At 41.2% G+C, this 68,293-nt stretch overlaps 4 protein-coding genes across 5 annotated transcripts; 1 reads left to right on the forward strand and 3 right to left on the reverse strand.

Moving 5' to 3' along the window:
• Window positions 1–5,175: 5,175 nt before the first annotated feature.
• On the reverse strand, window positions 5,176–7,501 carry gdf3 (growth differentiation factor 3). Its single transcript, XM_018702750.2, is given in 3 exon segments — window positions 5,176–5,987; window positions 5,989–6,257; window positions 6,733–7,501. Coding segments are annotated over 3 exon segments (1,131 nt in total). The 5' UTR covers window positions 7,010–7,501; the 3' UTR covers window positions 5,176–5,402.
• Window positions 7,502–8,083: 582 nt separating this feature from the next.
• trappc10 (trafficking protein particle complex subunit 10) lies at window positions 8,084–28,277 on the reverse strand. The gene is made up of 23 exons (XM_018702749.2): window positions 28,102–28,277; window positions 23,708–23,789; window positions 22,676–22,811; window positions 19,991–20,190; window positions 19,344–19,539; window positions 18,981–19,092; window positions 18,617–18,864; window positions 18,305–18,451; window positions 17,900–18,014; window positions 17,214–17,290; window positions 16,914–17,005; window positions 16,084–16,224; window positions 15,604–15,713; window positions 14,743–15,275; window positions 14,383–14,524; window positions 13,672–13,830; window positions 13,070–13,299; window positions 12,779–12,879; window positions 12,432–12,555; window positions 11,890–12,054; window positions 11,570–11,750; window positions 10,684–10,878; window positions 8,084–10,413 (listed from the first exon to the last, which is right to left on the reverse strand). The coding sequence occupies exons 1-23, from the start codon at window positions 28,160–28,162 to the stop codon at window positions 10,166–10,168; spliced, it is 3,795 nt and encodes a 1,264-aa protein (XP_018558265.1). The 5' UTR covers window positions 28,163–28,277; the 3' UTR covers window positions 8,084–10,165.
• A 1,395-nt stretch (window positions 28,278–29,672) lies between these two features.
• cnga4 (cyclic nucleotide gated channel subunit alpha 4) lies at window positions 29,673–36,528 on the reverse strand. 2 transcript variants are annotated; one of them, XM_051072542.1, is made up of 8 exons: window positions 36,010–36,528; window positions 35,284–35,586; window positions 34,690–34,785; window positions 34,459–34,565; window positions 33,092–33,675; window positions 32,670–32,915; window positions 31,284–31,449; window positions 29,673–30,661 (listed from the first exon to the last, which is right to left on the reverse strand). In XM_051072542.1, the coding sequence occupies exons 2-8, from the start codon at window positions 35,433–35,435 to the stop codon at window positions 29,847–29,849; spliced, it is 2,166 nt and encodes a 721-aa protein (XP_050928499.1). In that variant the 5' UTR covers window positions 35,436–35,586; window positions 36,010–36,528; the 3' UTR covers window positions 29,673–29,846. The 2 variants fall into 2 exon arrangements, with proteins under 2 accessions (XP_050928499.1, XP_018558260.2); XM_018702744.2 differs by lacking the exon at window positions 36,010–36,528 and having other exon boundaries at window positions 35,284–35,763.
• Window positions 36,529–42,217: 5,689 nt separating this feature from the next.
• On the forward strand, window positions 42,218–60,493 carry fhip1b (FHF complex subunit HOOK interacting protein 1B). Its single transcript, XM_018702743.2, has 11 exons — window positions 42,218–42,720; window positions 44,671–45,075; window positions 45,257–45,487; window positions 47,919–48,164; window positions 48,624–48,791; window positions 49,675–49,754; window positions 50,547–50,716; window positions 51,121–52,521; window positions 53,667–53,845; window positions 54,449–54,611; window positions 55,535–60,493. Exons 1-11 carry the CDS (start codon window positions 42,592–42,594, stop codon window positions 55,843–55,845), a joined length of 3,483 nt encoding a protein of 1,160 aa, XP_018558259.1. The 5' UTR covers window positions 42,218–42,591; the 3' UTR covers window positions 55,846–60,493.
• Window positions 60,494–68,293: the final 7,800 nt, after the last annotated feature.

Below are 68,293 nucleotides of genomic sequence, written 5' to 3' on the forward strand. Positions count from 1 at the left end.
GTGTTTCAGGTCATGCCAAAGGTGCTGCATGAACTGAGGTCAGAGCTCTCTGCAGGCCACTCAAGATCAATCCCTCTCTAGACTGTTGCAGTAAGCCTGCAATAACTACATGCTGTGGCATTAAATGGACATGGACAGAGAGACTGGAGACAGAAAGACAGGAAGGCGGAAGAAGCCACATCCAGTCCGGATGGCTGAGTCATACTGACTCCACAAGCTTCATCTCAACTGGTATTGATTATTCATTTTTCATTGACTGTGCTCATTTGGGGGAGTGGAACTGCAGCAGTAGGAAGAGGGAAAGAGAGCTATTATCTGTTGTGTCAGATAACATCTGAACTGCGGCCATGGCACCAGTCAATGAACAAAACTGTGTGTGTAATACATTTAGTTAGTCATCCGAGCCCAATCACCAAGTCAACCAGCTTTGCTAGCTCAGCTGATTGTTGTTGTAGCTTGTTGATTTTGAAAGGAGACATCATGCGGCAATAAACCCTGAAGAACACCTCTTGTTTTATGTCTGCGGTTTTACATCTTTCAAATAATTCCGATAAGTTTTTTCTCTACTTAAGTACTGAAAGAGAGCAGAGCGGGGATGGCGCATTTTTGTAGGCCAGCATGGACGTTAGCATCACCAGTTAACGTTAGGCTACAAACCAGCTACACCACAGTCACATGACGTCAACGTCACCACCACTAAGCTTCTAACTTGTAATTTTATTTAGCGCGCTTTCCTCTTACAAAAGCCTTTCTTCTTAGAGAGTCAGTAATACTTTGCAACGGCTTGAACACAACAATGCTGTGAAGACAGGCTGGTGAGTAGATCGGTGTTCGTATGCGGTTTTATGACGCTGACAATCTCTGTAGTCACATTTAGCCACTTGTTAGCAACTGCCTTTTTTAAGTCACATAAAGGTTTTTAAAAATCACAAGTGGGGTATTTTCTGATGTATTTTATGTTGTCGAATAAAATGTGAAAATGTCTTGAGCTCGTGCTAACCACAGACCTTATTTCAGACATTTAACCAAAAAAACATTCAAAAAACCCACTGACTTTGGAACAAAGTGACTACTTGTGACCACTAAGAGACATGTACATGCCAACCAATCACAGCAAATGTCAACTTCATGGAGGCGCTAGAACAAGAGTCAAGTAATCATCAAAGTCAGCAGGATTCATCCTCTGGGGACAATGGATATCTGTCCCAAATGTCCTATTTAAAAGTTTGTGAGACAGACCAAAGATAAACCAAAGGGTGAAACCAAAATGTTGAACCGATCCTCTGTCACTGTGGTCATACAACTAGCAAGGATAAAAAGAGACTTGTGCCTTTTGCCCCAAACTCAGTGACAAATATCTCATCTCCGTTTTCTAAGACTGTTGGAAAACCACTGATGTAAAGCTCAATAAGGATAATCTGGCTCTGATAATTTGGCTCGTGCATAACTGGGTGAAGGGAGAGAGCGCAAGTGTTTTAGTTTTAGAGACAGGAAGAAACACACTTGTGTGAGTCTGATTGTCAGAGTGTGTATTGTTGGCCGCCGGAGGGTGAAGTGGAAATGACTTTGTCTTTGACAGCAAAGAAATGTTAAAGTGCCTGAAGCTTCTTCCTTTTCATCTCTCTACTGTTCCGCTCTCTCTCTCCTTCATTCATCTTCTGTCTCAGATCAGTGATATTACACATCAGAACAATTTGCCTGAGAGGACTGGAAGAACAATAAACACAAATGGATAAAGAGAGGGATGTAAAACAGGAATCATAATGATCAAGTGTCTCTGAATAATGAGAGATGTTTGCATTAATTTCAGTCTGTGGCCACTTTAAGATAAATGGCTGAGTTGGGCAGCTCCCAGTTTGAAAAGTGTCTTGTGAGGACAGAAAATGCAATAAAATGAATCATGTGAGTGATTGACTATATTCCAGTGTGAGATAATTTTAATAACATTAAAACAATTATTTTCTATCATCCACAGCAAAAATGTAATGTTTAAAACAAATTGACACCAATTTGAATACGGCCATCCATGTATTCTTTTCATCTGCAAATTATCAGAAACATACTTAAGGTTCACGTCAGCATATCTCAGCCTCTGCTGCTTTGATTTGGACCATTTTTATCTAAATCTATTACTTTCCAAAAGTGATACAGGGCCAGGCTTTGCTCCAACACAACAGAGCTTTCATTTTTGAAGACAAGAAAACCTGAAATAAGTTGTGAATCGTGTTCATGTCATTACAGTTTTCCCATCTGAAATATTATTGAAGCAATAAAAGCATAACTACCTGTCTTGGGTTTGAATGTTTAGGACTTGGGGAGTGTTGGAACAAGAAGAATTACATCTTACATATTCTTATAATGATTTAGAAAGTTTCAAGCATGTCCAGTGAGAGGAATGATCAATGATGTCCTCATAACCTGAAAAGACAGGACTGGGAACCTTTAAAAAACATGTTTTTCAAATGAACCTGAACTGATTGGGAACATTAGGGGAACCAAAACCTCCCTGGGTCTCTTCCTCTCTCCTTCTTCACACCCCAAACTCTCTCTGTGTCTCTCGCTAATTACTACAACCTGTCAGCCTCTCCCGGTTGCTGTGGCGACCAGCCGTCGTCATGGCAACCCCAGTGGTCTATCTGGCTCAGTGTGTGAGGGGGTGGGAGTGTTATCATGCAGGAAGGTGAGATAAGAGAGTTAATTTCTTCTTGAGTAGATAAAAGAGTAGCTGGTGTGTGTAAGTGAAACATTTAAATCACAGGGAAACGGTGACACATCTTTTGCTGTCCTGAATATTATATATACTTTATATACTTTTATTTTTATGCATAGATCCACAAAAAGCAATTACATTTCAAAACTTAAATGTCAGAAATGTTGTTGTTTGCATTTGGAATTAAGGGCCAAAGCAGAGAAATAGTTATTTGAAATGAGCATCTATTTTCTAAGACAAGTTTTAGCTTCAGGCAACAATAAAGACTAGCTGATTAAACAATAAGTCAACTGACAGATGTTTAAAATGCTCAAAAAAGCAAGACTTTCTCTGTTTTCAGCCTCACAGTATTAGGTTGTACAGTTTTTCTCTCTTTATATCACTGTAAATTTATTATATGTTCCTTGGATGTCCTTGACAGGCAGCATTTTTCAATAGTTTATAACCTAAAAACATCATAAATAATAAAAATAAGTATTAACTGCCACTCTAATGCTCACTTTTGCAGAGACATACTCATATTCATTCATACAACAGTGTGAGTATCTTAATGTGCAGTGTTTAAATACTGATTCCTGTATAATACTCCTTTCTGTAGGGTCAGAACTCCTGAAAAAGTTCACTGAAAACTGCCATCACATTGTTTTCTCCCTTTTAGAGCCATGCAGTTCCTAAGGTGTCCACAATATAATACAATAAAGACTTGGCCCTATGTCTGTCCCACGAGTCAATTTACCAGGTCCAGACCAATAATTAATTTCTTTTTTCCCCATTCATTTTACTTTAGAGGAATTGCTCACAATTGCTAGTTTATTTTCTGTCTCTATGTATAAAGTCCTGTGTATATTGCTCTTCTGTTAATATTTTTTATTACGTTGTCATATTTATACTGTTCTTATGTGTATATTTTTTATAGCATTATCTTGTTTTTATCTTGTCTTTTACTTATATTTATGTCTTTTTCTATCTTTTCAATCACTTGTGCTGCTGCAACATGTAAATTTCCCCACTGTGGGACTAATAAAGAATTATCTTATCTTATATATAGTGGCATTACTGTACTAAATAAGCAGAGCAGTATGCTGTGTACAAAGAAAGAGAAGATGGACAGACCAGTCATAGCCCCGATCCAGGTCCATGTTGCCTCCTTGACGGCCAACTAGTGAAACCAGGATATTTCAGTCAGTCAGGTGAATCTGTTGAATGTTGAAAATACAAACTCATTGGATGGTTCACAGACTAATCATTGGGTTCTCATCTCACGTGGAGAAAAAATATCATTGGGCAGGTTTAAAGCTATACTATATATCATTAAAGGTGCTATATGCAAGTTCAAAAGTTAATTAAAATTATCAAGAACCTACAGCTTTAACATCATGACAGAGAGATATCAACTGGAGTTAGCATGCTAACCAGTTAGCCCTGGCTCCTCTCATCTTGTAAAACCACTTTGTACCTCAAGCGGTGACAGTGAGTCACTGTAGCGTCCAGTGAGCCCTCAGTCCAACATGAGAAGATGAAGAAGCAGAGCTGTTCAGACGCCGTATTCATGTTGAAAATGGAACAGTAGACACAATGATGGCTGGAGCTGTTGGCGAGCAACCATCATCTCCACCACCACCACCACCACCATGGGCTCCTGACAAGAAACCACATTCTGTGTTGGTGAAAAGATGTGATACAAAGAGACGAAAAACAAGAATTAACATCTGCGTTTATACACCCTGGAGACCGCACCTTGTGAGTAAAGGAGTCTGATGCTTAATAACCCACTTTCATTCAAAGGTGTCAGCTGGAGGTTGCTCAGCAGTTGTGTGCAGTCAACAGCATTGCTGTGATTATAGCTTGAAATAATTGTATGGAGGTGTAATTTTTCATTACAGAGAAAGCCTGGAGTATTTGGTTGTTGATATGGCTGCTCCAAGGGGAGAACAACTTGACCCCAGTGGCCCCCAGTGACGCCGCTGACTAGGGCTGGGAATCATTCAAATATTGTCAATATTGCATCGCACACTATTGCCATCAATCTTGCTAAAATGGAGACACACTTTTGACCTCAGTCGCATTTTTTTAACTGCTTCGACACACACACACACACACACACACACACACACACACACACACACTGTAGTTCACAACACAGATACACGTGAACCGCGCCTGTGGGCATAACCACATAAGTATTTTTCCTGCATGCCTCTACCGTGTGTAACATTACAGCCAATCACCGGCAGCATTATCAGATCTTGATCACATGATAAACTCCTTGGTATCGAAACTTGGCACTGAAAAACAAGGCGTCTTTCGATACTGGGTAGTATCGAAGCATTTTGGTTGGTGCCATAAAAGAACTGAAGTTCAGTACCAAGCCCTACTGGCTGTCCTAGTGTGGATTAATAAGAAAGCACCACCCAAATTAGTGACTGAAAAATACTTGCATATCAAAACCAACCCTCCAGTGTGTTTTTTAATTTTTTATTAAATCTCTCAAAACTTCCCTGAGAACAAACTCATACAAATCTTCGATTCTTTAAAACCACTGACCAAAGACGTCTGGTTATACACTGAAAACGTATTCTGACAAATCATCAAACTGCAGTGACAGTAAGAATTCTCCACTCCAAACTAAACTAGGACAGAAAAGATTAAAAATCTCAAGTGGATGTTTAATTTTCAGGAGCTGATAATAAATTCATCGACAGCCACACTCGTCCACCACCATGTCCTGGTAATGTCGCAGCACCACGTTGTCGTTGTTGTCGTAGTAGAGCATGGAGATCGGGGAGAGGCGGATGGGGACACAGCAGGGCTGAGGTGTGCCGTGCGGGTCCAGGGAGTGCACCAGGGTCTGTAGGATAGCGTGGTTGGTGCCGTTCAGGCTCTCACTGAGTGGGAATGGGCACTCACCGTGGCAGTAGTTGGCCATGTAGCCCTGCGGAGCGATGATCCAGTCCTGCCAACCCACATCTTTGAAGTCAATGTAGAGGCGTCGGGCCTTGCACACATTGCTGGGTGTCACGGGGAGGTGGACGGCGCTCCTCCTCCGTCTGGAGCGACACTGGTGGGGGTTGAGGGACACGGCCACCAGCGAGGCCTGGATCAGCGGCAGAGTGAAAGCCGGTTCCAATGGCAGGGAGTTCCCAGGGTGAAAGGGAAGAAGCTCCTCTGGATCTGCATCAAGAGGAAGCAGCTCTAAAACCAAACCATAGTTGCGTCCCGGTTTGCGCCAGTTCTCCGCCAGTGAGCTGAGGTCCATGGTGATGGAGGCCGGTTCAGGACTGCAGCTGGACCGACTGAGACAGCAGGAGTCTGCGGTTGGCCCGAGGATCAGCTCCCCTTAGCGTGGCTCGGATCACTTTATACAGAGACACGCTGAGGCCCCGGTGCCCCTGCAGGAGCTCTGCAGATCTGAAGGGTTTCCAGTGGAACTTGACTTCCAGCTGAGCCAGAGATAGCAGCTCCACAGGCTGCAGGACGGACATGTTGAAGAAAAGCTGCTTCTCCAGACAGGCCTGACAGCTGCTGCTCCACCCAGACACAACCCTGCCTGCAAAACATCAGCAGGGAGATCAGAGAGTTTACATCAGGCATCAGGACATCACTTCTCTATCAGGAGTGTATTTTTAAATAAGTGGAGACATGACAACCTAAATCATGGACAATCACCAGTTACATCTCAAGCTGACATAAACCTTTGTTATCCACAAATGTACAGAAAATTGAGGTTGCATGTGTTTTGATTGTGTCTGATGTATGACTAACATTCTTGTACAGAGGCTTCTGTCCTTAATTCACTTTTTTTTTCAGCTAAACCTGCATTTTCATGAACAATAATGCCATTTGTGCCACAGGTCTAAAGAGTTAGTTCAGGTCGACACAGTTATAAGTGACAGGAGGAATTCTTCACCTACATCTTTTCAGAGCACCACACACTCAGCCTCACATGAGGACCTGTCTAATTGCTGAGTTCCAGACAATATTGGGCCCTTAGATTAATCACCATCAAACAATGACTTTGATACCTTGGTCTTGCACGTATCGGATGATGTTCCCGCGGACTCCGTACTCGGACACCGTGCAGGGGTCGCTCTCCTGGGTCTGGATCTTCTCTGAACTCCGGAACATCTTCCAGAGCGCGGAGGGGACGTGGCGCCTGGTCTGACGGCCCCCCGGGGGTCGCGGTCGCTCTGAGAGGCCCAGGGAGCTGAGGAAGAGCCGCTCCTGGCTCTTCATCTCCTCCACGCGTGAGAGATCACACACACACAGTAAACTCACGGCAAGGAGCAGCAAACGAGCCATGCTTGGATTTCCTGAACCGTGCGGATCCCTCACCTGGTCTGATGCTCCCCAAAAGGCGCACGACGTTTGTTTTAACCCCGTGAGACCTCCCGGTGTGCAGCTGCATGATTATGTTAATGAGGAGTGGGCGGGATAAGGCGAGGGGGGGGGGCAAAACCTGACCTGAAGTTCGCCTCATTTTAACAGGTAAACTCTCTCCTCCTTTCAACAGGTGTGTTCATACTCAGTCACTCAATTCTGATCTTTCTCACAGTGACACACAAGACTCTGAAGCCACTGTCTGAACAGTTGGTGTCACTGCATGAACAAGGCAGGAGAAAGTTGAAGTGTGATGGAGAGCTTCAGGGTGAAGACCGACGAGGTTTCTTGCAGTGGGTTTATTCCGCCATCTAGTGTCCATTGGAAGTACGGCCTTACTGTAATTCTGCACTGAGATGAAAGAAGCAGAGAAAACAGTTTATGACCTGCCTCTGAGATTTTTCCTGCTCAGACTCTCTCATGTGAGCTGTTAAGGTAGGCATGAAGTGATAACAGTATTTAAAAAAAAAACAGAGCAAATAAATATATCCTTTATTCTTTTAGTCAACTTGCGACTCCTCAGACTTATCTTGAGACCCTCCTCTGGGGGTTGCAAACCCTAGATTGGGAGCCAGGCCAGACTGTTCCCTTAAACAAACAAAAAGAACAAAAAGAGATTTGACTGAACCCTTCCAAGTTTGACATTTTTCTGAACTTTTTTTACATTTTGTTTTATTACAACCAATCGGACATATTTGGCTCCGGTTCTGCTCAGTCTACAGACATGATTCATTTTCTTTCTTATATGTGTCACAAGCAATAATTTATTTTCTTCTTCATCTGATGTTTGGACCTTTCCTGTTTTAAAAGACAGAAAGAAACAGTTGCTCCAGTTAGGTGTGGAGGAAACCCTTTGGGATCACAGACTGTGAACCGAGCTCTAGCGGAGTCCCTGCACCCCAGTTCAGCTCAAAGTCTGAAATCAGAGGAGCAGAGGATGTTACAGCAGCAGATTAAAACTTTCTTAACATGTTGTCATGAACTCCACGCATCCAATCAGCTCCAATCAGTTTTTTAATATAGTTGGCAATCAAAGATGATTCTGATTTGATTCATTATTTACAGATCATTTATGTACAGTGGTCAAACAAGAGCAGGAGGCTGTAGTCACACCATGTGTGTGTGTGTGTGTGCGTGTGCATGCGTGTGCACACTGGGGGTGGGGGTGGGGGACGTGAGAGAGAGAGAGAGAGAGGGTGGTGGGCAGAAGTAGCTGACATTCATTCTTTCAAATAAATGAATGAATAAATCCAATAACGACTTATTTCACTCATCTATTCAACATCTACCGGTATGTGTGCATAGCTCGGACACGGTTTTGACGACACACACACACACACACACACTCCGCACACACACATAGAATAAATATACACACACTGTATATGAACAATGCACTGATAGGTAAGACAACAGAGAGACAATAATGTGCACTGGCTGATCCTTATTCCAAAGTCTAACCTTATCACACACACTCGTACAGACACACACACACTCACACATGCGCACGACTACAGCTGAACACACAAACACACCGCTAGATTCAGCCCGCGCCTCTCGTCATCTCTGGCGTTATATTTGAGAGCTTCGTGCTGATGTTTGCATCGGACTCAGAGAAAATAAGCTGCTGCTTTTGTTGAAAAGACACAGAAATAAAGACATATCCACAATCACCAAGGATTCTTCTGTTGTGCCAGAATGAAAACTGTTCTCCTTGCTGAGTCAGAAGACAGTTTACAGTATAGTCATGCTGGTTATGTCAAATTATTATTACTATTTTTTTTTAACCAAAACTCTTACATTTTTAGATTTTCCAATGGTTCATCTGAACAAAACCTCACAATAGGAAACAGCTATTATTAATTGAGGTTCTATTCATCCATGAGAAAGGTAAATAAAGTTTGGATCTATTGATTTATTGACTAACAAGCACCATGAACTGTTAAAACATAGCAAGTATTGGTTTAAAATATAGCAAACTTCTATTTTACCCATTTGCAGCTTGTTTAACTTAACATCTGTCTAAATGCTGGACTCAAAAGTTTACCATAGACTGACACAATAACAGTCTGCCTCTCTCTTCTGTCCTGCTGATACCAAAAATATCTCCTGTGTTGTAAACAAGAGTCAAACTTTAACCTGTTTGTTGAGGTGCATTTCCATTTATGTGACCATAGCTGCTCACTGTGTGGAGATCAGATTACATCATGTTTTTCCTTTCAGGAAGGTCATGGTGTAAGATCAGGTGATTTTACAGAGTCGTACATTCTCGCTTGGCACAGACTAAACGCTGGACTCAGGACGAGTACAGCTTCCCATCTTACACTACTTGAAACCTGAAACATCGGTGATCAATGAGTCGTTAACAATCAGCTTCACTGTTCATTGTCAAAGTTCCAAATTATCAGGCTGACGTTATGTAGTCTGATCCCAGATTTACCTCAGCACGGGAATGGTTCCTGTATCGGCAGGACGTTAGAGTCCGAGTCTGAGTCTTCTATCATAATTTGATAAAAACAGCAGCTTATTTTAGCAACCAGGACGTAACTGTGAAGGTAAAGTCTCAAATATAAAAACGATGACGACTCGAGAGGCACGACAACAGCACAGCTGGAAACACTCAGTCACAGTTACAGTACTCGAGTAGCTGATCGAGGCGTACACACATCTAGGGCTTTGGTGCATCATGGGACAATCAGGAGTGTTTTTCTTCAGTTCGAAGGAGCACAGGCGCGGATCTGATCGATCAGTCCATATATATATATTTATATATTTATAACTATAAATCCATCCAATGAGCTATGTACAAAGTATGGCAAAGAAAAATCTTTATTTAAGTTTATCAGCAGATGTCATTGGCTCTTCACTGTGTCTAGTCTGAGTCTCCAGTGATGTGAATGTTTCATGCTTGGGGGAGGGTTTTGGGGGTGGAGGGGTTGGAGTCCATACCGGCAACCCACAGCGGTCTTCGACATGGACTCATGGACCCGATCTGTCCCAGAGCAAAAGCTCAGCAGAGTCCATCCAGGGCCTGGGTTCAGTCCTATGAGAAGAGGACAGGAGGTCTTGCCACCGTGGTCATGTGGCGTTGACCTCCATGATGTGGTCGTCGGTAGCGGGCAGCACCAGGACCTGTCGCGCATGGCTGTGGTTGAACACCTGTCCGGGGCTGAAGGGCTCCAGACGCGGCATCGCCACGCCCTTCTGTTGCTGATCGCCGCTGCCCACGGAGTGGACGCTGCCCCGGCTGCGGATGCTCGCCGTGTCCCCCTGGTCGTCCAGCGTCTTGTCCAGCAGGGACAGACTGTCGTTCTCCACGCAGCTGTCTAAAGGTGGCAACAGACAAGCAAATTACTTCGATTACTTATATGGTGCTGCTTTGTGAGAGACTGCTGTGATTCTCTACTCCATTTAAACTCTGTTACTTATATTCAGTTTGTTTGTTAAGGCATCTAAGTACAAATCCTCCCAAATATACACCAGTCTCACAGCTTCTGTGAAACCTCCAGAGACCGTTTCATAACGTGAGACGACAACAAAGGAAGTTCAAGTCTTCATTCCTTCATTCCTGTGTTCATACATTCAGGGGTTCTTACCAGGGTCTGGCTGGATGGCCACTGCTGCAGTGTGGGGCAGGTACTTCAGCACTTTGATTTTGGGGAAGGGCAGGTGTCCTGCGAACAGAGGCATCACCTCGATCTGCACCTTGTGGGTGGCGTTAGCTGTCATAGGCATAGACACCATCCCCGAACTCTTCCCACACACCGCCCAGTTGCTGCTGCTGTCAGCCACTGTGGACACACACACACACACACACACCAGCTGATGTTTTAGGGACAATAATGACTGAAATGTGAACATATTAAAAACTACTTTACTAGAAATATTTGGCTGAGAATACAAACCTGTCCGGCACAGATTTTTCAATTTTGTCTGCAATTAATTTTTTTCAAAGATTAGACTTAAAAATTATTTCATTAATTTAACTGATTAATTGCTAAGTCTAGAAAATGTCAGATAAAAAACAGAAATAAGAACAAAGGTTTATAGGAAGAGAAAAAGCTACAAATAAAAACTCAAGAAAGTGGAACCTGCAGGTAATGATTTATTAAAATAGTTTCTGATTATTTTATATTGATTAACTAATCAGTTAATCAACAAACCAATTCATTTTGTTTTGGACTCATACCAGTAGAGTATGTTGATCTTGGTATATTTTCTGTCTTTCATTTTTGTAACATATTTTGGGAGAGTTAGTTGAAGTTGTTGTGATTGTTTCAGTTACATTTGTCACAACTCATATAAACATTTAGTGTGTATCCCAAATGCCCAGGGTTTAGTTTTTAATATTTTACTTTTCATTCATGTTTAAAACACTGTAAATACATATTACTGGAATAAAAAAGTTCCATCAGCTGGTAATCTGTCTCTCAGATTGTGTTTATCCGTCCACTCAGACGGTTAATCGTTCTCCAGACGTACCTTCATACATGAGTTTGGTGGTTTTAAGACCATCGGTGTCAGTCTTGCTCTCCTCTGCCATCTCTCCCTCTGCAGGTTCGGTCAGTCGTGTTATACACACCTCCAGTCCACAGAGGAAACCGGAGCGACAGTGTTGTTCACCAGCTGGAGGCAGGATCTCAGCTCTCACGCTGTACAACGTCTGACAACATCAAACTGTGGTTATTTATGGCCGTAATATAAAACTCACAACCCGTCCACGTCTTCCAAACAGATCCACATATCTGAGCTGCTGACAGCACGATCAGAGGGACAGACACTAATGTTTAAATGCGACTTACAGTGACTCTCTCGAGCTGGAACTGGTAGTGAAAGGGTTTGAAGGCAGAGACGTCTTGGTTGAGAGGAGAGAAGTTGGCAGAGAAAACACACTGGAGACAGGAAGGCAGGTCATCCTTCCACCTCACCTCCCACAAGCAGAACACACTGTGCTTACTGCACAACAGCTACACACAGACAAAAACACAAGATATCAGCATGGATTAATGTGTGATGTAATTTGTGTATACTTAAAATAAAAAACAGGAGAGATGTATTCATCTACACTAACTTAGATGAATATGAAAATACTGTCTGTGTGATAAACTTTAACTACGCAACAGATCAACTGCAAATCTGTAAAATCTCTTCCTGTCTTCATGTGGTAAAGATCGGACATATCTGTGTGCTCCTGCCTGAACCAGTCGGCCTCTTTAAAACCTATTTTGCTCCAGAAACCATTTTTTTTTTATTCGTAGGTAGTTGTCGCTGAAGCTCTGAAGCACCAACAGCGGTGCTGGGGATGGCTCTCCTATGGTCGCTGACGTGTTTCGTTTCCGCTCACCTGCTGTTCTTTAGTGTTCAGGGACTGTAGCTCCAGTGATGCGTGCTGTTTCTCTGTTAGCTTCACTTCTGCCAGCGTGAAGTTCACATCAGACACATTCTGCACGCACACCTGGATGTACTTCCTGTTGGGTCAGATCAAAGGTCGCAGATCAGCCATGCATATGAGTGGGGTGGGGAATGTACACAGTAAAGAAAGAAAGAAAGAAAGAAAGAAAGAAGCACTGGGTCTTGTATTCTTGTAGGTTTCAGGTGAAAAAGGAACTTTTCCATTAATTCCCACGGATAAATATTGGTGATATGTTGATGTGATTTCAGACAGGAGTTTCTGTGAGAATGGAGGCTCACCTGTTACCAGCAGAGAGCAGTGAGTGTTTGGTTTTGAAGGGGATGTAGAAGGTGAGGGCCAGCAGAGTGGAGTAGATCGACCATGGGCAGTCGATAGACATCTGTGGACAGACACAGAGAGATTTTACCATCAAATCTCTTACCATTAAACAGCTAACTAGACCAAAACAGAATTTTCACGTTTTTTGCTTGAAAATTATTTCATTATCAAATAGAAGCGTGACCTCCCTCAAAAAACAGAAACTCATCTCTCACTCTCTAAAACTGTATGTGTGTGTGTGTGGGCCTCACCCTCTGGTCGATGGCGGTCATGGGCGTGTCAGGGTGACTGTAGCTGCGTGGTCGATGGCGGACCTCCCCGTTGGTCAGCCTCTCGTTGGCGGGCCGGTCGGACCCGGACGGGATGATGCACAAAACCTCCAGCTGGAACTCCAGGGTGTGGTAGGGAGGGGTCGGGGGCAGGCTGATGCTGGTCACCTTATCAGACGACTGAATGGAGAGGACGCTTTCACCCACCAACTCTGAACACAGGAAGGGGACAGAAGAGGAAGCGTGATTATAGATATGCAAATACCGGGTTGTGGTCAGCTTTCTGCAGAAAACATCATGTACACAAGAAACATGGCTACACTGGGGAAAACCTGAGCAGATTGATGCTGCAGAAACGTTATTTCTAGATACAAACATGTTTTTTTCCTGTGGTCATGCGCACAACAAAGAATTCAGTCAGGGAAAGAACGACACCAGTGAGAGGGATATTCATTTAATACAGTTCAACTAAAGACCAAAACTGAAATAATTACACGAGAGTCAAAGAGAAAGAAAAGAAAGAAAATCTCTTTAAATTAATGTAACTGACTGGTACAAGTAAAGGCTTGAGAACATGAACCAACCGGCAGCAGGGTTGCTGGTGCGGGCGGTGCAGCTGGTGGAGGGCAGGATGGGCATGGTGTCTGTGTTGCTGAGCTGCAGAGCATCGCCCTTCTTCACAGCGTAGTGACCCGTCAACAGGGTGAACTTAACCATCTGAGGGAGACCGGCTAACAGCGGCTCTGAAAAGACAACAACCACCACATTGAGCCACAGTGTAGAACTGATCACAACAAAGAATTAGGTTTTAAATAGTTGGAAAATACTGAAGATAAATTTCCTCCAACACTAAACTCCATGCACTGTGAAAAAAGTAGGAACTGAACTCAAATGTTTTAAGTCTCCTCATTGAAAAAGCTAAATAAAAAATGCAGGTAGAAGATCTATCACATTATTTTACCCTCACAAAATTTTACTTGGCAGATGATGAAGATGCAGCCTTGAATAATTATGTAAATACAAAATACAAGCTGCAGCTATACTGCACACACACAGTGTTCAAGCCTCAAGAGCTGTCACATGAGCGTAACCTACTAGCGTAAACTTATTCTAGACTGTCAGACACAACAGAAACCTGAGGGGTTGTGTGTCATGAAAAGCTATGAGCGCAGCTCCTACTCCAAGTATTTACAAAAACATCAATTTTGAAAGACTAATCATCCAGACAAACTGTGACCGATAACAGGACCTCAGATTCTAAGCATTTAGTATCACTCGTATAAAAGAATCCAGACCTGAGAGAGGCTCCACAGTGAGCTGGGGCTCCTGAGAATACACTTCATACTGGACCGATGGGTAGATATGAGGCAGCACAAACTGCACCTGACCCACCGTGGCACACAGCTGACGCAATGTGTAAGTACCTGGTTGCCCACTCTACAAAGAAAAACAGAGAGAGTGACAAAAGTGACAGAGCAAAAGATGGGAAGTAGGAATATAAGGGGGAAGTTATATGAAACCAGTCAAGAAATGTTGACAGAGGGAGGAAGAGTTAAAAACTACTTCTAAATGTCAAACAACTATTAAGTGGTTAACCATTTCAAAAGGTCACATTTTTATTTTTTCATTTAAGGCAGCAATGAAGTGTCTCTTACTGGTGCTGTGAAGATAATGCTGTTATTCCCGGGCTCTAATTTTACATCCTGCACTTTCAGCATCTGTGCTCCTTCTTTCATGGCAACAGTAGGAGGGCTGACACAGTTGGGCGTGTCTGGCGGTGAGTTGCTGTCATGACGACGCATGATCAGGTGAGTGTTTTTACACACCACTCCTGTGGAGTTGAGAGAATTGTCTGAAGGACTCCTGTCCTGAATCTCATCCAGTTCTAAAGAGGGACCCGCGGCCGAGGAAGAGGGTGGGCCAGCGGATGAGTTACCCTGGATAAACTCTACTGTCCCTGGGTTTGTTTGTCTCTGAGCTCCCTTTGACCTCCCGTGAGTCCCTCCGTGATCCACGTCGAAGTGAATGCTAGCGGCTACCTGCTGTATGTGCACCGACACGGGCATCAAACATCTCAGAGTGAGCTCCACCTGCAGGATGGCTCCAGAGTGCACGGAGGCTGTCGCTGGGTGGAACTGTAGCCGTGTGAGTTGGGCAAAAACACCCATGCTGAGAGTCACTTTGTTTGCTGTGGAGGAGGAAAATGAAAACTGGTGTAAAGTAAAAAAATATGTTGTTAAATCATCATCCATATTAAAAGTGTTTTCTTTTGAGTTGAGTGGGTTTACTGGAGTGAGTTAACGTGTGAGGCCTAAATATTGTTGTTATGATTAATTGTAGTTTAATATAATTTACACACAGATTTAAATCAGAGGCTGAACTGTTAGCTGGAAGTGATCACATACAACAACTAAATGACCCTGCAAAGCACCGCAACATCAGAGACTTATTATATAGAATATAAATGAAGCTCTTTTCCTTGTAAACATGTACCAGTAATCAAGCTGATTACTCACAGTGATCTCCAGACTTGCCAGCGAAGGTCAGAATTTCCTGACAAAAGTGCTTCCTCTCCTCTGTGGTCAGATTCACATCACCGGCCAACAAGGCACTGGTCTGCAGGTAGCTGTGGTGGGTTGTAAAGGAAACAAAACACTACGCGAGCACTCAGAATCAATCACTGGTATCTGTATCAGGTCAACACGGGGTCTTCTGATACTTTTCCAGAGACGTAGGGCAGCATTAAATATCACCAACGGGTCAGCAACAAAACCCTGATTAAAAATATTGCATCTGAATCTTTCAAAGTGTTTCAAAGTGTGCCAGTCATCATCAAATAGCACCTGCATCATCCTATCTTTCTTGCATAAAAACGCACAGAACCATTTTTTACCCTGGATGACGGATTTTTCCTCTTGTAGCCAAGAGGGAGTTGACATATTTGGCTCTTAAATAGCTACAGGTGACCAGTGGGACACTGGTGCTTTGAAGGATACTCTTCAGTTCTGCCCAGCAGTTTCTGACACTCAGCAATCTGTTTCCTGGTGTGAGTGACAGGGAGGCTCCACCCCTCTGACACGTATGACTTCAGAGCTTCCTGTAAGAAGGTTTCTGCCCGCTCACGATCCCCCTTCCTCCTAAAATATACACACACAGAAATGAATCCGCTTTTAAATCTGCAGAAAAGAACACAATCTGTACTTGAGAAGACATATTTTTGAAGCTACTTAGAAGCGGAAATTAATTTAAAGGTAACACAAGACAACAAACAACAGCTAGGGATAATAAGTGAAATTAATGTTGTCTATATTGGTTACACCTTCCATATGTATGAGCTCATTCTGATAATATACTGTAAACTAATTATATTTAACACTAGCAGACATGGTGTCACTCATCAATTGATCTTAAACACATTTTTTTAGCTTTAGTAAAGGTGTTGTTTTGAAAACCAAAATACACAAGAAACCTGACATCTACTTGTGAGAGCAGAATAGTGAATGACCAGTCTGCTACTGGCATCAGGCGATGCTGTGATCTGTATTTACAGGAAGTGACATCACCTGACATCATCAAATAGCAGAGGGACAGTTCCTTTGTTTTTGCAACATCACATCCCTCATACCACATTAGAGCTTTCATTTATTCTGCCTAGTTAGACCTCTTCTTAGGACTGTATGGGTGCTTACAATTAGTGATTGAATGAGTTCTGGAAAAGAGAATTATTCAGCAAGAATAACTGAAACTATCCGTGTGGACGTGCAGTGTTTTCAAAACAACTTTGACACCTGCACACAGTACACCCGGCAACTTTGATCCTCCTTACATGTAGAATTCAGCCAGGCTTTTTCCCACCAGTCTGGCAGACCGCAACCGGCCAATGGCTCTGTACATTTCCATAGCAGCATGAGAGAGTTCCTGATGCAAGAAGTGGCCAACAAGGTGGTGGTGAGGGCAGGAGAGAGGAGAGACATAATGAGATGAACTGCTTGAAGTTTAGGAGAGATTACGTCAGAAATTATACTGATTTAAAAAAAAAAAAAAAACTGGTACAGAAATCCTGAGAATGTGTGTTAACTTCCTGCTTTGCCACCCACTGAAGTACAAAGCCAAAGAATTGACTTACAAGATAGTGTCTTTCAAAAGCCTCTACAGATGACAAAGCTTCTTTCAGCTTTTTGTAAGGGCTCTGCAAACTGTTAACTGTGGAGAAAGACACAGGATAAAAACAAAGAATACACTGTTAATTATTGTCAGGCGTCTTCACTCAGCTGTAATCAACATGCTTGGCAAAACAAGCTCTCAGTGTTGAGGTAATTCAAACCCCAAAGGCCCTGACACACCACACTGACTTTGTGCCCAAACAGACAGGCTGCTGTTCAGACAAGACTACAGTTAAAGCCTACATATATATATATATATATACATTTTGTGCTTGCATTAGATAAAATACAGATACCAGCGAGCCCTGTGTGTTTTTTTTATGCAAAAAACATGGCAGAGACACATGAAAAAAGACCACAAGACAGGTACGACTCTTAAGAAGTGGCATTTTCAGCCAACGCTCATCTACTTCTGTAAGAAAAAAAAAACAAGAGGAGGAGACAAAAACTAAGCTGAATCAGGTTGAGCATCCAGTCAGTCTTGAATCAGCTGAACTGCAGGCTGAGGAGGGTCGATCAGGGCTGAGTAAGGCCCAGTGGTACAGGACACATTACAGCTTGGTGCGTCAGGGCCCTAAATCAAAACCCACCTTTTTAAAGTCATTAATGGAAAGGGCTGGCGTTCTCAGTACAAGCCAGCAAGACTCACCAGTCTCAGGCCTCTCATCCCCGAGTCCGGCCAGCAGATCTACTGTCCTGTTCAGGTCCTCAGATGTGGGTCCCTTCTCTGACACCAGGCCACAGAGTTCCCCAAGGGACTTGAGCTGGAGAACAGGAAAACAATTTGTAATTGAAAACATCATTTCTATCAAATTATTTACTGCTCACAATTTCAGTGAGTGCGGAAAAGAAGAAATAAACAGTTTCTCTCTCAAATGTCAGAGTCAGAAATTTATTCATGAACCAGAAAAAATTATTTTGGTGGAAAAAAATGTTGACAAGTGACATTAACTGCAATGCACATCAGATGCATAATATGTTATTAACAGTTTGATGGAGACAGATGGAAAGTAACATAAGTGATCAAAGCTACATTACTAAACATTTGTGTTACCTTGTCGGTCGCGTAAGCCCACAGCCCGACAGTATGGGAGCAGTTTGCCGCTAACTGGGCCTGATCGCAACAGCCCTCAATTCTGTGCAAAACCTCCAAGCAGCTGAGGAACACCCAGCAGTCCAGCGCTCCCTCCAGCACTGACACCTTAACAACAACAACAATGTACAATATCAGGATGAGTGACATATTCAGTTCAGTTTTTATCCATCCATTTACACGTGGATAATGATGATTCCTAACTATCTGGATGACCCCTGACCACTCATCTAGGTTATGTTGTTCAAGCCAGAGTCTGAGAAGTCGCTTTACCTCGAGCAGGCGTAGCTCCTGGACACAGTTGTGCAGCAGTTCCAGCGCTCTCTGGGTGACCTCCCAGGGCCTCTGCAGGAAAATGAGTAAGGTGCACTGGCGAGAGAACAGGTAGCTCCTCAGATCCAACAGGCTGGCCTCCCCTCGCTGGATCCCATCTCTCTTCTCCATGTCGATTGGCCGCCGAAGCAGTAGGCCACTCCAGCTACGCACTGGGGCGCAGAATGAGCCGAGCCAGTTAGCTGTATCTGTGGATAGAAACAACAGCAAAACTAGGACCTTTTTTTTGAATTGCTGATGTCTATTTTAGTCGAGGGGACTGCCATACTGAAACAAACTATAGCATTGCGGAATGGCTACATACCTCCAGCTCCAAAGTTAAGGACGTATTGGGTAAAAAGAGCATCTAGTTCATCGTACTGGACCAAGGCGTCCTCAAACTGCTGCAGCATCTCAAAAACAAAGGCCAGCTCCTCCTGCACAGTCACACACACACACACACACACACATACACATACACACTCATGTGAGACACAACTGTACTTTGACATTTAAACATCAGAGTGATGAATTTGTTCTCAACTAAGCATTCTGAGTTTAATGCAATTCTCTGTATGAAAAGACAGAGAAACATAAAATCTGTAGTTTTGGTGAGGTAGTTTTAGTCATAACACAAACTCTACTTCTTTTTCATTGCAGACCACATGCCCACTGGTTTTCTGAGTACCTGGACCATGAAGTATTCACAGAAGCTCCAGCCGGGCTGGGTACGTTTCTCTCGGAGCGTACGCATGTCATCCTCGAAGCGGCCCAGGTTCTTGGTGAAGGACATGAGGAGGAGAGTTCGCAGCTTGAGCAATAAGGAATTCCAGGATTCCTGAGACCGAGATGAGTCCTTCAAAGGATCTGACAGCACCACGCACCTGCATCAAAGGACAAAAACCTTTGTTTACTCAGGAAAAACGTAATGGTTTCTTATATTCAGCAAGCATTTATTATATTATCTGCTGTGAAAAAAAATGGAGGCAATTTATTTTTGATTAACTGCTTTACTATTCAGTCTCAAAACTTGCTTGGCTTGTCTGACCAATAGTCCCAAATCCAAAGATTCAATTGAATTCAATTCACTAAACAAGGAAAAGAAGGAAACAATCACAACAGAGAAGCTGAAACCAGAGAATACTGACATTTTTGTTTTTTTTGTTTGACACATTAAAAGATCATCAAAATTATGGTCAAATAATTTTAAGTCTGTCAACTAAATTAACGATTGACTAATAATTTCAGAATAATATGGTCATATTTCACATCATCTTCTTGTCTTTTGCCTATTTCAACTACATCATCTTGTTTATAGGGAAGGAGCCTCCTCACCTGTCATTCTGTTTGTTGCAGAAATCGCTACGGATCTTGTCCACGATGGATGACCGAGGCAGGATGTTGGTCTTGTTCTTCTTCTTAGTGTCGTTGGTCTCCACGACGATGATGACCCAGTCTGCTGAGCCGTGGGTTCGCAAGCTGTTCTGCCAGCGCATCATATCCTCCTTTACCGTGCTCTTATACGCCTCTGTATCCTGCAACAAAACACAAGCCATTTCATTCATTCAGGCATTCTCAGGACATTTACATTTCCCATTTAAAAAATGAAAGTGAAAAGGTAACCTAACAAAACTCACAGTGTACTATGATACAATGTGCTCTTGGTATCATAAATAGCAAATTATTTTCATCACATCATCAAAGTGTTAAAAGGGAGGTGTTATTAAGTTTCATGAACCAAGAAGTCAGTTATGGAAAATTTGAGAAATTAAAAAAAAAAACAAAACAAAACAAAAAAAAACCCATCACAGATGTATTTCATATCAACAGGGTCATGTAAAAATTATAACTGAATAATGTGGGGAAAAGATACTTGTCCTTTAAATGCATGTTGTAGCCAATCAGGATGTTTCCACATATCAGAGGACAGAAACAACAAAAGGAATGCTGGCCAGCAAGTTTACATTTTCTAACTAACCCAATAGGACACGGACAATGACTGGGATTTACTGTGTGACCTCTGTAAATGGCTGCTGACTGAGGGTAGCGTTTGTTGTAGATTTCCTGGAACTGAGTCAAGGTGGGATATAATTTGTTGAGCCACTTATTATGTAAGTGTTCATTGGCAGGGAGAGGAACTGAAGCCCTGGTTTTACCCAGTGTGAACTTGTAATTACAGTTTGTGGGATCAGTTCTGGTCATCAATTGAAGGACTGAAATGCACATGCAATACCACACTGACAGACACTAGTACTTTTTAACACCTTTGGTGTGTTTTCTTTGAAGCAATTTCTGTATTTAAATGTGCCACTGAAGGTTTGACTGGATGGATCCATTGTCTTTAATGTTCAAGACAGGTCAGTGCAGAGGCAGTATGTGAATTCTTTTAGCAGTAAAATAACTGCCTGTAATTATATCATTGAAATACAAACACAGATGTTAAGTGTGTCTATTTGGCACACAGCGCACTGTCTGAACCACGTCTACCGCACTGCCCACCTGTCCTCACCACCTGTGATACTGTCATGCTGCACGCATAGAAAAAGAAGGGGAGGGGGCAACCCTGCTTGTCTGCCATGTTCAGTCTGCATGTGCTGTTAAGACTGTATGGGTCCACATAGGCTGTGTTTGACTGACTTCTCCATACCTCTTCATTTAGCTTAGAAATCTGCTGCTATCATTTACCTTGGGATATCCCATGATGTCTAAATATACAGTGAGCCTCGTTACAGCTTTATTGTATTAAAAGCTAATACTGCACAGGCGTTAGTGTTACTGTGTCCACACTGCATGAACGCACAGGCTTGCTACTCCCACACTAGAGGCATAGTCCTTTGGAAATGTCATGAGTCACAGGCTGATGACAGCACTTCCTTAAACTAACCAGCTGCTTTGTCAGCAGCAGCAGCTTCCTGCTTCTTGTTTTTCTCCCCTATGCTTTCCCAAAGCAGTCTGCCAAAGCAGATGTCAGGTTCAGTTTGACCTGGTGACTTCAGGCTCTTAAATGTGCATTAAGTAAGAACATGTGCACAATAATGCAGATACAGTTAGAGACATATTTTTCTCTTTCCACAAAACCGAGCTCTTACACAATGCTCTATAACTTATACATTTTAAAATGCTATTTCACATTGTCTTATTTCAACTTGAATTCCTTATCTTATTAAGAGTTTGCATATCTTGAATATGGAGCTGTCTGTGACCTATTTTTGTCCAGAAAGGATAACAACAAGCTCTAACCTGTTCTTAGAGGGTAGACAAACAGTCCCTGCCCATACTGCAAATACATGGACTAAAAAAAAAAAAAAAAAAACTTTATCAGGATTCTGATTTCAACTTCCTGGACAGATAATCTCTTCAACTTTCCAAATTCTGTCTGGTAGCTGCAATATCAAGAACCTGGCTATGGGCTGACTCATGTTCTCTCTGAGATCACTCATTACAATACATGTGTTCTTGTTGATTTGTCTTTAAAATTATGGTGTCCTACAGCTTAAAAGAAAAAAAAAACAAAACAATAAAGTAGCAGGAGAAACAATAAAACAATAATTTAGCCTCTCAAACCTGAAGCCAAGGAATTACCAATAACTGGAGTTATTGGGTAGTAATTATCACCACAACAACACTGGCAATGTGTTCGGTTATACTGATAACTATATATATATAACTATATATTATTTGTATATAACTATATATAAATAACACAGAGTGGGAGAGAAAACAGCAACCCTGACAACATGTAATGATTCAGCCCCACTCCCTGCCAATGTAGGGCAAATATGCACAGGAGCGAAACTGACTGAAGAAATGTATTAATGTGCTTTCATTGCACCTGATCTACCAGCAGGATGAGTGTTGTGACATTTTTTAACAGGCCTCCCATGTGTCTGATGTTGCACAATGCAACATCTCATTTTCACTGTGCTGTCAGTTAAAGATCTGAGTGCCTGAATGATTGAGGTTGTTGAGCAGGGTGTGTATGTGTGGGTGTGTGGGTGTCCGTGCTGTCAATCTACTCACACAGCAGTCAGTCCAGTAGATGTGGAGGAAGGGGAAGGTGAGGAGAGCCTTGTTGCCCTCCTTTGGGAGGAGCTCCTCTTTAAACTGGACAAAATTAGCCTCAAGGTGGATCATTTTTGGAGCTCGGCCATATGTCCTGTACAGAAAAGAAAGCAATTTGAATTATAAAATTAGAATCATTATAATTATGGTGTTTACCATTACTAATATTTTTATTGCCCCATGACAAAACATAACTATATGATAGGTGGTAAACTCATGTCTGAACCTTCTACAGATTTAAGCTCCACATTCAACCCATAAATGCAGTCACACTCTAAAATGAAAATTCAGTTTCTTGTCCTAGTTCTGACTCATACTATCCTTTATTAAATCCAGCTAAAGAGAGAACAGGGCCTTTATTTGAGACATATTAGAAGAGAGTATTTCCAATTCCATTCCAAGTGTATTCCTTGTTTGAGAGAAACTAAACTAGCTGTTTATTTACCATGACCAGTTCAGCCTGGTCATGGCAAATAATCCCACCTCTGATATGACTCAGTGATCAACAATGACAGTCATCATGGTTTCCTTCACTGACTCATTCCATTTTCTTGGCACTTGTAAGTCATTATATCGATACGGGCATCATATTAAAAAGCCCAACAGAGACTTAAATATCTCCTGCTGCTTTTCCATTCATAGAAATTATCTACAGCAGCGTATCATCCAAAATCAGCTGTACTCCCATCCCATCATTAAATGAAAAGAGGATAGTAAAGGGAATGAGGCATATAGTCTCTGACCACCACTATTAAAACTGATACTCATCTTTTCCTGTAAATGTTTCATGCATGTGATGTTTTGACGTGATTATTATGGCTATGTGAGAAATTAGAAATGCAAAGTATAGTGACGCTGAACACTGGACCACCTGTACTGAAAACATGCCCACTGTCATTAATGGGAGTGGATAAAAATTCAAGAGCTGCCTCCTCAGCTACATCCTCCAAAATAAGCAGAACTCAAAGCTTTCAGCAGGGCTCTACTCACCTCCTCCACTCCATTGGCTCCCTGGGAAGTTGTTGGGCCAGTGACGTATAGAGAGACGTAAACAAGCCCTGGTCTCCGGCACCTGTGATGAGAGGGGGGAGGACAATGGAGGTTTAGAAATCAGGTCAGAGATGGAGACAGATTGAGCACAAAAGATGTATAAGATAGTTAGAAACAAATCAAGTTTACACATAATTAGAAAACATTTGTAATCGTAACAGTAGAGAACAAACATCAAAAACATCTAAATACTTGAAAGTGAAAAGCAACTAAGAAAACTGAAAATTGATCTGACAAACAGGAAATTTAACAACAGAATGCATTCATTTTTGCTCTCCTGTAAAAAGAGCATTTATGACACTTTTTCCACTCAGTTATTCTAAAGCAGCAGTAAGTCTGGAGGAAACTACGAGATTGGTGTGATTTTACTGGATAAATGAACAGAAAGTGAACAGTCCTCCATAAGACCTCTGACACTCATCACAGACAAACACATCCAGCAAACAGAGTGAGGCTGAGATGTGGTTTTCATTTGTGATGATGTAGTAAAGGATGCCGAGGCTCTGCCACGTCAGTCTGATTTGAGTGCGTCAGACCTTGTGTGGGTCAATGTCCTGTAGTGCTCTCTGCCTCATCCTCTACTTTCTCAGCTTGTTAAATGAACATGAGGTGTTTCCTTGAACAGGTGAACTTGTTTTACCACTGAGGGAGGTGTAGATAGAGATACTTTTCCTCTTTAACTTTATTGAAATTACTGCCTCTCTTTTGTATGTGATGGGAACCATGTTGTTGGTAATACTGTAATGTTATCGCGTAACTTTTTTTGATTTACTTGTTTTGTTATTTACAACAGAATGAAGGCTCCAGACTTATTAACTACATAACACCGTAAACACCAGGCCGTTTGGTGTTAAACACAAGACAACATGATTATAATACCTTCATCTAAATTACATTAATGATTATTCACTTTAAAACTGACTGACTGTTTCCATGAACCCCTGGATATTAACTCTTTCTTGCAATCGACTCACATGTCCCTGCACATTCCATGCTTTCTACTGTTACAGCTCTTCAGGCTGTTTCACGTTGGAAATGTGTGACCGCACTGACAAACAGTTTTCTGTACAGAGAACAGAAAACAGGCACACATACATATGATATGATCCATCTCAACATCTGTGATGTAGCATACACATCAATATTCTTAAGAAGCAGGAGTCAAACCTGTTTTGTATGATGAATTGTATCACGAGGTCAAATGTCGGCACCAGGCAGTTTATTCAAATATAGTCTTTATATGAGTGGTGATGCAACTACAGAAACATGACAGTACAAACTACAGCAAAATAAATAAACAGTGTATAGACACCTTTTGTCAGAGTTCAGGCCGACACAGCAGCATCTCAACCACATAAACTGTATCCACCATTTCCCTTGGAAAGACAAAAAATCTGGTCTTTTTCACCAGATTATTTGCTGCACCTCTCACACAGAAATGTGCTATTTTTAAGAAGGAAGTCATAATTTGTGTCATTGTCAACTCTGCTTTTCAGTGAAAATCCATCTTCTGCTTCTTAAGTATCGCAGTGTTGTTGTGGCACTGCACTGAAGGACATTTTAAAATGAGAATATGACTAAGAGAAGGTGTTGGTGCTCAGCTTTAACTTGAGTGTTTTTACATTGAAGTAACTCAGCTGGTGAAATTGTGTAAATGAGAGCCAGTCAGCCCTTTGCTGTGAAGATCCACTGTAAGAGGTTGATCTGTCCTCCAAATCATCACCAAATATGTGCACCAGGCCTGGACCACCTGGCTTCCTATGACTGATACGATCGCCAGTCCAGCTCAACAATAAACTGAATTAAACTCCACAGCAGGTGCCTCATTCCACAAATGTTCAAACTGTCATTCATGGTAGCTGAGTGTGTGTGTGTGTGTGTGTTTTTTTTTTATTATAATTTATTAACAGTGACTTATCAGGACCAGGGTTTTTGCTCAGACTACACTGGAACTGGGCCGCCACATCCAATGAACTATATATAACATATATACCCCCCAGGAGTAAAAGCAGGGATACTGGTGTTACTCTGTTCACACAGTGTCGATTTGAACACCCTCAAACATCCTGCACGAAGAAACTCAGCAATTTCACTTCACAGTCAGTTTTATCTGAATCCAGTGTACTGGAGCTGGGCCAACACACCTGACAGGCTGATAGCACAGTAAATCAATTAGCCTTCCTGCGCACTGTTTGACACCTGGACAGGTATAAAACATTTTGCAGTGTGGCATATGATGTAACTATTACATCATAAGCCTTAAGTGAAAAGATTTGAGCAATTTGCACGCACAATCAACACCATAACAAACTGACTCTTTAAATTCTTGGCAGTAAAAAAGAGTGTCATTTGGCGACCTTTTAATTTGTCATGAACCAGTGTGACTCAATGTGAAACTGGGAGCTGAATGCCTTGAAAATGAAAATGCTGGTGAAATGCAAAGGTATAGCTTAAGCACCAATTTGCTTTAGTTTACAACATTAATCTCTCCAGTGTGCTCCAAACAAAACTGAACTTTGAATGTTCACACAGGTTATGTAAAGATGCTATCAGAGGCAGTCCTGCAAAACAAACACCAGTAAAAGCCAATCATACACACAGGGTCACATAGTAAGTACAAGTACAACACTGCTCATCTTGCTGAGACACCTGTAAAAGCAGAGGGAGCAGGACACACACATAACACTGACACATTTCTACATAAATCTATAAATCAGTGTTTCAGCATGTCCTAAATGTTTTTTAGGATAAAACAGCATATCAGCTGAGTGGAACATACAGCCTGCAGAAGAAGTAACTCAGTGGTTTCACAGAATAATCATCACAGACATAGAAAGAGAGTGCGTAGAGAGGTCATTTGTAGCCAAGAAAGCCACCTAACATCTGTAACCCCCCCACCCCTCACAGAACACTGATGTTTTCTGAATCCATCTTTACGCAGCTAGTGACTTAAACAGTGAACTACTGTAAAGATTTGTTGTTAAGAAGCATTCAACTTCCAAAAATGATTCCCTCCACAATAAAAGAAAAAAACATTTTAGTCATCCTTGACCAAAATTAGCAACTGGAAAACGTAGCTGTTTGCTTGTTTGAGATAAAGAGACAGGGGACTTTAAAGAAATGAACTGAAAATCTGCATCATTGACCACCAAGATTACTAGAGCTGCAACTACAATTTTTGCCATTATTGATTCGTCTGCCAATAGTTTTTTCAATTAATTAACCGATTGTTGTTCTAAATAAAAAGATTGACCAAATGCTAACTCGTATTCAGTTTATTCTGTCATAAAACAGAAAAAAGTAGTAAATCTGCCATTTGAAAAGCTGGAACCAGAGAATATATAACAATTTTTAATATATCATTTTGCTTGAAAAGTGACTGAAAGGCTTAATCAATTAGCAAAACAGTAGCTGCCTATTTTTCTGCTGATCAATTAATTGAGCGACTGACTAATTGTTACAGTTCTAATGGTTACAGACTCTCTGCAGAACATGGTTGGTTCTTATGAACACTAATATTTGTTACACAAGCTGCAGGGCTCCCTTTGTAGTTTTGTATATTACCATCAGTGCAAAGGTCATAAATGTCAGAATGATTATTTTAGAGGCATACATCTGAGTCAGGACACCTGAACACAGGTGCTTCCTAGATCCCACTCTGGGCAACCTGTGACTTACATTTGTAATCTATTTCTACTGCTATACTATCACATCTATGATTTTCTTCAATATCTCGACTTCCCAGTTCCAGGGTCTAGTCCTGTACTGGAGAACCTTAGGACCACTCTGTCCTAAAAATGGAGCAGCCTGCGGCGTGAGATGAAGCTGGCACCCACTCCCAGAGTCGGCTCCTAAAATAACTCCTCCAAGAAGCTTCCACAAGACTCCACGGGATTTATGAATGGCAAACCGACCCCACCGCCCAAACATCATGAGGCGACTACTGTCTGTGCTGCTAACAGAGGAAACGGTGACTGTCCAGTGGGGAACAAGGTGACAGCCTTCTCCAAACTGCAGCAACTAGCCGTGACGTTATATCGTTAGCTCGGCCTGTTAATCAATGTAGCCACTAGCTAGCTGACAGCGACACCGCTTTCCATATTAACGCTTAGCACAGACAGCGCTGTAGTAGATAACAGTAAAAATATTACAGCCCTGACAAGTAAGAATTAACCCCCCAATCACTGCACAACGGACACATGCAACATTTCCAAGCTGGTTAATATAAGTGTAGCTGCTAGCTTAGCTAAAACGAGCTAATGACTATAGCTAGCAGGCTAACTGTCAAGACCAGAAAAAATAAGACTGAACGCCTCGTTTTTATAAACACTCACATGTCACAATCGGCTTGTTTTCCATAGTATAGATGATTGGCTTTTCCTCTTGACACTCCATATGTGTTAGCGGTGGGACTCCATGAAAATGACATACAAACAGAGCTTTATTATTAGTAAGTGCTTATGTGTGCAGTTGTGTTGAATCGATGGGGCCTGTGTCCCCCCCCTGCACTTCCGGGAAGTGCGTAAACTGTGCGTCATTAAAGGGCCGACCTGAGCTCTTTTAAATTACAGGTAGGGCAAAAAAAAAAAAACAACAAAAAAAAAAAAACAAGGTGCAGTGGAAGCACTCAGAATATCAAATACTCAATTAAGAAAAAAGTCCCTGTGAGTGTATATTGTATATCTAATGATACATATATCTATAGATTATTATTACTTATTACTTATGCATTAATATTTAAGCAACTTTGTAGTTGGTTGAGATGGAGCTCAAATTAAATATATTTCATATTTTATACACAGTAAGGTTGCAACTATTGATTATTTAAATTAATTAAAATCTGCTACTTATTTACTTGATCAATTTATTTACTGTTTGTTCTGTAACATATTCCAAAATAGTCCAAATAGAAATTCCCATCACAGTTAACCCAGAACTAACAAGTGACACCTTTACATGTCTTGTTTTGTCTGACACACAGTCCATACTTGGAAATTATTCCATTAAATAAGGAAAGGCAGCGAATCTTTACCTCTGATGAGCTGGAACCACAAAATGTTTGACATTTTGCATGAAAACAATTAATCAGTTATCAGAATAGTTTTGTTTAATAAATGACTAGTAATTTGTTTGAGCTATTTTTATAATCTATTCTAAATACTGTTAAGTATTTATTTATTTATTTTTACAGTGCATCATATCTGAATCATTCTTTATGTTCTGTTTGTAAAATCCTAACCCTGAGATCAGTAAAGTAACTATAGGTGTCAGATTAATGTGGTGCAGTTGCAGTTGTAGTGCAGTTGAGTAAGCATATAAATAGCATAAAATTAAAATACTCAAGAACCCCAAAACTATGCTTGAGCACAATACTTCGGTTACAGTACTTAGTTAGGCCAGAGTATTCAGATCTTTAAGTTCAGTTAGAAGCAACAGTGCGACTTTATAAAAGTCCTCAGTTACAAGTTAAAGTCAAGCATTCAAAATTCCATCAGCTAAGTAAAAGTACATAAGTATTATTAGTAAAATGTACAATCAAATGTCAAAGTCATTATACAAATGAATGGCTCCTATTGTTGTTATATTATCAGATTATTACTGAAACTGATTCCTTTTTTGGTGGTGGTGGGGCTACCTACAATTGTGAAGAGAAAGCCAATATGAGTATTTGAATCAAATTATTCATATCTGCTCTCAATGACTAATATTTATTCAATTAGTCAAATCAAAATGAATATACGTTTTACAAAACCTCACATAAAGGTTGTGCATTACATTCATTTTAAAAGTATCAATTCACCATTCAACCTTCAAAAATTACCTGCTCAGTATTTAACAAATTAAAAAGAAAGAAGCATAAAAGTAATATAAATTAATGTAAACTTCAAATACCACCTGTCATGTAGTTTCAACAGTAACTCTGTTTCAGATTTATTCACAGTGGGAGATACAATGCTACCATCTAGAGGTACAAAGTTGTATTGCAGACAGTTCGTCAATGGCCCTTTTTTTGTATTTTTATTGATATAAAACAGATAAATACACAGACAGATTTTTAAAGCTTTGTTCTACTTTTCAGTTATTTTGCTTTATTATTCTTTTTTTTCTTCTCTTCATCTTTCTGCCCCTCTTCCTCCTGTTCTCTTATCTCTTCAGTCTCTCTCTCTTCACTTTTCTCCTCTTTCTTGTCTTCAGGCTCAATCTCAGCTCCATCCCCTTTCCCAGGTCTGTCATCTCCTTTGTCTCGGTTTTTCTCTCCATCGTCTTCTTTTTTCTTTTCCTGATCCTCTGGGTCCTTCAGTCCAGATTTATCTCCTTCAGCCATCCTTTCCATATCTTCCTTTGTGCTTTTAGTGCTCTCTCCATCTCCCTCTTTACTTACTTCATTACTATCCTCTCCCTGTTCCTGTTTTTTCATCTTTACATCTGAACCCTCCTCTTCCTCTCCTTCTGCCTCTTCTCGCTCCCATTCAACTTCCCCTCCCACCCCATCACCTCTTCCCTGGACTCCCTCTCCCTCCTCCCCATCTTCTGGAAGCTGAGTCTCCAGTGCTGCCACCTCCCACTCCAGCTGCTGCACCCTGGCCTGCATCTTGTGATTGCTTGACTCTAGTTCCACCATGAGTCGAGCTAGTTTTGTTTGCAAGATCTCCAAGTTGTCCTCTAGCCTTTTTATCTTGGTTTCGACTTTCTCTGACTCTACCTCCTCCCCCTCCCTGCTCTCCTCCAACATGCCCATCTTGGTGAGGATCTGTCTGCCTTTCTCCTCCAGGTGATGTTTGGCTGCAGGGAACTCAGATAACACGTCTGTCAGGTCTTCTTTTGACAAGCTAAACAGGTCAGAGTGGCCAATGCTTCGGATGTTGGCGGTGCGACGATTGCCTGACTTGTTACCTAAAAGAAAATTTTGATGAGATTGAAAAAAAATAAAATAAAATAAAACAATATCAGTAGATAAGATATAATTCTCCATTATCCAAGATGAGCCCATTTCAAAGTTTAAAGGAACGTGAGGGAAATTGTAGCCATCTTAAATCACAAAGGTCAATAGTATTAATATTTAAGTATTCATATTTTACAGTTGTATCTCTCAGCTCTGTGCTGCATAATTTATGTGTTTAGAGTTTGGTCCAACTTTGTACAAAGACTGGAAGCAGCAACTCCAGACTGTCTTACTGATCTGCTGCTGATAGACTGAATAAGCTAACTAACTTAGCCTGAAGTCAACCATATAGATAGTAGTAACTATGAGGAAGTACAGCCATATATACTTTAAGACTAGTCTTAAATTTGAGTTCAATTACAAGCCATAGGCTGTCAGATTTTCCAGTCCTGATCAGTCTTTGTACCATAGTTGGTACTCTGTTCACTTCATTTACAGTGAATGCAATAGCAAGGACCTAAAGAACCATAGAGAGATGTCTCTTCTCTTCGTACCAAATCATGTTTGTCTGCTTGAAGCATATGTAATAGTCTCATACTCTACATTTGCTCGCAGTGTTAAACCCTGACTTACCTTTGATGTTGAGGATACTAATTTCTCCAAAGAAATTCCCCTCACTCAGCACAGCAAACTCTGTGACCCCATCATCTGCTACAACTGCGAGTTTTCCCTCCTTGATGATATACATTTCATGGCCAACGTCTCCTTTCCTGCAGACGTACTCTCCTGGACTGAACACCTGCATGATGAAGACATAACAATTTCATCCTTAACTGTTGTCTGAAAACATTTCTGATGTGCTAGATAATAAATGAGGCAACAAGAATATGCCACTGAGTCACTGAGTACTGAACCTGGGAGCAGCCAGTTCACTACAAAAAGGATTGAAACAATTGAGTTTTAAAAAAATACAAAATCACAAATCCACCTGCCTGCTATTTCACTTTAATTCTGTTTCCATGAATTACACAGGGGCTGTTTCTTTTTTTTCTTACTGCTTTATTTTGATAATTGATAGGGGAGATGACTTTAACTTTTGGATGATGTATTTCTTGTTGTCATACATCTGTACAGTATTTATAATTTATTAGACTGCTGTCTATAAACCAAATTTAAGATCTACTCTACCCCCAAAAAACAGAGACTAAGATGAACGTTGGACAGACTAGAGGGAGACATGTCTTACCTGGTTTCAGTTGATATATTACTCTTCACACCCAGCCATGTGGCTTTTGGTGAAGCTAGCTAATCCTGTCGAATCCCATCTCCACCCTTTGACCCTAAATTCCCAGATTTGCCACATTAACTGTTACAGTCAGGTCAAAATGTGATGTTGGTGCTTTGAATCTCTTTTACATGTAGCTCTCTCAACCCCATAATGAATTTCCATTTCGACAAAGAAAGACATCTAGAGTATAAACAGAGTTAGTTATAATAGGCTTTTAGTGGTGACATTAAACAACATCTATCACAATTAATTTGAAGGGAGAGAGCCACCTCTCATATAATGTCCTCTGCAGTATATCAACAATATCAAGCAGAAATTGATAAAAGACAGAGTAATGTCATGTTACGGTCGATACACTAAAAAAGCAGCTCCCTCATTTGCCGCAACATGATGTCATCTGACATCGCCCTGCACTGGCCAATCAAAACTGTCAAAACGTGCGTCCCTGGCAGATTACTGAAAAACATGAACAACAATAATTAGTTGTCCTGTTTGCAGTGCATCACAACCACTGTGGAGGATAATATGGTGGTCACTCTAACCTGCCAGAAGTGTGAGACTTCTGTCTTATTGTAATATAAAAAGTGGTCTGATAAACCTTCAAACTCATGGATCCACAGTATTAATCAAACTGGAATTCATCAAATATTTTTTGTTCTGAACACATACATACTATCAACATTGCTCAACCCAAAGCCCGCCTGAACTCTTTGAGCAACCACTTTCCTGACCTGAGGTGTTAGCTTAAGCACCAGCTCCTCCAGCAAGCTTTTCTCACAGCTCTGGAAGATGGTGACTTTGGAGAGTGTGGGGACGTGAACGCTGACAGCAATCTCTGTCCTCAGGTGAATGGGTAGCTGCTGCAGGATTTCATTCTCTCGCATGATCTTCTTGTTGATGTGAAGGTGCTGGTACCAGTTGTCAATACGCTGTCGAAGCTCCTTGCTAATGTGATGGCTTCGTAGGTATGCCCTCACCTGAGAGAGGAAAAGAAGAAGCTTATCTTCCACAACACAAGAATGATGTAATCAAACCTGAAAGCATCTGCCACTAATTTTTTTAAGTTGAGTTTAAGTCATACAAGAACATTTCCAAAATCAGAAGACTCATATCAGAAACAAACAGTCTTATTTCTGAACGTCTTCCAGCTTACCAGCTCATGGTTTGGGAAGAAGACATTATCACGGTCACTTAGGCTTGAGATGACATCACCAACGTTGCCAACAATTGATGCAAACACCAGCACGGCAATGAGCAGGTCTGCAATCATGAACAAGTATTCCTCTTCCCTTTTCGGCAGGGGGGTGTCTCCTACTGTAGTGAAAATCTGAGCAGAGAACCAAAAGCAGTAGATGTACTGACGGCGCAAGGAGGCAAACTCTGGCTCGGTGATGTTGGGGTAGACCCAGTAATCACTTCCAAAGCCAAGGTAGCTGGACAGTGCAAAGTAGAGACAGGCATTCCAGTGGATCAACACAAAGATATAGATCATGAGCTTGGAGATGCGGAAGGTGTTGGGGTAGGAGGTTCTTGTTTCCATGCGATCTAGGGCCTCATTGAGTCTCGGCAAACGCAGAAGGCGGTTGATCCTCACCAGCGCAGTTTGGATGCCAAAGGCAAAGTAGAGGAGGTCGGTGGGGAGCAGGGACACCAGGTCCCTTAAGAAACGTTTAGAGTGGAGGTAGCGCTTCTTCAGCTGAGCTAGGTCCTTTATCAGGATGCCCTGATCCAAGTAACCTGGAAAGGGAAGAACAAGGCTGAACAAAACCTACACTGGTACAATGACCTGGCTTTAAGTTAAGCTTTTCAGGAGTATTGAATTGACTTGACTTGTGGGAGTTAATAATGCTTTGACACAAGATGAGTGTTTGGTTGCAGATTTAAGATTTTGGGGTTAAAATACTGTACACGGTCAACATGACACTATATTCACTGATTGTTATGAAATAACACTGAACAACTGACTAAGGCTGATTAGATGCAGCAGTACTTATGCACCAAAATCAGATATATGGGAGGATTTAGAAAAATCTGAGTTTACAGTATCAGCGACTTTTGGATTTGGATGTTGATGTGATCGGTCACAATTTTGATTCGAACATGACATAAATAATAACCCAGTCATGCTTTGATTGATGATTTTACAAAATCAGTCAGTCAGTCATTTTACTATTGAATTATACTTGAATTATTTTTAATGTCAGACAGAATAAAAATTATTTCCTAAAGGAAAAGAAGAAAAACAAATTAGCCACTTTATCTGTGAAGGTTTCTGGCTCTGATTGGACTATTTGGATTGAAATCTGGAAATTTATACCTTTATAAATGTATAACTAATAAATAAGAATATTACATATGTAATCTATGGTCTGATTGTTCTAGTCCCTCTTTATCACTAATGCTTTCTTTTGTATAGTATTCCTTTATTCATATGACTGCATATGTAACAACAAATTTGAATCTGAAGAATTATATTATATTTCAAAGACTCAATTAAAGCCAAAAAACAGAAGCATGTACCTGTGTGAACAGTGACGACCATGTCTAGTATATACATGAGGTCTACCAGATAGTCCAGAGTGAGCCACACAGGCAGGTAGCTCAGTGCAATGGCAGTAAAGCATGTCCTGTAAAAATATAACCAATGAGACTGCGTTTTAAGAGATATCAAATAATTATATACATATTACATATTACACACACACACACATATATACATATATAATCTGATATTCATCATATTCCTTCTACCTTAAAATGATGATCACCCAGTTGTAGACAATAGGAAGGATCATGACCTGTAGCCAGACATAATAAAACTGCTCTGCTGGGTCCACCACCCACTCCCTCCAAATGAGAAGAAAATGATGACGGAGAGAAGGAAGATGGAAATAAGAAGAACGTGATCAGTCATACGCAAGGTAAACTACAACTAAGATATTTGAAATCATATCTATAGATTTGACATCAATAGGATTTTTTTTTAAATATTAACAAAATGGTTCTGAGAATTTTTATACAAAAAAACATATCAATATTGAGATAATACTGTATGCTAATGATCAGAAAATTCATTTTGTCTATATTTCCACCTATATATTTGTAAAGACTACATCTACAGACTACATAATTTAAAAAGGCTTAAATTCCCAATGCATTAATACGGAAGAACAGTGCTGATGTATACAAGTGAACAAATGATCTTGTTATGGGTGAAAAGAAGCTTTTAAGTAGATTTAAATAGCTGGACTGCAAACATGCAGTGTACTGAATAAATTTACTATGAAAATTACTACCATGATCCCATCTACTGGAAAATGTAGACTCTTCATGGAGTTTACTCACTTAACTTCAAACTTCAGACCCAGAATGGTGTTACGTTTCCCTTCGTCCTTGACTCCATCTTCTCGTTCCTCATTCACTTTCTGGCCCCGATGCCACCTGAGGAGTCGCTGCCATTGGTTACCTCTAAAACTATTATCACCTGCTTTATCCATTCTCCAAAGTTTAGTGTCGGACTAGCACATTTTTTCTAAATGAGGATGACCTTTACTCTTCATCTTGTTCTCTTCTGCTTCTGTCTTGCAGTATGGTGTGGTTCTAACAACAAACCAGGTCTATCTGAGTGCTGCTTGGTGATGCTGGTCTCTATGGAAGGAAAACACAACAGATGTCATGTGTCCTCTGGGAATTTTTCCTTCCCCTTGAAAACCAGAGAGGTCTTCCTCTGCACATCCCAGAGGCTGCTAGAGACAAACAATGACTGGACTATAGAGCCATTCTCAATATACACATACAGTATAACTTTAAATATTGTATGCTACATTAAAGAGAACTGAAAATTAAAAGAAACAATAATGTGTTTTTTGATCTAATGATGAAATCTGGACAAAATTAAATGTTTACCAAAAAAAAAAAAAAAAAAAGAAAATGATATTTAAATTGAATAATGTATGCCTATAAACTGGAAGAGTGTGAAAGTGAAATTAAAAAATATGAACTGGGAACGTGGAAAAGTAACAAACAGGTTAGAGTGAAAATACAATAAAAATCGAAATCAAAATAAAATACCCATTTTCAGCGGATGTTGGATTCCGCAAAGGTTGTCCCCTGTCCCTGATCCTGTTTCTGATATTCATGGACGACAGGCACACAGGCATCTGCAGGCACAGCCGAGGTGAGGAGAGTATCTGGTTTGGGGACCTCAGACTTGCATCCCTGCTCTTTGCAGGTGATGTGGTTCTGTGTATTGATCACTGTGGGCCCTGCTATCGCTCAGACTGATGATGCTCATAGTTGCCCTCATCAATTTGGAATCAGTCAATAAGAAGCATTGGAAAAAAAGTTACAATTATGTCAACATAGAACATCTTCTACAACATGTGTTTGAGTTTCACCTTTCTAGCCTGAACCAATAAAAAAAAATGTACAAAGTTGATCCAATCAAAAACACCACTAGAGGATTCCTCATCTTCACCATCAGAGAGTTCACAAACTAGTCACATAACTGAGTGTATAAAAAATAGTAAAATAAAGATCTTTTAAGAAATCCATCATTTACATTTTAGGAGGTCTAAACCCACATTTTTTTCTCCAAGATTCAGGAGATGACAAACAAAAACAAAATCTAAGTAACACAGTCATATGAAGGGAAAAATGAAGGAGGTTCAACAAAACCTGATGCTGTTGCCAATGTACAACGTTAAACTAAGATACTGTGACCTCTTCTTCTACTGTAACGGCGGCAGCTGGTGCATCCTCGCCACCTACTGGAGGAGGGGCCACATTCATTTCCATTAGGACTGGTTAACATGAACCAAGTTTCTTTAAATCTGTGTTTAGCTCCTCCCTATCTTTTTTTTTAAACTTCAGATTCAGATTATTTGTCTAAACCACATTCACATAGGCCTGGTGGATGTTTCGCCATTAAATACACTGTTTTACACAATAGTGTGTGTCCTAATCCTGGTCTTGATGTGACTGTTTGCTCTCTGGGTGTTTTCCTATTAGTTTCGACTCCGTTACTTTTTTTTTTTTTTTTTGCTTTATTCAAATAAATAATTTATTTTGCTTCCTTCATTCCAGTGCTTTTGCCAGGCAGGCCTACTTGTGATATTCTGTTACAGCTGAAATTCAACAGGGTGAAATGTAAACAATATGGTCACATGACTAGAATAGAAATGAAACACTACCTTTACATTTACCTGCAGATGTCAGTGTTTCCTCTCATATCACACTAAGCACTTTATTCATGGTTCTGATAATGTTGCAATTAACAACCCCTCCTCTGTCACATAAATTCCTCATTGCTGGATTGGGAAATCATGGGTTAATTTACTGAGGTGATAAAGACCCTCATGTGACTGGTTAGTGAGAGTGAGAGGTTTAGTGAAACCAGATAATGAAAAGATATCCTGGGTATGCTGAACCTGCTTCCTGCATATATATATATATATATATATATATATATATATATATATATATATAATTGAATGTAACCATTAATCCCCTGATCCATATGAAATTTTGTGCTTTTGACCAATCCTTTTTAAATCTGGCTCATGTGAGTCCCACATATTTATGAAGATTAGAAAAAGGGGAGTTTGAGTGTGGATTATTTCACAGCAATGATGCTTAGTCAGCAGTAAGGAGCAGTGAGGAGGAGAAGTGAGGAGCAGTGTGGATGTTTGAAAAAGAGGTACTTTGGGTTGGGATTGTTTCAGTTAACAATGATGCTCAGTCAGAATCTTTGTTTCTTGTGTACTGCAGCCAAAACCCTGTCAACATTAGTACAGTCTTTATATACAGTCTATGTACACAGTAGATACTGGATAGTGTTAGTACAGAACTGGGTCACAGTGTTAGAGCCCTTCATACAGCAGTGTGGAGGAGCAGCAGTGAGCATCAGTGAGGAGGAGCAGTGAGGAGGAGCAGCAGCAGTGAGGAGGTGTGAGTCACAGAGGCCGTGTAGGAGGAGTTAAAGTAAGATGGCTGCGGGAAAGGGAAGAGTGTTTGAGAAATCACCGAATGGGATGTTTATCTGTCGCTAACAGGATGCACAGCAGCCCGAACGAAGGAGTGGTTCATCTGTCAGCTCCCCCGGCTCAGTGTGGTCTACGCCGCCGGTCGTCTCCACGTTACTCTCGCGCCGATCTCCCATTTACTGCTCTGACATTGTGGAATTCATTAGCAGCTAGTCGTTAGCAACCTATCAGCGCTAACTCACTAGCAACCAGCTAGCAGGTATCCGTGGACATCAGCAGCTCGCGACAACTGTTGAGACAAATACAAACATCCAAGGCGAGTAACCTCTGAATAACCTAGCATTAAAGAGCCTTAGCACGTCAAATAGATACATTAACCACATGCATGGTTGACATTTCTAAGCTAGCTAATTACCTTTGCACTACCAACTAGCTTGCTACATCATCTCGCCATTGAAATGCATTGATTGTTGTTTTCCGGCGGACTCCCAACAGAAGCCGCTTCGGCTGGATAGTATGAGCTCTGGTTCATGCAGATGATGAGATGTAAAGCTCAAATGTTAACGCGACAACGTAAAGACACCGAGCAGTTTAAAGGCAAGGTCGTACTCTTTGACGGGTGCATAGCTCAAAGCTAACAAGGTGCGCTAACAGTCAGTCAGACTGAAGGGGACACATGAGCCCAAACACCGCAGTGATTGATGTCTGTCTCTGTATCGTACGGTCTGTAAACGATGGAAATTGTTTGTCATGAAACTCAGACACATGTAGTGCTTTGGAAGTAATCTTTAGCCTCTCTAAAGCACTTGACACCTGTAATCTGTAATCCGGTGACATTTCAAACTGAGTAGATCAGTTCTCTTGATTAGAGGCAGGTGTCTGAAGTTGTACTCAAAGTAAAAATTCAAACAAACAAACAAAAACAGGTAATATCCTCATAATGATTGTATGAATTCACTTGAGTACTGTCTGAGCAGATACTCAGTTATGTTTCTAACACAGTCATTAAGTGAGGAAATCAATCAATGCTCAGCCAGACTCAAGTATTCTTTACTTACTCTTTGATTACATACTCCAGGATTTAAATCAGAGTTTTGTAGTATGAATGTCTTTATTTAAGGTCCATCTACTATTGCCTTCAACCGTTTCAAAGCCTTAGTCAGCACTGTTTCCAAGCTCAAGAATAAACTTTGGTGCTCATGAAATTTGGTTATTTTTAGAATAAATTAGACTAATCAACTAACTGACTGAGAAAAAAAAACAGTCCTGATAATCAGTTTTTTTTTGTGTACTGGTTTCATTTTGTCATATGTGATTATTTGCTGCTTTCTTAGTCTCAGTGATGAAATACTGAACTAATATTTGTGGCTTTTTGACTGTTATTCAGGCAAAATATTTAAATACGTCATCTCAGATCCTGGAAATTTGTAGTTTTTCAGTGTTTTGCAGATCAAATAAAATAAGCCGCTGATGCATTAAAAAATGAAACTGATAGCCCTGTATTGTGTGTAACGTAGGCAAACATCTTGCTCAGCTGCTCTGTATCAAGATTAGTGTAAACGGTATCTGTCAGAGCTGTTGTTCAGATCAGATTTCCATCACACTCGCCCCGTCTGCTGCGATAGCTCACTGCCTCCATCACTGCAAACACAGATGTGTTCAGTGTGATTCAACACTGGGAAAAAACACAGATAATGACAGACGTAGAAATGCGAGGAATGTGACAGACAGAATCAGCAGAGACCTTCACCTGTTTTCACACCTGGACATTTCCTACAGACAGCAGGTGTGGTTGTTTTCAGCCAATCACAGGAACTTTTTGGGGAAAAAAAAAGCTTTTGTTTTAGCTCACAGTCTGTCTGAACCTCAGAGTTTATCTTGACCCGTGGACTTTGCGCTCTGAGATCAGTCAAGACGAGCTGTGGTGTGGTGTGTTTGATCACTAACCTTTGACAAACTCCCGAGGCAGCCTCCCTTTAATGGAATCTGCTGTTGAACTTTGAACTCATTTTATGGGTGTTTTTATGATGCGGTGTGTGTGACCTGAAAATAAAGCACATTTTGAATCTCAGTATGTGGTACAGCTCATATTAGATGGAAATGCTGAGGCAGACTGGCTGACGTGAGTTGAAGGTAATTGCATTTTCAGTGGATCGTAGGCTGTACTCTCAGTAAAGAGCTTATTCACGGGGTCATTTTGCTGTAGATGTCTCCGGTTTGACTCTTTGTTAGTTCAGTTTGTTTCTGCTTTCATGACTAGTTATAGATTCATTTGGTAAAATGAAGTAAAATGAGTATCATTAACTTTGACTCAGCTGCTGACAGCTTGTGAATCACTAACAAAAATGCGGACGTTACATGTTACCTGCCTTTGATAGGGTTGTTGATACTCATACAGCTGCTGTATTAAGAAAAAACATGGTGCCTTATTGATTTAGGGAAGCTAAGCCAGAAGTCATCAGGTCTGTTACTCAGTCCAAATCATGTGACTTCAGTCCACATCATGTGGCCGCAAATAATAACAAAATATGTTTGTAATTCCCTTTTACAGTTACTTACGTGCTCTTCCTGTGAACCTATGAATGATCTTTTATTCTAACACATCAGAAGTGAAACCAAACTAGATTTCAAGTTTCAGGGCTTTTGGCATTAACTTTGAACTAAAATGCATTACAGTGAAATCAGGTTTCTCCAGCAGAAACCTAACTTTGAAGAAAGGTTTCTCTTAAAGGAATACCACAGCGAGAATCAAATAGTAGCGGCAGGGAAAAAAGGCATCAAAACATCAAAACCACTTCACTGCAGCATAATCCACCTCTCCACTGTGGATCCATCTGTTCAGTCATTTCTAAATAATCCTCACAATAAATCACTAAAAACGCTCCTCGGGGCTGATATGTTTGGAACTGTGAAGATGTGAAGTAGTGTATTTAGCTGCTGACTGTGGTGGAAAAACTGAATGTTTTTAAAATTTACGAGTGGAGAGTATTTGATACTCAAAAGTTTCTGAAAGTTCTAAAAAAAAAAAAAACAGTCAGAGTGAGGCTCTTGTCTATTCAATGAATTATGAGAGCGGTAAAGTAAGGGCATAGGGATTTAAGTAATAATCAGAGGATGAAGTCTACAACAGTGCGACTTGCTGAGCCTCCATCTCTTCAGTATAACAGTGTCACGTCAGAGGTGTCCCTGATTAAAAATGACATGCTGAAGGCTTGAGTTTGCCCAGACTGAAGCATGGCTGCTGCTGCTTTTATCTTTGCTCCCTTGTGATATTATGCAAAACTGATTAACATACAGAAAGCACATTTACATGCAACCATGTAGAGTCGCTCATATTCTCAAAAAGTCTTCACTCTGGAGATCTGGGCAGACAATTTTATGTTTTTACCCTACAAGCTACAACCTTGATGCAGAATGGATTATGTTTTTTTTTTTTTTTTTTTTTTGTTTACTGCATGTAGAGTCTGATCGAATTTATACCCTTCAGTAAAGCCAGTAAAATGTTTTGTTTAACCTTCCTTTTTGACCAGTTTGTTGAGAAAAAGTTAGTGGATGGTAAGATTTCAGATTTAAATAAAGAAATAATTTTATTTAAATAAATGTGGGTCAAATAACTGACATGAGTGAGAGCGACATTTAACACAGACTTTCATGTTCTGATTGGCTTTTAACGATCTCTCCGTCATTAAGTCGGTCGGCGAATAAAGCAGCAACAGTGGGTGAAATCTGCATCCATAACAGACAGACTGGCTGTAGGTGGACAAAATGGTTTCCGTGGAAACAGCATACTGTAGAGGCTGACTTATGTTTGTTTAGGGAAAACACAGAAAAAACCACCAATAATACATTTCAGAATGAATGGGTGTTTTATAGGGTTGGAAGGCAGAACAACGCACGCTGACAAGGATTTAGCTGTGAAGCTGTCACTTCAATATGTCTGGCTGTATCATACCATTCTGTGAATGAGTGGAAATGAATGAATGGAAATAATGGATTTACTATTTTTTTTCCATCAGTGTGATTAAGTATTTTAATTTTTTAGATGTTCCCATCTGGTTATTTTATATTTAAATATGTTCAAGAAAACATACAACTTTACAATGAATATTAATGTAGTGTGATTATAAATTGACACGTACTGTGATAGGATATTTGATCCATATTGTTGACATTAAAAATACCTGTATAATTGTAGGGTATAACACTGCAGTAGCCCATACTAATCCAGTTTTAGGTTTGGTGTTATAATGAGGAAAAGGTTAACACGTGTGTATGTTGTTTGTTTACACAGCACAGAGTGCCCGTCCTGACTGGCTATGGAGTGGTGTTGGCTTCAGACTGGATGACAGGGTCTACAGGGAGGACAGGGTCACACAGTTTCTGAAGCAGCAAGTGGGCTTTTCCTAGACATACACTGACTGGCAGCGACGGCCCGTTCAGCCGACCTCTCTCCGCCTCCTTCTCTCTGTTCGGATACACTCTCCCTCCCCTTTATCACCCATCTCCCCTCCCTCTCTCGATCTCCTCCCCACATCATCTTTTTCTTTTCCTCTTCCCTCTTTCTGCTTTCTGTTTTACTGTTTTACTCTGACCTTTTTTTTTTACTGGAACTTCCCTCCCTCCTCTTTGAGCTCTTGTGACTTTTGACCTGCCTCCCACTGGGTCCAGAATGAGCTGGCTGAGCAGGTTGAATCCGCGGGGTCCCGGGAGTCGGTCCAGTCGGAGCGCCGCCCCCTCCAGCCCCTGCACCGCTGACCCGGAGACCTGCCTCATGGTGTTTGAGAACCACTGGAGACAGGTGAGCTGCTTTTTAATTTCGCTGCAATGACACACTCTGTCATGATAATGACTGTACACGTTCACTTTTTACAACCTTGATATTACTTTTGCTGATTTACATTTTACTCACCAACTTCATATGCTCCCCTGCATTTAAGTGGTTTGGATTATTATGTCAGCAGCTCCTGTAACACACAAAGCATGGAGAACATTAAGGTTAAAACCCTTAGTGCCTTAAATCTTCTTCTGAAATCTAAACACACAGATATGATTCAGTGTTACTTACACAAACTAAGCAGGATATCACAAGATGTCACGCAGGTATCCGTCATGCGTCATATATGTCAGTAAATCAACTCCCAAGTGTAACTTCAGCTCTTACCTGAGAATCATTACATTTTTAAGTTTTCTTCAGTATCCTCCAGTGATAGTTGGGTGCATCAAAACTAAAATCCCTGTGCACATCACATAAAAAAAACTTTATTTCTTTATAATCATTTGGTCTATCTGATACACCAGATACCAGTGAAAAAAGTAATGATCGCAGTTTCCCAGAGCTCAGGGTGACTTCCTCAAATTCTTTGTTTTGACCGACTTAAGATATTTTGTCCAACAAACATATTCAGTTTACAATGATCTAAACCAGACAGAGGCAGAAAACCCTCACACTGGAGAAGCTACACTCAATTAATATTGTCGCTTGCTATGTTTTTTTCATCAATCAAAAATTGGTTTTCTGTTCATCAGTTAACTCGTAATATGTTAGGCATTTATTGGCATGTCTTGCCCTCTCTGTTGTATGTTGAGCAGCACACAGTTAAAATTCAATGTTCACTTTTTGTTAACTGGAGAGCGACCAGTTAGAATTTCAAGGCTCTTTTTAGTGAATAATTATCTGTGGATGTTCACACACTGAGTTGGCTGTGCCAGTGTTGATGAGAGTGGTCAGGTGGTCTGCTTCAACAGTGGACTGGCTCACGTCCAGTCATAGGTTACAGAGCCTTATGTACATAGTGGAGGTAAACTGCAGCAACCTGTCATGTTTTATGGTTTTTAAGAAGAGGAAGGCAGCGGTGGACAGTATGCTCTGATTATTCAGTTACATGTGAGAAAATAAAACATTTTTGTGGGAAAGTGTGTTTATACACAAATGTGTTGTGTAACAGGAGCATGTTTCTACCACACACTTCAAGCTGCTAAAACACAAAGAGGCACATCTCTTATCTGCACAGGCAGATCACAGATCTACACATTCATCATTGCTGTTGTCATGCTGACTACTAGACCTCTTGATAAATGTTTTGAAACCCTGGCTTGTCAGATTTGTTCGTTTTCTTTCTTTCTTTCTTTCTCTCTCTCTTTTTTTTTTTTACACAATTCAGTTCCATTCTATCATATAAAATAACAGTACTGCAGTGCCAGTGACTTTTTGTTGCCTGCACAGTATCTGTCAGTACATTTTAGAATTCAGATAATTACGTAAAAATATTTTGTAATAAATGGAAGTTAAGCGCTTGTTTTTTAAAAAAAAGATATTATGGGTAGAAAATACAGCCTACACATTTTTCAACTCAACAAAAGGGGCAAAGATTTGACATCTGTCAACTGCCTTTTTTCACAGCAAACATTTTGACTTGTCACAGTAGAAAAAGTACAGGTGTTAATGGAGGCTATGCTCCATTTAAGCATCCCTCTATTCCAAGTTGGCTGTGTCCCCAAATCATCCCCTTGTTCACTCATTCACCTCTCCCTATATTGGTTTGGATACAGCCACTGTTACATGACATTCAGCCATCATTAATTTTATTATTTACACCTGACTAGATTGATGACCTACCACACTTAATTCAAGGCTTGTTCAGAGCTCACCTGAAATGCCCGTTGGAAGCTTCACTTTTGGTATTTTATTATGCAAGGACGGAAATGTTAAGAGTTCAATATCACACTAAAACACTGTTCCTTTACGCAGGTCTCTTGGGTGTTGGAGCAGCACGAGCCGTCATCATCCAGCGACGATCTGACCGCGGTGAGGAATCACACAGACCAGATGCTATGTCTGCTGGCGGAGGAGAAGCCTGCTGAGAGCCCAGAGGGAGGTGCCGGCGTGCCGCCCATGGGCCCCATACTGGAGCTGGTGGTCACCGAGAATATTCTGGAGTGCCTGGTTCAGTGGCATCTCCGCCGCGGCCTGGACCCAGACAGCCAGGGGGCACTGCTCAAGCTGTTCGAGATGCTCATCGGCCAGTCGCAGCAGCCTCTGCTGCAGCACACAGCCGTTCTCCACCCCCTGCTGAGGCTGCTGGGAGCCTGCGCTGACCCAGAACTTGGTTGTCCTTCAGTCCTGGAAAACAGCCTGGTCCTGCTGCTCAACCAGGTACACTCAGCCCCCAGAGTTCCACTGCTCTAATGCATGTATAGGTACCTACAATTTGAACAAGAACTTGCTTGTTTGTTTGTAATATTACGCAGATTTTCTGGTCTACCCACTATAGGCCAACTGTCCTATTTTACACTGCACTCTGCAAAAATTGTGACTCTTTAAATTCTCAACTCAGGTCTGTGTGACCATGGCCCGGCAGCCAGTGGTTCTAGAGATGTTGTTCCGGGCAGCACCAGCCCAGCAGGGCTCCACCAACCTGCTGATCTTCTCCCTCCTCGTCCCCTTCATCCACCGGGATGGAGCCATCGGACAGCAGGCCCGAGACGCGCTGCTGCTGGTCATGGCGGCCTCGGCCAGCCACGAGGCCGTGGCACGCTACATCGCTGAGAATTCCTACTTTTGCCCGGTAACAATTAACAGTTGAAGCGTAGATCTGTTCATTTGGGTTCAATGGTTTTTTTAACATCCTCAGGATTAGTTTTCAGTTTCTATCCACTGAGCTTCTTCTTTTCTTTGATGCTTTTATTCCACTCCTGTCTTAATTCTAATTCATCTTCCCATGCAATACTACACATAAAATACCAAACTCAGATCTATTATTGATGGTCAATTTTGGGTCTCAGAAAAGGGCCATCAGTCGGATGAACACATGAACACAACCTACTCTTTAATGATGTGATAGCTGAGGACAGCTCATAATGAGGTACCCTGGCTTGTTTTCAGCACTGCTTTTAAGACTGTGTGTGTGTGTGTGTGTGTGCTGTCTCACTGGTGCATCAGTGATGATGTGTGATAATGGAAGGGGAAGGAGATGACTATGCATTCTGACAGACCATTCATCCTTATCTACATCCTATCAGCCCTGTCTCAACTCAGACGGCCTTCCTGTAAACGTCTTAAAAAATAACCACCTCACCCAACATCACACGTTAACATCACATGTTTAAGATAAATACTCACATTGAAAATCGTCTGTATCATACAGACTCCCTTCTGCTGTGGTTGCTGCTGCTTTATACAAATCAGTAAGGTCTGAATTTCCAGGAACAAATCTAACTGAAACTTTACCACAGTGCTGCTCACAGAGCGACACACCTCAGTAAATAAATAGATAAAATAAATAAATCCAGATGAAATTAATCACGTTTTAAAAAAGAAAAAAAGTTAACTGAAGACTGAGGTTGGACTTTCTTGGGGTGTTTCAGTTTTAAGTAAAATAACAACACACTTCGTTCTTATGGATTTTCACTAAGTCTGTAAATAAGCCAAAAGTAACAGGAGTGTGTGTAGGAGGGCCAGAGAGCTATCTATCTGTTTTACTGTAGTTTCCTACAGCTGCCACTAGATGTAATTAAAGAGCCATATTTTCTTATGTGCAGTATATTTATTAAATAGGTAGCTACCCACAGGATTTCATTCTGATGGTGACTCAGTGTGAGGTGAAGGTGTGTTTGCATACATTTGAATATCAGGACCAATCGTTCTAAATCCCGTGTCGACTGCCAAAATCTGGTCACAATTCACGGCGACGGTGTTGGGTGATGTTTACGTCTGTGGTTTAATGCTGTGGTCAGGATTCTTGTCCTCTACATTTTCACTGTGGTGCTGCAAGAGCTAGCTCGGCTATTTTCTGCTCGTCCTACTTCCTAGCAGGCTTCAGTCTGACCTAGTTAGAGGCTGGAAGGACCAGTGGAGGTGGCATCAAGGACCAAGCAGTCCTCTCCGGCTCACTTCCTGCTGTGCATTCTCACACATTCTTATTTGACATTTTTGGAAGTAGAAATATATATTATTGCATAACTGCACTAACCCTCTTACTCCAAGCAGTGCTCTTGTTTCCCATCCTGCAATCTCAGTGCACAGCTCCTTTCAGAAGAACTCTGATTGATGAATTGCTTAACTTAATCAGGGCTCAATTATATATTTTTATTGGTCAAGACAGAAAAAAAATTAAGTTTCATAAATGTCTTCAGCAAGACCCAGTCATTAGCTTGTTTCACCAGGCACAGTTTTGCACTGCAGCTTTTTGACAGCTGTAGTATCCTTTGCCACACAAGTTTTACAGGCACCTGGTGGTAACACCTTCTTCCTCTTTTGTTAATAGCAGTTGGCAAACAGCTTTGTTACATTACCGCTACCTTGTTTCTTACTACCAGGCATTGGTAAAAACAAGTGAAAATACATTTTTCAGCCAATAGTCATCTAAACTATTGGATTAAAAAATAAATAAATAAATAAGAATTAATGACTATCTGTAAACCTGAAAATCATGACGCACCTCTAATGTCTATGCACTCTGGGGAGTCATTTTGCTTATCTAAACCCAGTTATCATGTATATATTATAAACATGCTATCTCTGGACTGAAACAGGGAAGGCAGGGTATGTTATTGTTCTTTCATTGTATTTTCACACCGGTCTTATTGTTAATGTGTGAATTCAACGATTCATGAAACCATTTTGACAAAATCCTAAATGGTTAGTATACAGAGGATGTGTTATGGAGCTGCAAGTTACTGTTACCTCAGATTCTGATCATTTTAATTGATAGATCATCTGTAGTATGAAACTAACAAATTCATTAAATCATAACTTCCTAAAGGGCACGCTGATATATTGTAGGCACTGGTTCATCTTTGGTCAATCTGCTAATCGATTAATCAACTTATTGTGTCAGTTCTTGTTTAGAATTTAGCGTTGGATTCATTTTTTCTCAGTTTTTAAAGTCATTGTGCTTTAAGGAAACAAACATTCCTACCTGTCGCAGCCACCTGCTGACCCACTGGAGCTGTTGAGAATCAGGAATCTGATGTGAAGCCTCCCTGTCCTCTCCTCAGGTGTTAGCGACCGGCCTCAGCGCTCTCTACTCCTCCCTGCCCAGGAAGATCGAGGTTCGAGGAGACGACTGGCACGCCCTGCGGCGGGAGGACTGGATGGGCGTGTCGTCGCTCGTACTGTTCATGAACTCGCTGGAGTTCTGCAACGCCGTGGTGCAGGTCGCTCATCCCCTGGTCCGGTGCCAGCTCCTGGACTACCTCCACAATGGATTCCTTGTACCTGTGATGGGCCCTGCCCTGCATAAGGTAGGAAGGGTTTTGGGTGGCAGAAATAATCTGGATAATCACAGACCTCGACACAGGAATTATTTTTACAGAAGAAAAATGTTCTACTTTGCAAGGCTTGAGCACCACAAAGTATCTGCATGACTAGATGCCATTGAGGGTGTGTGGGATTGTTTGTGATTTGGGTAAACTGGCTGAGGTGGAAATGAACCACTCGTGGCTCCATGAGTTACTGGAATACATTTTTCTCATGTGTTTGAAGTGAATTAGCAGGAGACATAAAACAATTGTGTGAACTGATTTGTTTGCTTTACTTTCTTTAACAGACGAGTCAGTCAAAGTTATTTCACAGTGTATGAAAAAAAAGTTTTTAATCTCAGACTTCATATTATTCATGGGACATTTGTCACAGTGCTCTTTTTTGCGGTTTTCATACAGATTTCTGTGTGTGTGTGTGTGTGTGTGTGTGTGTGTGTCTAGTCGTCGGTGGATGAGATGATCGCCAGCACCGCCTACCTGGACCTTTTCCTGCGTAGTGTGACGGAGACTTCCCTCCTCAAAACCTTCCTTCGCTTCATCCTGCTGCATCGCCACGACAACGACACCATCCTGGACACACTGCTCACGCGCATTAGCAGCAATTCAAGGGTCTGTGTATATACATATATATATATGTGTGTGTGTGTGTGTGTGTGTATTTGTGTGATAGAGCCTCATATGATCCCTGCTGTGTGGGTGGTGAGTGGGCTGAGAGCAGATATTGATTGAAAATGACTGCGGCAGAATACAGAATGATTTGTTTTCTCAGAACAAACATGGAAAGTAAATATCATCAAGTCTGCTGCATCTATTGACTGTCGTGTTGCACATCGATTTTAGTTTATAAGCAATCCAGGGTGAAATGTGTGTTCACAATCTCCAGTTTCATACACTCTTCATAACCTCAAAATAAACACATTCTGGTCTCTGGGAGACAATCGCAGTGTTTGAGGAAAAAGAAAGAGAAACTTCTTCATTATGTCACTAGTTTCTCCCTTTGAAATTTGTGACGGAAATCCCAGTCCTTCACAATGACTCTCATCTTTACTGTGGTCAAAACAGCATTTTCAAAGGCTGTAGAGAAGAACAATACAAACAAAAATGAGGGTATTTTTTGTAGTATTGGTCAGAACCATTTGTCTGTCAGAAATCCTGCGAGCAAACCTCTGAATGCTGTACAAACCTGTAAGCCAGCTGTCGCTTGAGCCACACTTGATAAAAGATAAAATGCTTCATGACAAGTACAACTACACTGTGACAAAAACACGATGAAACAGAAGTTTATGTATCCATTGTTTGTGGTTTAAACTGAATCTAAATCACAGGCAGTTACGATTGCCTATATGTAGTGTCTCCATTTCAGTAAGTGATTATCATTATCGACAAAATTCCACTGTCTGCCTGTGTCAGTATACATCGACAGTGACATAAACTACATGTCTCCATATGATGACTGTTTTCCAACTACTTTTCCAAAATGTGTGTGTTGCAGCTCTGCATGGTGTCGCTGAGCCTCTTCAGAACTCTGCTCTCTCTGCACTGTGAAGACATCATGCTGCAGCTCGTTCTCAGGTGTGTCTGCACATCTGAGCATCTTCTCCAAGTGTTTAATTTTAATTTGGCTCATTTAATATGCAAACACAGATCTAGTTGTAAATATTTTTCGTTCAGATTAACTGAGGGTTTATTTACATTAGAGATGCACCGATACCAGCATCAGGTATCTGTCCGATACCCTGTTCCTGTACTCCTACTCGTATTCATAAAAGTGTCCTGATACCATAGCACCCGATACCACTTTACGGCAGCGAGACATTCAGTTGGGCCGTCAGGTGCTAATTGAGAGCAAGGAGAGCAATGTCGGCGGTGTGGAGGTATTTCAAAGTGGATGATGGTGACAAAAGTAAAGCGGACTGCAAATTATGCTCTGCAAAGTTGGAGGGACGAAAGCGAGTACTTTCAACACAAGCAATCTGATAAAACATCTAAAAAAACAAACATGACGCCGAGTTCAAAGAGGGTTAGGGTCAGTCACAGCAATTTCTTACAGCCAGAGAATGAAACAATATCTGATGAAAATAAAACACGTTTTCAAGTAAATGTATGAAGTGTAATGGCATTAATAAGTACTCGTATTGGTACTCGGTATTGGCAAGTACTCAAATGTAAGTACTTGTACTTGTTATTGGATTGAAAAAATGCGGTATCGGTGCATCCCTAATTTACATGTCACAGAATATTTTCGCCCACCCATCACCTGTTTTTAGTCGTACTATCTATCTGTTAAGGTTTCCAAATAATAACTTATGCCTCACAGCCTTAAGATGTAAATGCAAATGAATCGGTATGTGTGCTTACTGTCAGGTATCTACTGCCCTGTACCCACGTTATGTTGAGTCAGCGTCGTGCCATCAGGGAGACTGACATCTATGGAAAGTCAGCGGACAAGTTCCTGTCGCTGATCCCGGAGTGCTGCCGGATGAATTCGGCGCCCTCTGCTGAGCGGGATGACGATAATGCATTCTGGGGCAAAGGTGAGCAGCAAACACCTGTGGAGAAGGAACAATACACACTTAACATTTGTGACTGTAAACATGAAGCGAACAATTATGGCCATTCAAACAGTCAAAACATAGTCACTTTTTTTCCCCATCCATCATGTGGAACTGTATGTTTCTCTAACTGTGCAGCGTTAGTGATCTTTTTTTTTTTTTTCTTGATTTGAGGGGGCGCCATTCGACATTCGTCAGTAAGGGAGTAGGTGTACAGATGAATCATTTTAAGAGCATAAACTATGAATGTAAATGTTTTTGAGTCATGACAAATACTGGGCTCTGTAGAAAGGGTTGTACACAGGATTGTAAAGACAAACATATTTTATATGATGGTCACTTGATGGTTACTTTTCAAAGCTTGTTTGTATTTTGTCATCCTACAGTGCTGAACAGTCCGAGCACAGAGTCACCGGCCCCGCACAGACCCAGTACCCCGTCCCGTTTATCCTTTTTCATCCGCCAACAGAGCAGTGGAGGAGGATCAGGAGGAGGGGGTCCCTCTACCCCCACCAGCATGGAGCCGCTGCAGTCGGGTCCCGCCAGTTCGCACCCCCTGTCCCCCGACAGCCCGATGCACCAGCAGCAGACACACACGGAGTGTCTGGAATGGGACTCGGGTTACCTGGAGTACCTCAAAGATGCCCGGCGGGGCATCGAGCTCTGCTCCTGGGCCTGTCGTGACTGGTCGGCACCGTACGACGGAGAAAACCCCTCCCCGAGCACGGCGCCTCTTCCACCGCCTCCCCCTACCTCCAACCCCTCCATGGTTATGTTCCCTGAGCACTTCTCTTTCCAGCAGGGAGGAGGCGGTAACACCCCTCCTGGCCAGCAGAGGGCGGCCATTGTGGCGGCAGCACGGTCCGAGTGGAGCAGTTCGGAGCGGGACAGCGGCGAGTGGGACGTTACGATTGGCAAAAACAGCTGCATCAGCCTCACTCCGCGCTCCAAGAAACGCAGCCTGCAGAGAGAGGAGCTCCTGCCAAAACCCGTGCCTCCTCTCGTCCCGTCCTCGTCGTCTTCAGCCGCCCCTCTGTCAACTCCCCATCCCGCCTCGTCCCCAGCTCCACACATTCCCACCTCTGCCATCACTGTCAGCTACCAGGCCATGTATAACGGAACGATGGGACAGGGGGACGGCTGCTCGGACAGTCGGGACAGAGGCCTGGAGGTAAAGAAAGTGAAGAGAGACTTGGGGGAGCAGCAGTATTTAGATGAAAACGCGAATCAAAACGGATCCCTCGTCACGTGCCCTTCCCAAAGCTGCACCACTCTCCCGCAGTCCATTTTTAGCAACAGTGATATCAGCGATGCAAAATCTCTTTGCCCTAACCAGATCCCCTCACAGAGCTCCAATCCCCCGCCAACATCTGACACCAAACTGCTGATCAGCGACACCTCAAACCTGCACAGCGCGACCTCAGATCTTCCAGAAGCCAACCAGACACAACAATCTGTAGAGAGCCTCATCGAGGAGCTGCTGGAGCAGGCGCCAGGAGAAGACCCACAGCTCCCCGGAGACTCCAACGGTCAGGGCATCAGCATTGAGGCCTTCACGCAGGAACTGCGGGAGCTGGAGGACCGGGTGAAGGAACGCAGCAGAGCGGCCTGTCAGCACGAGGAGACAGCCAGAGAGTCCCTGACCGCTGAGCGGCAGGAGGAGGAACTACAGCTGTCTTCGGCCCCGGAGGCCAAGCTGACAGGGGACACAAAGGTAGAGGGGTCTGTGGTTGGCCTCTGTAGTCCTGCCAGACCACTAAATCAGCCTGCCTCTCAGCCATACACAGGTGAGACACATTGCTGATACTGTCTTATTATTAGTGCATGTATGTTTTCCATTACTTTTACTTACTGGCTGTTTTTATCAGCTGTAGTTTTATTATTATTATTAGTGCAGAGTGGGGTTGTCATTGTCCGATGGTATTTTTTATTTTATTTTTCTCTTTTTGTAACAATCTGCAGCTCAAAGCTGATTTAGTACATTTTCGCCCAGTCAGATTTGATATTTTTATTTTTCAACAATCAAAAGTGACTAAAATAAATCTCTTATTTTTAAAATTTTTATTTCAAATACTGGAATTAAAAATGCCCCAGAAAATGAAATATCTGCTCCCACACACACACACACACACACACAAAAAAAAACAGGCTGCAGTTTTTGGCTGTAATCCCTATGTAGGATGCAACTGTACCATTTTTCTTTCTGAATTTTGTGTCTGGATTGGTTCTGTGTTTGAGTAGCTCTGTCTCTTGTATTGGTTTTCTGATTTGCATCAATTAATCTTTATCGCCACCCACATTTCTCATATTTTCCCACTGCAGTTTTATTGTTTCCATCCAAAGTCTCTTGGTTTCTAGAGGTCCTTATCAGCCCTATTAAAAATCCACCAGTGATTACCTGACAGGGCTGATATTCCCCCATACTGTTTTTTGTATACTGTGTCAAACAGGATGTGAACCTGACTCAGACCCTGAAAAATAAAGTTATTCTTTCCTGAGCTGAAAGTACTTCAACTGCAGCAGTTTAACATGACCTTTTCATCATGTTAAATCACTGAAGCTGTGGGGGGTACTGAGGTCATACTTACTAAAATTTGTAGCAGCAATATTCTAGAAGAAACCATTTCTTTTCTTTGAATTGAATGTCTCTGCAGGTACACTTTCCATTAAGTCCACAGTTTATAGTTGTTTTACTCACAATGGCAGCACTGCTAAAGAGTTAAATTGTCCCCATTTAACCTCTGCAAGCTGTTACAGCAACCTGCTGCCTGTTATTCGCAGTCTAACAGCCTCCACACCACTTCAGTCATTTTTAAAAGAAAATAACTGAAGTTTTTACCTCTGATTTCATCCTGACAGTTCACATGCAGTTCAGCTCAAGTTGCGTGCTGCAGCTTCCCATCCAATGATTCATTTATCTTTCTCTCCGCAGGTCCATTCATGGTGGTTCTGTTTGCCAAGCTGGAGAACATGCTCCAAAACTCACTGTACGTCAACATCCTGCTCACCGGCATCGTGGCCCAGCTGGCCTGCTATCCTCAGCCCCTCCTACGTTCCTTCCTGCTCAACACCAACATGGTCTTCCAGCCCAGTGTCAAGTCACTGATCCAGGTACACACTGCCCCACACGCCTTACATTACATTCTACATTTAACTAAAAATGGTTTCTGTATTTGCTCTTGAAGTGATGACAGTTTTTAGGTTCCTGTTTTTAGATGTAGTCCAGCCCACCTCACTTCTGTGCTAGCTCCTGTTCCAAAAGCATCAGGCCCACGGCCATATTTGCATACAGAGTTTCTTGCCATATTCTTTTCCTGTAAATATGCTAATGATACTGTAAATGCACACCTAATTGATTGGGTAGTAAAAAAATGTAGCGCCTCAGCTTTGGTAGAGTGACTCATTCACACAGTGAACACATTGACAATCACAGTGAGGTAAATCCTTTCAATTCAAGTGGCCCCATGGCCTTTTCTTTAGCGGCACTCTCGCAGTCTTTATCCTAACAAAACCACAATACTTCCTTTCTTTCCATTCAGCACCTCAGTATCATTCAGTGGAAACTGCAGCCTTGGGACGGATTCAGACTGTTAGTCTTACCCTCTATGTCACACTCTGTCCTAAAGTCCTAAAATAAATTTGCTGATGCAGTAATCAACAAAAACAAGACAGCTGTTTTGAGACTGTGAAGCTTTACTCCCTGATTCACCTCAGGTTCTAGGTTCTGTTAAGAACCGCATCGAGGCGTTTGCAGCCTCCCACGAGGACTTCCCTGCCATGCTGAAGAAAGCCCAGCAGTACCTCGTGGCCCGAGGCAAAGTGGACTGGACTGACTCGCCTGCAGCTGTTCCCACCCTGCGGCGCTCTGATTCACTAGGTGAGTGAAGAAACACAGACACAGGCTTGGGCAGGGTTATAGCTGTGCTCTGCAACAGAACCACCTCCTTGGGTGTTTGTACAAAACAAAAAGCAAAGGCCTAAAAAATGTGATTGTTTTTATTTTTGTATTAGTCTAAAATCTCCCCTATAAAAAAACGGAGGGATTATTGATTATCCAGCACAGCTCAAACACTGGAGCGGTTTCAAAGTGCTTTACAGAATTAAAAACAGAGGAATTAATAAAAAAATAATTCATTTAAAAGATTTTTTAAAAATTCTTTTTTTAAAAATCACTGTGGGACATATTGGGCTTTATGGTGCTACTTTAGGTGTGTTCTGGACTGTGCAGGACTCAGACAACTCACAATCATGACAAATTGTACCTTGACACAGAACTGGGTCAGACTTGTTGCTATGGCTTCACCACGTTTTCCACACAAAATGTCCTACTACAGTCCTTTTATGACAAATATGAAGAATAGGTACAGCAGAGAAACTTGAATTTCTGCCACGTCTGTGCCTCTGTAATGTTTGTAAAGCTTTAGCTTTCTAAGGAGACCAGAGTTATGAATCAAAAGGGTCGAACAGCAATAACCTTTTTAATTCAGGCTTGTGCAGTGTTACTGACATTATTAGAATGGATTTGTACAAAGAACATCTGAGACCGCTGGTCACTGGGAAGTAAAGATAACTGTACTTGTATCAAGTATCATCAGTGTGAACGTTTATAGGAAAGATTAGTTAAAATAATCTGAGCTTAAAGCTGCTTTAGTAGCTTTTTTTTTTTTTTTTTTTAATTGATCTTTCAGCAGCCTGTAAATTCCTCGTAAGTTGACTTTGAGTTCAGGTTCATTTCAGGTCACACATCCTTTTCAGGCTGCTATGATACTTACCTACTTAATGACTTGTTCCCCCCCCCAGTGAAGAGTCGCAAACCGTCTCTCGGAGACCTGATCCTTCGTCACACCAACAGCCCGACCCGGGCTCGGCACGCCGCTCAGCTGGCCCTCGCACACGTACGGGACGGCGGCCAATCGCTGCACAGCGCCTTGTTCCGGGGCAGCGGAGGCGGAGGGGCGTCTGGCCTGGAGAAGCAAGCCGAGGCGCTGCGAGTGAAGAACGCCGTCTACTGTGCTGTTATCTTCTGCGAGTTCCTCAAGGAGCTGGCCGCCCTGGCTCAAGAGCACGCCGTCGCTCTGCCTTTCCCTCACAGCCAGGAGGCAGAGGAATAGACGGACTCATCAAATCTAACTCTTGGGCCTCCATCTCTTCTTGGTTAGGCTGTAAAACAAGTTACATAGGATTCTTCCATCACCAGAGCACAGACTGGAGCACTGAAGTGGGTCAGACAAAAGCAAGAGGAAAACAGTGGCATTTTTGTACCAAAATCATTATAGGATACCTATAGTACTGGAAGAATTTTCCTCATCTGTAAACTTATATGATATTGTGCATATCATGTATTATATTTACATTCTATACACAGAAAATCTCAGTACATTCTTGAGATTTGGGAGCTTGTACATACACATACCATATCATGGTATAATGTGACACAGTAAAGCCACAGATAAAAGAAATAGGTGCACATATTGGTGCTAGTCGATGCTCTTTATCTCTTAAGTTGAAAGGGTGCTTTCAGGCGGCACAGAGGAGAAAAGGGTTTTATCATCAACAAAATTATGACAAACACCAAAAACTGTTGGGCAGGAAAAAACACTGACGGCGTAGGCTAGTGATCCAATCAGCTTTGGCCATCTCTGTACGACAACCTCATCTTTGTTTTCATCACGGAGCTTTTTTTTTTTTTTTTTTTTTTTAATCCTCTATCAAGGCCTAGCCTCTAAAGAACGCTCACAGAGAAACGATTCCCGGTAACATTCAAGCACCTCAAGTGTCCATTTTGCTTTTGAAAGGCTCCACTGCTGCAGAGACTAGTCATCAGTGAATGAGATGATAACTGGAAGAGGTGAATCAGCACGAGCACCGCAAATGTACTGGAAAAACCTTGGGTAACAGATGCCATTTAAAACAAAAAAAATTATTATTTTAAATGTGTTTGTCCTTTGCATTTGCACCATTTTCTAGACATATCAGCAACACGGTGGAGCAGGTGTGTCTGTTGTCGTGTATGCGAGTTTATCTTAGAGAATGACTCCTTTCTAAAAGGTCATGTCAACTCTCCAGGCCATCGGTAAGCCATTCACCTGTTGCCATAAAAGAGGCTGTGGGGTTGAAAGGCAGCACTGCTTTACAATTCATACCTTTAATGTCATTTAGTCTTTTTAAAAGACCACAGAGTCTGCATGAAAAAGGTGAGAAGGGAAGGATTTTTTTTTTTTTTCCTAGGGAGCTTTGGCATGATTTCCATTTACTTTGAATTGACACTTGCAAAAGGTCCTAATGAGGCATTCACTGACTTTTCTTTAAACAGATTTCAAGCTATGAGCTAAAAACAAGGCTAAAAAAGAAGCAATTTCAAGTTTTTAGGTTTTGGTTTTACTTCGCTTCAAAATTGTGTCTTTTGGGTGAGACAGGCCAAACTGAACATACAGCCGTTAATCTTGGAACTTAACATGCTGCTATTTTTTTTTTTTTTTTTAAACACTAACACCCATTTTTATTAGTGTAATAGCTACTATCTCTTCATTTCACTGTTAGGTACCAAGTATAAATGTGTATGTGAGGATGTGGAGGAGTCAGTGCCAGTGCTGTGATCGACTTTTAATTTATTTTCTTGTGTCTGACGTTGAATGAAGTTGCAGCCACAGTGTTAAAAGCTTTTACCCAGACAAAATATTCTCTTTTCAACGTGCAGTAACCTTTTGAGGCTTGGAGTTTTGCATGTAGGTTTTTTTTTTTTCTTTTATACAATGGTGATTCTTCATTTTACAGGTCCAGAATATTTTAACTATTTTCTAGTTCTTTTCTGTAAACTCCCCAGGAAATTCTAAGACAATTATTAGGAGAGGAACCTGTAAAATGAAGTGTGTATCACTGCAGTGTCAAATCCATCTACCTGTGACCTAGCTTTTTGTGAAGTCTTTTGTTTTTTTTGCACATTCTCTCAATTTTCAGCAGTAGAGAAACTGCCTGCCATCCTGCAAAGTCTTAATCTCTGAAAATGAATACATCTTTCTTTGTTTTTTTTTTTTACAACAACTTTCATTTTTTTTAACAAGTTGAGGCCTCCTCAACTTGTCAAAGCCATAGCCACTGTCGTTCCAGTTTGTAAATGTAGTACTTCATCACTGCTGTAACTCACTTTTCTACAGAATTTCTAGACACATTTTGTAACACCTCCCCAGTTTCTTTTTATAAATACCATTAGTTAAAGAGTCTCTGCATGCCAGTTAAAGTCAGGTTTATAATCAAATAAGAATTAAATAGTGTAGATTAAGTTGTCTCTGGTCTGTGCTGAGCAGAAATTAGCCTCCATGCAGTAGGTTTAAAGTGATTTAGTGAGTCATCCCCGTGCCTGCAGAGATAAACAACAACAACAAGAACATGTTTCACACTGAATGTTTCCTCTTGGCTAATTACACTGGTAGCGAGATCACTTCTGTATTTTACGCACTGCCTTCCGTCCGTCCATCTGTTCATCCAGTCTGTTCTATGTTCGGAACACGACTCATGTTTCCCCTGTACAGAGACTACACAGGCCAGAGGCGTTTGTTAACTAACTGATTTCTACAAACAGTCCTGTTAAAGATCAGGTGTGTTTTGAGCATGATGGTAAATGTCGAGCCCCTCAGTAGAATCACTTCCAGTTGGTTACAGTCATTTGTGGACACCAAAGACAATCTCTCCTGAAACTCCCAGTCCCAGTCAGTCATAGACAGGTTAATGGTAGTCACAGTCTGAGCACTTTTTAAATGTCCAGGGTGCTTGCAGATAACCCCTAATATAATTACATAATACCCTGCTACATAATGCAGTAACAGTTAAATTGTCAAATAAAATGAAAACGTTCAAGGATGGAACGTTATGATAAAGTTTACTGCTGCTACATTATTGTCAGATATTATGAAAATAAGATACAAGCTGTAATAACCCAGAATTATCTTTAAAGAGGTGATTTGAAGTTTGGACAGAGCAACATGTGTTTTTTGAAACTCACTCCTAATTGGGAAAGAAAAGGGAATCTGCTTAGTAACCCTGAGTTGAATTGTCTGCATTGATCCTCTGGGATTTTAGTCAGTGCAAACGTCTACACTCTTCACTGCTAACTGTATTTATTTATTTTTTTTAAATATGTACTTGTTTTTTCATTTTTAAGAGTAGAAAAGACATAACAGTGACAGTTATTAATGAGGTGGTTTTACAGTATAAGGGACAGATGACAGGCTGAAAGCATGAAGCAGCGCTGAGAGGGAGTAATGTGGTTATGGTGATGGAGTACCTCACTATATGGAAGTTGTTTTGGCAGCACGTGGCTTTCCGTGCTGGTAGAGAAGTGAGTCCTCCAGCTGTTCATACACCAGTAGGGATGGTGTGCAGCCTGTTAAAAACACACAAAAACCAACACTTATTTAAAGTTGCATTTGGGAAAGCGATTTAGATTTTTTGACAGTATAACATCTAATTTGTAAAACTTCTAATGGTCCCCAGAAACATTACCAAAAAAAAAAAAAAAGAAGTGACAGGGAAAACCAAATGAATGAACTCTCAATGAAATGTATAATGTGTGTACCAGAATGAGTTAGGGCCTCTAAATGTATCCAGTCTTCTGTTTGTGAATGTGTTGGCATCGCAGCTGTTTCCTAGTCTCACCTCAGCTCTACTCAGACTCCAACTTCTCCTCTTGATAAAAATGTTGATATTTTTTGACTGTGTAAACTGACAAAGACGGTGCTGAGTGGTAAACCCAAAGCTAAGCTTCAAAAATTTGTGTGTAATGTCACCGGTTTAAGTTTCTTTTTGTTTTGTTTTTTCCTGTTGTCTGTTTCAGACAGATGTACTTGAACACTACAATTGCTCTGTCAGTTAAAATAGAATCTTTCAGATAAATTCAGAGCATGTTAAGTCTTGAGTTTCTGTGTTTTGTATATTCAAGGGTACATGCAAACATATTGCAAATAGCAAGCCAAAGTGTTCCTCTGTCACTGACTTTAATTTAAATTGGAAATAATGTAGATCCTTCTGTTTCAAGGCTATGATTGGAAGTTCTATCTCCCCCCAATGCAAACACAAACGATAAAAACATTTTCAAATTATAAGTAGCAACACAACGCAGCAAGAGCAGCTGAGCTTCACAGGGCAAAGCTGTGACGATGCTGCCCCATTAACTTTGCAACACAAATGCACATAAGTGATTTTGACTCTATGAATATCCACTGTTTCACACACTTCACCTGAAGGCCTCATCTCAAAGCTAGAATTTGTTTTCACAGCCGATTTATCAGCACATCATGTACACTTTGTGCCATGTTTTTATTTTTCATATGTTGATTTGTAAGGCCCATCATGGGATGTACAGTTTCTTCTTTCTTTGAAGAGCTATAACTTAACCTTTGAATTTTCACTCGCATTTCTCCCCTGTGATCTATGCAAAACATGCTCTAATGTCCCCTGTTTGAAGCTGAAAAGATGATGTAATGTGTAAATACTGTAAAAAAAAAAAAAAAAGAAAGAAAAGAAAAGAAAGAAAGAAAAAAGAAATCAATGGGTCAGAAATGCAGAGGTATGTGAAATAATCAAACAGGACAGAATGAAAATCACGCTAAAACAATGTAATGATGAATGTTGTCAGAAATATTTTTCTATATTTTGAAATCATTAGAAAAAAATGGACAAAAATACAAAGTGGGAAAAAAGCTGTCAGAAGAACACTACAAAGGGAATGTTTTTATTAATTTATAAATTCTTTGCCTAGCAATATCACATTTGTCCTGGTGTCCTTTTTTTCTTGACTTTTGACTGAACTCTGAATGATGAAGCCTGTTAGTCCATGTTCCATGTAAACAACATATCTCCAGTCAGGTAAAACTGTTGGAGTGTAATGATTCTCACACAGACAGCAAAACCACTAAACAAATGTCCACAGTCTCATATTGCGATACAACAGGAATGGCACCCCGGTACATGAACTGAATATTTACCTGCACGCTAATCTCAGTTTCAGGTTCATGGAGTCTCCCTACGTCTGCACATCCTGGTTTCAAACCTGGAAAAGAATCACAGCTCAGTTTAGACAAACAGTTACTCTGATACAAACTAAGATGCTAAGATTGGTTATAAAAAGCCATATAGAATGAACAATGTAACGATGACATTTTGACACCTGTCACTCTGGTTCTCATCTTCATCATTACTGGTGAAGAGGTGGTGGGGGGGATCTGCAGTGATAACCGCAGCAGCATTTAAGCAACAATTAAGGCTTCAGCTTCTCCACTGTGATGATTTGCTGCTTCTCTCTGTTTTATAGAACCGTAAATGAAATCTTTTGGAATTTGAATTATTGGTCGACAAGATGTCACAGTTGGGCTCTGCAAAATACCGACTAGTATTTTTCAGTATTTTCTGACATTTTGCAGAATCAAATAATAATCCCAATCATCATTAAGAGAATTGATATTGATAATTGTAAATTGCAGCCCCTGTCATGTTATAATCATGTATACAGGGAAATTCTCAAGACTCGATTACAACATACTCAGTTAGAACACTTTGAAATGGTCACCAGTAGAGCTGAAATAATTAGTCAGTCAATTAACAGAAAATGAATTGGCAACAGTTCTGATAATAGGTTAATAATTAAGAAAAAATTACATTAAACTAAAAATCCTAGACTCTTGGACCATCAGTCGGTACAAGACATTTAGAGACATCACCACAGAGTCTGGGAACCTCTGTAGGACACTGTATGGATAAAATGATGAATTGATCCAATGAGACAATAAAAAATACAGCTGAGAGCATATAAAGTCCATGCAGCAAGAACTGGCTCAAACCCCAGACCTGAGTATGAGCCAGAATGCAGATGGCCAAGTAAATATACAATTAATCAACAGGAACATTTCCATTAAATTTGAAGCTCATAGATGTATTTCACAACATAAAGATGTGGCCATTCATCAAGCATGAACCTGTGTGGTCTCGCTCTCAATTATCGCTCTCTTAACTCCTATGTACAACACACAGCAGGAATTAAGTAAAGCATAAAGCACACAGCATGAAGACTGAGGAAAATGTGCAGCGCACACTTGTGAGTTTGCATACAGAGGAAACTGGAGTCAGCTGGTCTCCTAGCAACAGCCAACAAGAGAGGAAACGGCAGAGGGAGTGCCAGAGGTTGATGGTAAAAGTGAAGGAGCGGCGAGAGGTGGTGAAGAAGAGTGGAGCATGGGGTCAGAGCAGCGCTTGTACCTGACTACAGGTAAGACACAATCAGAAAATCTTTTTTTTTTTTTTTTTTTTTTTTTTTTAAAAATCATACTACAAAATCTGATTTTCATGGTTTTATTGTAAAGTCCAAATTGATTAATGATTTGTCCTTGATTTTATGTTTATTTTATATCAAAGCGCAAACACAAAATGTCAAATTATTTACAACCAATTTCAAAGTGTTGATAGTTTTGTCTGACTTTAAATGAGTTTACTTAAGTTTAATAATCTGAGACAGACGTGTTGTTATAACACTGGGTTGCTCCTTGGCTATCCTCCTCTTCTGACCCAGTTATAGTGAGCACTCACATGATGAGCAACTGGATCCTCCTCATTTATAATGCAGTTTGGTAATTTGAGTGGAAAGCCTTGTCTGTGACACAAAGAGATGGGATTGGCACAGTGCCTCAGAAATGCCTGTCACTTATCTTCAACATGGTGGCAGAAATAAAGATATTTTCCTTTAACGCAACAACGAAAGAACAAACGACCAGTCTATTATAAGTAAAAGCTCTGTGTTCATTATTTTAGCCAAGTCAACAAAAATGTTTGAGTATCAAACATGTAAGTAGTAATACACATGAAGAACAGATTATCTCAGTATGCTTCATTAATAATGTGTCAGGTCATTTACACATTTACAGCAGCTACTTAAATTCTGCTCATACCCTGATACAAATGCCACCAATATTAAATACACTTAATCTGCTATAGCCCTACTTTGCATTCACTTATGCCTCCATTTTTTCCTCATATAGACAGGGGCTGGTTATTTTCAACACGAAGCCCAAAACTAACAATGTGTTTGTCAAAGGCAGCATCAGTAACAGTATCCGCTTCCTTCTGAACTTGACAGCACGACTACGGCCATTTCAATTAAAGTTATAGATAAGATAAAATGATCTGATGGAGCCGATCAGTTTCTTGTAGCTGCTAAGTTTGTCTAGTCAGTGGGTCAAAGAACCTTGGTAAGATGTTTTGGGGTAACAAACCACAGCTATAAAAAGAAATAAACCTTACTCGCTGCCATAATTAAACACACCTGGTTTGACACTGTGACATTGCTCCAGTCTGTCCAAGCAGAGCCTGAGGGACAGACTCAATCCCGAAAGTCACAGCCTCTACACTTAAATCAGGTGTTTGTTAAACGCCTTCCTGTCGAATCAATACTAAACTAGAAACCAGAAAGAGAGCTAAACAACAAGCTAAACAGGGCACAAACACTAAAAGGTAGATTATTCAGACTTACCAGAAGACTTAAAGGAGTCATCAGCAGCATATCCAAAACACTGGATAGTTGGTGGACTCCAGCAATTTGAACAATCAGAATATTGATTAGATTACAATAAGTAGGGTTATGTTAAAGTGCAAGAAAAATCATTACCCATAGGGTCATAGACAATTAGATTGGGATTAGTTAGTCCGGTTTGTGGTTGTGGTCACGCTTAGGACCACTGGCTAATCAAGGGACCATAATTATTGTAAATACAGAGAGGACAATGGCATCTTCCTCTTTCTTCTCCTCTAACATCTTCACCCCTCTACCTGTCGAATACCGCTAAGTTGAGCTATGGTTACTAACTACCTGGTTGAAAAAGTCTTTGTTTTGCTTCTAAAAAAATTCATTTTTTCCTCAGCTTAAATGTACCAAAGCTTACTGATAAATGTGTCAACCTTGCATGTCACCTACAGAGACTCGCAATTTACAATTCACATTTCTAAAGCACTTCATATTCAGTCAGTGAAAGGGAGGTAGGCTGTCAAAAATAATCATCAAAAAGACTTTCACTTGTATTTACAACCAGGGACTGAGGTGTTTCTATATACTAAATACAGTCTTTCATGATATAAGATTAAATAGAGCTTTAAGTGATACATCTACCAATTACTTTACACCACATTCACTTAATAACACTACTGTAGTATTTCATAATCACTGTATAAACTCCTTAGCATATAAATTAGCTTTCTTTACACTGATAGCAACGACATTTACCCTTAACTGCCTCCATCGCCATCTGTTGCTATATTCTGTCTTTAGTTTGAAACAAACTCTGAGGGGAAATACACATTACAGTATACTGTTTATGTTTAAGTATTGGCCACTTGTTATTGAAGCTGTATAAATGTTGGAGCCACCTCTTGAGCTTTAAGATAAAGATAAATTAAACCCTCACTAGCATGGAATGAAACATAGCTGTGAGAGGGAAATAATAAAAATTGTGGCACTAAAGCTGGCATCAGAAGTCTGATCATTCTTATTCTTCTTAATTTAAATAGATATTTTTTGATTTGAGTAATAATTTTGTTAGACCCTTACCCTGTAGACTGTATTTATTATGGGCAAAGTACTTGTACAGCTGTGTTAAATGCTTATGTGTTGAAGTAGCTTGTTCATTTTCTATTTTAGAAACATTTGTCAAAATATAAAGAAGCAAAACAGCTTAACATAGTATTCATGGATTGGATGGACTGGTAATGTACTGATTTTCAAATATTAAAAAATAATTTGGGGCCATACATTTCATAATATATTCCTGGTAAGAATACTACTTTATGTTTATTATATGATGGCTCCCTGGGGTTCCAGTACTATCACAATACATCACACAGAGGACAGACATCTTTCACTGCCGTTTCTCTACATCACTTTGTACTGCTCATGAATAAAATATCAAAGCGGGGTCTATTTGCAGAACTGGGGAGTTGAGAAGTATTGTTGCGCTGACACTCCGGCTGTCTCTTTACCTCCCACTCTTGCCCTCACTCTGGATGCTTCTGGCTGTCTGCCGCCATTTGAAATGCTCAATGGATTTCTCAGTGTAAAACTCCAAACTTTCTTCCTCCTCTATGCTACTTCTTTCTGCCCACATCCATATCTATCCTATGGCCTTCCTTCATAGATGGATCACCTTTCCATAAGCAGCTGTTCACTTGGCAGCACAACAATAGCTCTAATAAAAGACCCATCTGGTTAAAAAAGTGGTAACTCAATCACCTTTGCTGGACTGAAGCAGATCACAGAGTTTTATTTAACTACATTCTTACATTCAGAGTCTGTCATTTATTTCTCCCTAAAGAAAATCATATCTGGTGACAGTCATTTTTATTGTATTGTAGTGAAATGTTTCCTATCTGGATGTCACGGTCACAATGGTTAGCATAATATACTTCATACCATACTACTCCAGTACACCACAAGTGACAGCCTCAAAAAGACATTAAGATATTTATTGATTTATTATTGGGCTATACAGTATGAGGGGGCTGCAGCTGGAGCTGGAGACCACCATATGTGGACCACACAGCTTTAAAACATTACAAAAAGAAATAGCCTTATAAATAACCTTAATTTTAAAAATGCATAAAACCAATCACAAACTACAGACATGAATAGTGCTTAATATTATCTTAGATGGGTTCACTCAGTACCCCTGCTGATGCTCATGTTACCAAGAACACACACACTGGCTTATAAATTACTCACCATTCAACCAACTTCAAAAAATGCATTACAAATTATAACCAATTCATAATTCAGTGAGTATTTGTTGGGTCTGTGTCATGCGGAGGTGACCCAGTTTTAGAGGAACACTTTCCAATGGCCATCTTTTGAAAAATATGTTGAAACTGCACAAAAACATCAGGCGTTGTACCAGTGCTGCCCATTAACAGCAAGGCTTAAAACCGAGGGTTACACTAACAGTTTTGAGGATATTCAGTCACATTCAGAGAGAAAATGTGGCACAGTCAGTCAAACTGTAGGAGGAGAAACTCATTCGGTTACAATATCTAAGCCTTTGGTTGATTTTGGTTTTAGGGGAGTATTACTATACAGCAATAAAACAAAATCATTTTATGTACAGATCAATTCTCATGTCACTCTTCATGATAAAATCTTAATAAAGGGCATTGTTCATGATTTTGTGTCTATTTATATTCCCTTTCCCTTTATTACATCTTTCTGCAGGAACTCAAATTGAATGCTAAAAAAGAAGTAAAGATCCATCCATTTGTAATGATGTTTGTGGCAACTCCTTTGGGAAGCAATCCCACCTCCCCCAACCTGGCCCACAGCCCCAGTCCTGACCGTCAGTCAGATGATGCTTCCCCTGCTTTCCTGCCTCAGTCCCCTCCATGCTGGGCAACACAGGCACGGTGTGACCTTGCCCAGGCAGAGGCAGAGCTGCGTCGACTACAAGAGCGTCACACAACTGAAACTGAATCTGTGAAGCGGGGCATAGAGCGGGCAATCCTGGGAGCACGCAGAGAAGAATGCCGCCTGCTGGAGAGGGTAGAGCAAGACCATCGGGACACTCAGCAGCGTCTGGAGCAGGTCCAGAGGGAGAACATGGCAGCAGCCCGGGTTAGCCAGGCCCTGTTGGACAAGAGGCTCCGCAAGCTAACCCAACTTCAGCAGCAGATTCAGGAAGTGGGTCAGCAGTCAAGTCTGGACCAAAGTGGGCCAAATCAGAACCTACTGCTGAAGGAGGTCACAGAGTTCTTACAACCCTGGGAAATCTCTGTTTCTCTAAAGAAAGTGAACTTCAAGCCCAGCTCCCAACCGAATGCTGTTACTTTTGGAGATATCCGTGTGCAAGAACAAAACCTGTGCCTGCATGTTGGAGGCTGTGGGCCACAGGGGCAGATGTGTGCTCTACATTCACAGGAAATGCGACATGAAGACACAAACCATCAAGGAGCTGAAGGAGAGAAAAGCACCCTAGGACAGGGGTGGACCTCACCAACAGGCAGGGTTGTCAGAAAGATCAGCCTCTCTGTCCGGAGTGATCTGGAATCAGAGGAGGAGCAAAAGCTCTCCTCAACAAAGATATGTCGCTGGCTTCCAAAATGTGACCAGTCTGATTGGGAGTCATCCCAAGATGACGAGATGGACTCAGCTTCCTTTCAGCCAAAAGGGGAAGATGTATTTCTGGCTGTCCCTACCGTACTTAAAAACATGGATAATGAAGGCAAGGAACAGGTGTACAAGATGAACAGTAATGGAAAACATCACTCTTCCAGGAACCAGAGGAGGTCACTTTCTGTGGTCTCTGGTAGGAAGTTGTCCCCCTCACCAGAGCGAAGATGGGAGCATGCTAAGCTGAGTCACTGTTTGAGTTTAGACAGTCAGGAAGGTGATAAAGGAAAAGTCAGTCAAGATTCCAATAGCAGACCTCTGAAGTATGGCAACAGTGCCCTGACATCTCCCAGGATGACTCCAAGAGAGCATGTGACTAGCCAAAGCTGCCTTGACCTCACCTCCAGGGGTCGACCTCATTCTCGCCTCAGCCAGTCCTCTGATGAACACTCTCTAGGGACGCTTGGTGACTCTGGCCGAGCACCATCACCAACAGACAGCCTTGACTCCAGCTATACTTTCATCGTTAGCCCATCTCATGACTACAGCATGAGCAGAGGCTCTTTGAACTACAACTGCCGTTTATCAAAGTCTGCAGTGGACTTGACACACAAGACACGGCCGCTGATCAGCGGAGGCTCGAATGAGCAGGTAGGAGTGTGGAGGGTGAAGTGTAACAACTTCAACTCCATGTCAAGCTCATCCTCAGCCTCACCAGCTCTCAGTAGGGGGCCCAGGGTGTCTGGACATGGGACAGACCCTTTCATACCCTTCATATAAAGGTCATAATATTCTGCACCAGCCACAGAAGAAAATCACAGTGGCTGGCTCAAAACAACATCTTGTGGCTAGGTCTTTATCCATGTCTGTCATAGATGATTATTCTCAAGAGCCAAAGAGAGGCAGAGGAGAAAGAGGAGAGCCAGCCCTGGTGGAGTTGGAGGAGGAGGGAGAACCATCCTTTTCAGTATTCAACCCCAGAGAAGTTCATCTGATCAGGCAGTTTGGAAAGCAGGGTTCAGGTCGGGCTGATCTCACCCTGCCAAGTGGTATCCATGCTACACCACAGGGCCAGCTCTTTATAGTTGACTGCGGAAATGCACGTGTTCAGGTATGTGCTGCAATAAACATATTTCGTTCAACATATAGTATGGCTACTATAACAAATGAATTTGTCAGTTATGTTAAAACTAAATTTAAATGTGTACTACCGCAAACAATTATGTTTGGAACAGGTGACTGACCCTCGGGGTAACGTCCTCCAGCAAGTGGCTTCTCCGACTTCAGATGGATCTGCAAGACGATGTCGGAACTACTTTGACATTGCTGTCAATGCTAAGGGTTTGATTGCACTAAGCTGTGCGGCAGAGCGAGCCCTGCTTGTGTTCAGCCGGCATGGTCGCCTGCTCCAGACCTTTGGAGGATCAGGGTTG

This window comes from Lates calcarifer, linkage group LG1, assembly GCF_001640805.2.
Source record: "Lates calcarifer isolate ASB-BC8 linkage group LG1, TLL_Latcal_v3, whole genome shotgun sequence".
Lineage (NCBI taxonomy): Eukaryota > Metazoa > Chordata > Actinopteri > Centropomidae > Lates > Lates calcarifer.

Bases quoted from the DNA above. Each gene is read 5' to 3' on its own strand.
- cnga4 (XM_051072542.1), bottom strand. From the start codon at position 35,435: ATGGATAAAGCAGGTGATAATAGTTTTAGAGGTAACCAATGGCAGCGA. The intron at 34,566-34,689 runs GTAGAAGGAATA...ATATTTTTACAG, and splicing joins TGGGTGATCATCATTTTAAG to GACATGCTTTACTGCCATTG. The intron at 33,676-34,458 runs GTACATGCTTCT...TTCCCTTTCCAG, and splicing joins GGTCGTCACTGTTCACACAG to GTTACTTGGATCAGGGCATC.
- trappc10 (XM_018702749.2), bottom strand. From the start codon at position 28,162: ATGGAGTGTCAAGAGGAAAAGCCAATCATCTATACTATGGAAAACAAG. The intron at 17,006-17,213 runs GTAAGTCAATTC...TTCTTGCATCAG, and splicing joins CTTTTGAAAGACACTATCTT to GAACTCTCTCATGCTGCTAT. The intron at 14,525-14,742 runs GTAAGAGACACT...TTTTCTTTGTAG, and splicing joins GCATTATCTTCACAGCACCA to AGTGGGCAACCAGGTACTTA.
- fhip1b (XM_018702743.2), top strand. From the start codon at position 42,592: ATGAGCTGGCTGAGCAGGTTGAATCCGCGGGGTCCCGGGAGTCGGTCC. The intron at 45,488-47,918 runs GTAACAATTAAC...TCCTCTCCTCAG, and splicing joins AGAATTCCTACTTTTGCCCG to GTGTTAGCGACCGGCCTCAG. The intron at 50,717-51,120 runs GTGAGCAGCAAA...GTCATCCTACAG, and splicing joins TAATGCATTCTGGGGCAAAG to TGCTGAACAGTCCGAGCACA.